This window comes from Rosa rugosa, chromosome 5 (genome assembly GCF_958449725.1).
Source record: "Rosa rugosa chromosome 5, drRosRugo1.1, whole genome shotgun sequence".
NCBI classification, from domain to species: Eukaryota; Viridiplantae; Streptophyta; class Magnoliopsida; order Rosales; family Rosaceae; genus Rosa; species Rosa rugosa.
This window is the reverse complement of record NC_084824.1, coordinates 54,755,576-54,806,724: the sequence shown is the minus strand read 5'-3', so window position 1 is coordinate 54,806,724 and position 51,149 is coordinate 54,755,576. Positions and strand designations below refer to the sequence as shown.

Genomic DNA, 51,149 nt, shown 5'->3' with positions numbered 1-51,149 from the left:
GGAGATTGATGCACATTAGCAATGTTTGGGTTACCATCGTAGTCATTTCTGCGAGACCATTTAGCTATGTACATGAAAATATCATGTCCAACATCAGTCTCAATTATATGTAATAATCATCGAAAGTCTTCGATGTAAACTCTCTAGCATTGTCAAGTCAAATTGATTGAATGTAATAATCCGGCTAGTGAGCCCGTAGTCATATGATCTGTGCTCGGAGTGTAGCATAAGCAGTATTATGAGTGGACAATGGCACGACACGTGACCAGCGTGTTTGCGCGTCAATCAACATCATGTAGTATTTAAACCTCCCCAAATTGGTTGAATCAGTCCACATAATCCCCTCAGATTCTATGTAAGAATAGAATAAGTATTTTCGTATCCTTTGCGTAGGACTGTCTCTGTCCTATTTTTCCAGAGGAACAGGCTTTGTAGGACGAGAGAGGGGCCTTAGAAGCAACCAGTAAATATTAGCGTCTGAAACGCTATTGGAAGCAAAGTTGGTGATTGCAGCATCACCTGGGGCGCCATCACCATGATGGACGCCATCCATGGCGTCATGGATATGGACTGCGCCAGCCTTAGGCTGGCGGTGGACAATGGCTGCACCAGAGGCGGAAGTGGCAGTCACACTTAGTTCAGGAATCAATCTCTGATTCTTGCATCGTTTCGCTCGAAAGAATGGATGTCTTTGTGAAGTCTTTAGTAGAAGGATCATCATTTCATGACTAGGATAACCTATCTTGTCGTGGCAAAGCCAACATAGGTCTACATCTAAGAGATCTTCTCTCATAACTTTATTAGAGTTAATAGCTCGAATAGTGGTGACGTAAAAGTCCACTAGAGAGACACATAAGTTTCTTTAAGATGCGCTTTTATTCGCAATCATTAGAATTATTGTAAATGAACTCTTTTTCGTTCTCTATATGCATTTTCGCATGGAATCCATTGGCTCTTAGGAGCATAGAGAGTTTCTGCGACAGTAACCAAGGTGTCATTAGGCAAGAGGAATTGGGCCATTCCATATCCTTGAACTATACCTGATGGCCCAACCATCGTAGTTACAGAGGAATATATAGGCAACATCTCTAAGAATAATTGCCCATGGCAGAGAATGGTGTGCATAATCGCACTATCAGTGAGACATTGAAGTTCTCCACTGTCCATTCCTAAAAGAAAAGCTCAAATGGAGTTGATATGTATGAACTCAACATTTTATTCATAAAGTCAACGGTTACATCAGAGTTTCTAACCATGGAAATCTAATCCAAATTAGCTAATGCAAATAATGATCGTCACTTAACTTCTTTTGGTAGCTCCAAAATAAACATGACCAGGGAAGAAAGAAGAGATATCGGTGGAGCGATGCTCTCTTAAGTACCACTAATCTGAACCCCTTTCCTAGACATCACGCCTACTTTGGGTGAGCCTATTCAAAGAAAAATTAAAAACCAAAGGCATCTACTAAAACGTATGGCAATTGTCAAATGATCAGTAGAATTGCAGCGAGTATCCTTCCCTCTGAAACTCAAAAAGACATCATATGTGTTTGATTTGGAGGAGGAAGAAGAAGAGGAAGAAGCTGCTTCAATGGCCTTAGAGGTCATATTGTATATATGCTTTTGTAAGCTGCGAGCTAGTTAATTAAACAAATTCAGAATAAGGAGTCTTGCTATCATCAAGCTCAGACACAGCCTCTTGATATATTAGGGCCTCTTGATTTGCATCGCATATGCGAGGCAACTTCCTAGTGTTTGCAAGCTATGCACGCATTTCGGCATGAGGTGGTCGGCAACAGGTAGTGCGTCTTTTCCCTTCTTTTTTTTTTTTATTTTTTTTTTGTGAAATGTCTTTCACTTTTTCTTTTTGACTGGACTTGGGACTACCCTTGTTGTCTTGTATTACTTTACTAAAGAAATGGAACCTATTAATAATTTACGATAAGTTAACGAGTTGAAGGCTAGCTTTTCGGGCATAATCCAAAGCCTTTCTTAGTAATGCGGCATTGGAATTTTTTGATTCATACTCTGATTGGAAAACCAACTCCAATGGTTTCATGAGACTTGTAAATGGGTTATTCTTGGTATCATAATGATATTAGCAAGGGGTTACTCTAGGCTTTCGTCCTTTGCAATGATATTTTTTAGCTCGACTTTTTGTCCCTCTGTTTATGATAAAAGGGTTTCGGCTTCCACTCCTTCCCATAGGGGGTGTTTGTTATACCCCTCCTTATTTTCTATAAGAGCAAGTTTACCCGTTGGGTCACCAGGTCACTAGGTCAGGACACTGTTCACTATCACTGGACATATGTTTCCACCCGTTAGGTCAGGGTTACCAGTCAGTTACTGTTCGTTGAATATTTTATTAATTTTTTTAGTGTGAATGAGAAATGTATGAGGTAAATAAATAGTATTGATGAACATTTTGGAAATGCAACCAAAGATATTTTTTTTCTAGATAGACAAATTTTGAGGAAATAAGAAAGATAATTTTTTTTTATACGAGAGATTTTTTTTTAGGGAATAGAAATTTTATTACAAAGTACGCGTACGATTCAGATCGTACATGAGGGCATCCAGGATTAAATCTAGAGCATTTACAAACCATTCATATGGACATTAGATTCAAAGCTGTAACTAGCAAGTCTATGAGCTACTGAATTTGCCTGTTTAGGGGCAAAACTAACACTGACATCAGGACTAGAATTCAGCAAACTTTTTATGTCTGCAATCAAAGCACTCAACGGGGAGAGATGATTCAGCCTCGTGTTGATAGCCTCCACTGCTACTAGGCAGTCACTTTCCACAATTGCCTTCGTTACTTGCATAGCTTCCAGTAGCTCCAAACCCTTCTTTAAGGCCATCAGCTCAGAATGAAGAGGAGAGCTTACATAGCTCACTCTATGAGAAAAGGCAGCAAGAAACTGTCCTTGATCATTCCGGAGGACCCCACCTGTTCCACCATGTTGAAAGCTTGGCAAGAAGGCCCCATCCACATTCATTTTCAAGGTATCTACATCAGGAGCTAGCCATCTTTTACTAGCTTTAAGTAGAGCCCGTGTAGGATTAAAAGACTTTTGGGATTGCAAATATTCCTCATACCAAGCCAGGGAATACGCCACCAAACTTGAGCTAGTTTGGGAATGATTTCTCCACAATGCATCATTACGGTTCCTCCAAAGACTCCATAAGAGGATTAACAATTTATCAAATAGTGCAGAAGGTAAGGTAGTGGCTCTCTCCAAAAGCCATTCCTTCCAAGGCAGAGTAGACAAGGGAAGGAAGAAAGGAGGAGCACTCAGTATATCCCGGGCAACAGAACATTCACAAAAAACATGTTCAAGAGATTCTACCAATTGGGAACAAACAACACACTGCAACTCACCCATATAGCCTTTAGCAGTGAAAGCCACTCGAGTTGGAAGAAGATTGTGTGCAGCTCTCCATCCAAAAATAGCCACTTTATTTGGGACTTTTGCCTTCCACAAAGCCTTCCATAATGGAGCATAAGGGTCTCCAGTAGAAGCTGAAGCAAAGATATGGCCAATGGAGAATTCACGAGCCACTATGTATGCAGATTTAACTGAAAAGAAACCTTTTTTATTAGGCTTCCATGCTGCTTTGTCAAAACCAAATCTTCTTCTACTCAAAGGAATGGATAGAACATTTAGAGCCACTTTGTCATCGAAACACGTATGAACATCATTTCTATCCCAAGTCCAAGTGTTTGTGTCAATTAAATCCAAGACTCTTTCAAAAATAGTATCATCAGGTTTGACAAGAGAATGAGAAGCAACATTAGGAATCCACTCATCCTCCTAAATCTTCACAGAGGTTCCGTTCCCAATTCACCAAAATAGACCAGCTTTAAGTATTGGACGAGCTTTCATAATACTCCTCCATGAGTAAGAAGGTCTATCACCCATTTCCGCAGTGAGAAAAGATCCATTAGGGTATTAAACAGCTTTGAATACCTGAGCCACTAATGAATTAGGATTGGATAGAATTCTCCACCCTTGCTTGGACAGCATGGCTAAGTTGTGGGAATGTAAGTGTTTGAACCCCATACCACCTTGTTCTTTTGGGAGACACATTCTGTCCCAAGACCTCTAGTGGATCTTTTTCTTTTCATCTGTACTTCCCCAAAAAAATTGAGAGCAAAGCTGCTGAAGATCGTCACAAAGAGACTTTGGCAACAAGTAGCAATTCATAACATAGTTAGGTATGGTTTGAGCAACAGCTTTAATTAACAACTCCTTACCACCTGCACTGAGAATCTTGGATCTCCAACTTAATAATTTCTTGGCGAGTCTCTCCTTTAAGTAAGCAAATATAACTGTTTTATTATGTCCAACATGGATAGGTAGCCCTAAGTACATACTGTGCTCCTTAACACATTTGACACCAAGAACTGCAGCTAACTGGTTACTTGAGTGCACCCCCACATTGCCACTAAAAACAACTCTAGGTTTCTGAAGGTTGATCTTTTGACCAGAAGCTCGAGCATAGGTAGAGAGAATATTATTGAAGGCCTGACATTCTCTAACAGAAGCTTCCCCAAACAGAAAGCAATCATCTGCAAATAATAAATGATGGATAACAGGAGCAGAAGGTGACATAACCAAGCCTGCGATAGAACCATGCTGAACAGAAGATGAAATCAAAGCAGAGAGGCCCTCTGCACAGAGGATAAATAGGTAAGGGGAAAGTGGATCCCCTTGCCTAATAACCCTAGTAGGTAAAATGAAGCCCATAGGTGTACCATTAATCAAAATATAATAACTTACAGACTTGACAATAGCCATGATAATATCCACCCATTTTTTGCAGAAACCTAGTTTCAATAGTATGGCCTCCAAGTACTGCCCATTCAAGTCTATCATAAGCTTTAGAGATATCAAGCTTCAAGGAAAAGAAACCCTATGCTTTTCTACTGAGCTTTTTCATAAAGTGAGCAACCTCAGTAGCCACTAGAGTATTATCCGAGATGAGTCGTCCCGGAACGAAAGCACTTTGCAATGGAGATATGATTTGCGGAAGGATCTTCTTCAACCTGTTAGCCAAAACCTTGGAAGCAATCTTATATACCACGTTGCATAAGGCAATTGGTCGCAGATCAGATGCAAGCTTTGGCTATTTGATCTTTGGGATGAGAGTAAGATGAGTGAAGTTCGACTCTTGTGAAATCTGCCCTGTAAGAAGCACCTCTCTGACTGCCCTACAAATATCAGACTCCACTACATCCCAAAATTTCTGAAAGAAACATGGAGACATACCATCAGGTCCAGGGGATTTAGAGGGATGCATCTGAAATAAGGCTCTTTTGATCTCATCATCTGAATATGGGGCTAGGAGCTCGGAGTTCATATCTTCAGAAACACGAGGTTGTAGACAATCAAGAATTGTCGCTATAGCCACTGGATCAGAGTGTTCAGAATGAAAAATGGACTCATAATACTTGACTAAAACATCAGCCACTTCATCCGGTTTAGAAGTTCACTGACCATTCTCTTTTTCCAAACCCTTAATTCGATTTCTACATCGTCTATTCGATGCTCTTCGGTGGAAGAAGGCGGTATTTCGATCACCCTCTCTAAGCCATTGTATCTTTCAACGTTGCCTCCAATATGTTTCATTGATAGACATCAATTCGTTCAGTCTGGCCTGTAGTGCTTGTTGCTCATCAAATTGAGAGGCCTCATAGTTTGTCTTCATTACCTCATCCAGTTTTCCTTGGATAAGTTTCATTTCAACCTGTCTATGCTGAAACACCCCCGTATTCCAATTAAGGAATAAGTTACCAGTCTGCTTTATTTTCCTGCTAACCTGTGCCATAGGTTCACCCGTTGTTGGCAACATCCAACCCTACTGAACAACATTAATGCAATCTGAATGGTGTAACCACATTTCTTCAAAGCGGAAACGTCTAGGAGTTCGGTGCAGCGGAGGCCTCTCTGGATTAACCTCTATAAGAAGAGGACAATGGTCATACCTGCTCAAAGGGAGGGTGATAACCCGGGAAAAAGGATAAAGCTCCCTCCAATGGAAATTCTGGAAATTCTAGTACGAAAGATAAAATAGAAGGTGAGGTATTTATAGGAAATTTTGACAATTATTTTTTCGTAGCCGTTATTATTTATATTTGTTTTTTCTTTTACACCATCCTATACCTTGTATAATTAAGTCATTAATTATTAACCATTAGATCTCATTTGCTATATACAACCAACAGTGCAGATCTGCTGATCGTTGCTTTCAAATTGCAAAAGCAGCCAACGGCTACTTGCCAACACAGCAACCCATATGCACTACAACTTTGTCCCCGCTAGAAGACAACCGACTGCAGTCTCTCCTTCTCTCTTCAATTTGGGCCAGCTGGAAGCTTGGGTCACGCCTTGGGTCACCATGTTGCCCGAGCTGCTGTCCTGGGTCACCTACTGTTCCCTTGCCCCAAGCCCGGTGGATGCAAAGCTTCAATCTTTTGGTGGCCCAGATGAAGAGTCGAAAATCCAATTAAAAGTTTGTCTAATGTTCTTGGATCAGAGAGACGATTTTGTAATCAGAGAGCTGTGAAATCAAGGATTCATCACCGTCCAATTTTCCAAGGATGGTGAAGAGGCCATTGGCGGTGGGAGCTGGGTCTGCTTGGGTATGGGAGTAGTGGCGCCGCCACGGGGGTTTGGGAATGAAGCAATAGATGGAGCGGAGTTGAATTGCAGGTTTAAGGAGGTGAGAATGATGAACTGAAGGGAAGAGCAGAACGAGTGAGATACGCTTCCACACTCTCATGGTTTTTGGTGTCTCTATGGTAGAAGGTGTTGGAGTGTTTTTGGGATTGTGTAGTCTTATAAAAAAGTCTATGTTGTTGCCAAACATGGGATAAGTTGTTCTACACTAGATAAGACAGTCCAGTCTCATTCTATCCCTTGTATTCCTTGTAACAAACGTGCCCCTAGTGGTTACAATCACCGCACTCCTAATGACATTAGGAGGACTTGATCATTCTTTCATTCATATTGTCCGAATCAGTCCATGTGAGCCGTTTATTAAAAATAGAAAATTACATATAAGTAATAGACCAAATTTACAAAAACAGAAACCCCATCTTGTATTAGATTTATACAATTAAGGACACAAAGCCCAAGCCCAAAGAGAATGGAATAGACTTAACCTCTGAAATTTCATGTGTAATTACGAATTAATACAATTTTTCATTAAAATTACTACAATGCCATTATCAGACCAAAACTTCTCTCATCTCTCATCTCTCATCTCTCATCAGAAAGGCTTCGAGGAAGAGATCGGAGATCTGTTCAACGTCACCTCGTCCAACTCCGGACACTGCCACAGCTCCGGTGCCAGTGGTCGATCTCACGTCAGATTTCGGCGAGTCCAAGTCGAAGCTCTGGAAAATGCAAAACCCGCCGGAGCTGCTATACGCTTTCGTTCGTACTCCGTCCACGGTGCACGATCAGACGAAGCACAACCACAGGCGTGACGGCGACGGTGTGAAGAACCGAACACGACAGGTTTCCAGGCCGGAGGTGGTCGGAGCGAAGAATTCCGGTCGGATCTTGATTCGGGTCGCGGGTCGTCGATCGGGGTCGAAGAAGCTTGAAGCTTCTGGTAAAATCTGGTGTGCTCGGTCCTATTCCAGCCACTATATTCTTGATCTCAACGGTTGATATCAAGCTATGGAGATAATACACGGACCAGATCGGGCCAGAAATTTTTTTTTTTCTGAAATAATTTCTTTAATACTAAAACTACTAAAATTCATAAAAATTAGTTTGGGTATCCGAAAAATTCTCCGAAAATTCCCACAAACTCGTCTTCTCACGTCCTTTATTATCAAACTCTTAAATCAAGATCAGGAAGAATGCAATAGCAGAACTAGACGAGTATGTGTGCAGTAGCAGGATTAGATGATGAAGAGTGCAGTAGTAGGATTAGACGATGACAAGTGCAGTAGCAGAACACGAGTACAAGTACCGTAGCAGAACTGGACGAGTATGAGTGCAGTAGCGAGGTTGGACGAGTGCAGTAGCAGGATACGAGTGCAGTAGCAGGATTAGGTGATGACGAGTGCAGTAGCAGAACACGAGTACAACTGTAGTAGCAGAACTGAACGAGTATGAGTGCAGTAGCAGGATTGGACGAGTGCAGTAGCAGAACACGAGTACAAGTGTAGTAGCAAAACTGGACGAGTATGAGTGCAGTAGCAGGATTGGATGAGTGCAGTAGCAGGATTAGGCGATGACGAGTGCAGTAGCAGAACTGGACGAGTATGAGTGCAGTAGTAGGATTGGACGAGTGTAGTAGCAGGATTAGGTGATGACGAGTGCAGTAGCAGAAAACGAGTAGCAGAACTGGACGAGTATGAGTGCAGTAGCAGGATTGGACGAGTGTAGTAGCAGGATTAGATGATGAGATGAGAGTAGTAGGAGAGTGAGGTTTTGTGAAGTAACATAAAGGGATTATTCTCAAAGAAAAAAAAAAGTAACATAAACGGATTATTCTCAGAAAAAAAAAATAACATAAAATGATTATTCTAAAAAAAAAAAAAAGTAACATAAAGATTTATTCTCAGAAAAAAAAAAAAAAAGTAACATAAGGGGATTAGAAGTCAAAAGAAGTAATTAAGGGTAAAAAAGTAAATTAACTCATGACATGTGGCAAGTGGAGAGCAATTGTCCTTATTTGTAAGATTTGATCCTTATAAAGGGATTATAAGTCAAAAGAAATAGTTAAGGGTAAAAAAGTAAATTAACTCATGACATGTGGCAAGTGGAGAACACATTGTCTTTATTTGTAAGATTTAGTCCTTATATGTTTAATTTAATCTTTAGAGGATGTATTTGTTAAGTCATCTTTTGTCAATAACTTATATGTAATTTGTTATATTAAAAATTGAATTTCTTTCCTAGTATAACTAGAAGTACTTGCTCCCCTTTCCTAAAATGCCAGTACACTTTATGAATGATAACTCCAGATTAATACCATCCGTATACGCTGATTTGTTGATGCAAACTGTACCATAATGCTAGAACCAAATGTAAATAACTATTACCAATAATCACTGCAACAGCAAACACCGTGATTAAAGAAATGGCCATACATGGAACCTGTTTTTATCTCGAACAATCTGAACGCATGGTGACAGAAGCACGAACACCAGTCTTGTGAGTGGTCTACTAAGATATCTGCACAAATATGCCGGTACGGGGATCTCAATCTACAATCGTGTCATCACATTTTACACTGGTGATTTTGTAAATTGTAATATTGATCTTTCTCGATCGACGCTTACATGAATCAGTATTTCTACAGCCAGAATTGTGATACTCAAGATATAAATGTATTGTTATTCAAACTGATCGAGGTATTTCAATATACTCTTTTGAGGAAGAATCAGTATAAGGACACTACAAAATAAGCTAATGTTTGAATTACTATTGATTTTACTAATTAGCTAATCTTCATAACCACTGCTATTTATGAAACAGCCTCAGCATATAACACCAGCTCTGATGAGCTAGTTATAGTTTTACTACTACCTTCCTGTGAGAGTCTGCATTACAAAAGCAAGGAAAATAGAGATACAGGCTTGTATTCTTAGATGATTGAAAATACGTGCATATCAGTCAGTTTTTGGAACTCCATTACGCCTTAGATTTTGGCCCAATGATATTTGGAGCTTCGAATCAGGGAAGCACTAGTGTCATGCCACTTGCCTATGGCTACGTCTGCTGCAAACTCTTGATCAACCACCCCACTAGACGACTACAATGGAAAAGACATGCTGTCAAAGTTCCCCAAGAACAGATGAGAAATAAAAACTGCCATCATTCTCTTTCTTGATGTGCTAGAAGTACTAAGCATTCATATGAGTCATATCTTGTTTTGGTACAATGGTTGTTGGAGAAAAAAAGGAACAGACTATAAACTGGTGTATAGCAGGGGACTCACGCTCATTCCTTGCTCAGACCATCATGAGAGTCTCACCACTCACAAATCATATCACCATATGCTTGTTTGCTGGTAACCTTCCAAGTTCCAACTATGTAAGCAAAGGAACATTATACTTGAAGGTTAAGAGCTAATCATGTTTAATTTAAACTACTTGACCCGAGATCAGACCTTTGAAATCGGTAAAATCCAACAGTGGACAAATCTAGGTGGGGTTGATTTGATATTTACAGCACCAACTTGCTTGCATGATTCCAAGAAGCAGCACTCACACCATCAATTCCATCCTAGAAACAAAGGAAACCAACTTTTACTTCCTCAAGAAGGTCAGCACATGCCTGCCGCATCACCTTGAACAGGAATTTAGCCAACACCAGACTAGAACAGTAGAACTCTTAGCTGATTCCAAAAAATGATGTGTATGATCCAATCAAATCATTGGCCAAATTTGTTTATGAATTTAGAAGTTCTAATCTATAAATAACAACTTATTCTGCCTCTGGCATGTAAATGTGCTAGGAAGATTCTTCTTGAAGTGACAGTTTCACATTCCTTGGCTTATCACAATGTCCATGTGGACAATGTAACATCGTGCCTCTTAATCATGATATGTTTCAATAACTTGTAAACAATAATGAGATAAAGGTACTTGAGCATAGAAGTACTAGGAAAGTCTATATGGGCACAAGTACAACCAGGGTAAATAGCACATACCTTTACTTCAATTCTAGCTTATTTTCAGTCGTCTCAAATTCAATCAGATCAACTTCTACCCGACTTTGCCTGAATCGGCAACCATTCCAAGTGGAGAGTTTATAGTTCCCACTGCAAACGGAAGCAACAATTTAAATGTATAACATTAACAAGTTAATCACCAGGAACATAGCAGTAAAAACAAGTGAAACCAAAAAAATGAAGTAGAAACCAAATATTAATACTGGATCATTTGTATGTACTACCTTAATTGCAGAGCTGATTGCCATGAATATTCTCCACAATAACACAAAGAAACTATGAAAGGCCTTTAGGTTCTTCCAAGTATTATAATATGCTTGTTAATTTTGTCATATTAAGTTTTTGTTAAATTCTTAGACTGGTTTATTATATTCTTACATTTCTAGATGTGAACAAACTTGTATATTTTTTTTACAAATCCTGCAGATTGGCTTCTAAGAAGCAGCCTCATCATACATTCCCGTATAATACAGCAATGTCTGTCTTACAACCAGAACCAAAGAGCACATATTCTTTACTTGCAAAGTTGGTCAAATAGACCAATTATATAGTACAATCCTTAGGTTGAAAGTCAATCTACTGATAGAAAGATTATCATGAAAATAAATATATGTTTTGTCATTCAATAAATAAATCAAAACAAATGACAAGGAGAATAAAGCGGAGGAAAAACCAAATGTCTACAAATGTCAACCCTAGTAAGCAAAATATCTGCAGAATTTAGAAGTTAGAACAAAAAGAAAACCTGAAATTGGAAAATCTTCAACGAAGGAAAACTCACAAAAATCTCGATTCTCGCAATTTAAAACTTGAAGTTGAAACTGCAGCAGCGTTTCAAGTGGTTGCTTCAAGCCACTGCAAAACAACACATCTGAGTGAAATTTGCTTCCCTTAATGCAGACTACCACAAGCATTACACAGGGTGAAACGACAGTTGGGATTCAATTGAAGCAGACACAGGCAGGGTTTCTTCAGGGAATTGGCTGCAAAATTGAGATACTCCATGTAATCAAGATAATGCCAAAGATGAGATACTTGAGACCTCAGTGTATAGGTCTTTAAATTGAGGATCCTCCGATACTTCCAACTGTTTTCTAAATTTACAAAGGAACTTACGAAAATGAGCTATTCTTTCATTTTTCTGTTTATTCCATTAAACCAGTTTTTGATTGTAGGATTATGATCAAATAAAGTCTAAATACAAACCTTAATATGTACGTAGTATTATCCCACGTATTTAACTATTTATTCTTAGAGGATTACATATATACACTTGCTCAATGATCAGTTTTGATGAGTAGAAATGCTTTCTGGAGAGAACCTGATCCTGCAGCAACCTCTAAAGAGACTCATGCCACTTTCTAATGAATTAGAAGACTCTCATCAAGCAACACATATGACCACTGCAATGCAATACAGGCAATCAGACTTTTTGAAGAATGCATTAGAAATCAATATTGCCAGCAATCAACGGAATATTAAGATCCAAGTTCTTTCATAACACAAGTATTGAGTAGAAGTAGTTGCTTCTCTTTCTTACGGTGCCACTAGACCTTGTGAATGGTAATCCAGATTGGTGCTAGCTACTGAATATGTGCTGTTGAATTGATACAATTAAATAATTAATTCTTGTAAAACAACAAAGACTGATTTGTAGGAGATATATTGCTCTATTGATCAGCATAACATATATACAAGAATTCAGCTTGATTCTAGGATACAAAAAGGAAAACTATTCTAGCCCTATTAATGCATAATAACATAGAATCAATGTGATGATTTAGAGTGAATGTGTTAAATGTTAACAGCTATACTCAAGCTAATTTTGCTCTACTTTCCAACACTCCCCCTCAAGTTGGAGAGTGGATATCCTGCACACCCAACTTGCGAATCATAAGCTCGAAGTCCTCCTTTCCAAGAGCTTTAGTCAGAACATCAGCCAGTTGATTTCCAGAACTCACAAACCGTGTCTCCACTGAACCATCTTGGATTTTATCCCTAATATAGTGACAATCCATTTCTATATGCCTTGTACGTTCATGAAACACTGGATTTGCTGCTATATGTAAAGCAGCCTTGTTGTCACAATAGAGCAATGCCGTTTCCTGGTGTAAAATCCCCAAGTCTTGAAGTAAATAACGTAACCAAGTCAACTCACAGCACGCTCCTGTCATAGCACGATACTCTGCTTCAGCTGAAGAAAGAGAGACTGTTTTCTGACGTTTCGACCTCCATGAAATTAAAGAAGGCCCTAGGAACACACAATACCCTGTAGTAGACCTTCTTGTAGTGGACATCCTGCCCAATCTGAGTCACAAAAAGCTCGTAGCCGAAGATCACTATTTGAGGAAAAGAACAAGCCTTGACCAGGAGCTGACTTGAGGTAGCGTACTACTCGCAAAGCTGTCTCCCAATGAGCTTTTCGAGGTTGATGCATAAACCTGCTTAATATATGAACATGATATGTAATATCTGGCCTTGACACTGTGAGATAAATCAATCTTCCAACCAAACGCCTATACTTCTCTGCATCTTTGAGTAACTCAGTCTTATCTGACAGTTTTAATCCACGTTCCATGGGTGTGTCAACAGGGGCAGCATCCAATAATCCTGCATCTTTTATAATTTCTAACGCATACTTGCGCTGACAAATAAATATTCCTTTCTTAGATGCTGAAACCTCAATGCCAAGAAAATACTTTAAACTGCCAAGATCTTTCAAACGAAATGTTTTATGCAAATATTTCTTGACATTAGCTATACTCACAGGATCATTGCCAGTAATTAATATGTCATCAACATATATCAACAAGACTGTAAAAGACTTGCCTTGCCTCCTGGTAAAAAGAGAGTAGTCTGCTCTAGATTGCACAAAACCAGCAGACCGAATAACTTCTGAAAATCTAAAAAACCACTGCCTTGAAGCCTGTTTCAGACCGTACAAGGATTTATGCAACCGACAAACCAAATGCTCCTCCCCCTGTCTCCGGAGGCCAGGCGGTGGAGACATATAAATTTCTTCATCCAGGTTGCCATGGAGAAAGGCATTGTTGACATCGAGTTGAGAAAGAGACCAACCACGAGACGCAACTAAGGCAAGGAGACAACGAACTGTAACAATTTTAGCAGTAGGAGAGAAGGTCTCCTGATAGTCAACACCTGCCAATTGCGTGAAGCCTTTGGCCACCAACCTGGCCTTGTATCGTTCAACCGAACCATCAGACTGGAGCTTGACCTTGTAAACCCATCTACAACCAATTGGGATCTTCCCAGGAGGCAGCGTGGTAAGAGTCCACGTACCGTTGGCCTGCAAGGCCTCCAACTCGGAGCTCATGGCATCCCTCCATTCGGGAACAGTAGCGACCTCAGAATAAGAGGTCGGTTCAGTGACTGCACTAAGCTGAGCAACAAAAGAGGAGTAGGCAGGAGTGTAGCGATGATAAGAGACATAATTTGCCAACGGATACCGCGTACCTTTGGGAGGACCTGGCGGGAAGGAGGGCGATTGGTAAGTGCAAGCATTGGATTGAGGCTTGGAGAAGTCGATATCGGCAAACCGAGTCGGCGGCGCAGTGGAGCGGGTGGAGCGACGGAGCGGCGGTGGGCCGGGAGGAGGCGGGTCTGGAATGGCGGAGGGTGGAGGCGAGGAAGGAGGAAATGGAGAAGATGGCGGAGAGGGGGACCATCCCGGCACCGGGGACAGAGGGGAAGGGACAGGAGAGGAGAAGGACGATGGAGGAGGGACGAGGGGCGGTGGGACAGGCGGCCTGGGTCGGCGGGAATACTGACGAAGGGTCGCTGTGGGCCGGACGGGAAGAGGCGGAGGTGGTATAGAGGAAGCGCCAAGATCGGCGTCTATGGAAGGACGGGCAGGTGGAGAAGAAGAAGGAGGCGTGGGGAGGTTGACCTGGGAGTCAGAACTAGAGTCAAAAAAGGAAGCAGGGAGAAGTGGAAATGGGCCTGGGTCATGGGCCAACGGGGCAGAAGGAAGAGTGGGCTGATTGGAGGCATAAGGAAACACATCTTCATGAAATATAACATCTCGACTAGTAAAAATTTTCTTAGTCGATAAGTTAAAGAGTTTGAAGGCTTTTTGTCCCACCGGGTAACCAACGAAAATGGAAGGAATTGCTCGGGTGTCAAATTTATGAGTGGGGTGCACATTAGTGGCATAAGCTAAGCAACCAAAAACCCGAAGGTGAGAAAAAGAAGGTGGTTTTGAGTAAAGAAGCTCAAAAGGAGTTTTGGAAGAAAGGATGGGTGAGGGCAACCGATTGATTATATGGACGGCTGTGAGAGCACACTCCCCCCAAAATTGTGGAGGAAGATGAGCCTGAAATTTGAAGGCACGAGCCACCTGGATAATATGGCGATGCTTGCGCTCCACAACCCCATTTTGTTGAGGCGTGTAAACACAAGAATGTTGGAAGACAACGCCATTATCATGAAAGAAAGAGCGAAGTGAAATAAATTCACTACCATTGTCACTTCGGAAAGTTTTAATGCGAGAGTCAAATTGAGTGAAAATGTGAGCAAAAAAACGCTTCAAAAGTGGTTGTGTTTCATCTTTGTGCCTCATTAAGAAAACCCAAGTAAATCGGGTGAAATCATCCACAATAGTAAGAAAATAAAAGGCACCAGAAAGAGAAGGATGTCGATAACGACCCCAAATATCACAATGAATCATTTCAAAAGGTCTTGTAGAAGAAATAGAACTAGAACTGAATGGTAAACGACTCTGTTTAGCCAAGGGACATACATGGCAATTATTAATTGGCTGAATGGAAAAATGCAGAAAATGCTTTGCTATGTGACTTAAACATGGAGAAGAAACATGACCCAAGCGATTATGCCAAAGATTGGTAGAGGAAATGGCAAGGTTGCAAGATGATCTGGAAGGTCTGGTAATGGAAGGTTTGGTTTGCTCCGTCGCTAGTGCCACCAAATAGTATAGCCCATCACGTTCTTTACCCAAACCAATCGTCCTCTTCGTAGCCAGATCCTGCAAAACACACCAATAAGGATAGAATGTCACTGAACAATTCAGACCTCTTGTCAAACGGCTAACCGACATTAAATCAACTTTAAACTTTGGCACAAACAGTACATCATGGAGATAATATGCGGTACTCAGAGGCAAAGAACCTGTGGCTTCAATATGCACTTTTTCTCCACTAGGTAGCAAAACAGGCGGTAATGCATATTTTTTATTTTTTTTATTCAACAATTTAGAGCACGAAGTAATATGATCTGTCGCCCCGCTATCAATAATCCAATTGCGGGAAGCAACTCTAAACAAACCTGGCTGCGTTACTGCATTTGCTTTGGAACCCGAGTCAGTATTTGGATTGGGTTTTTGGGCTTGTTGGAGAGCAGCTAAAAACTGCTTGAATTGGGCCTCAGATAAAGTAATTGTTGATCCATTCTCCTCTTCTACGATGCCTGTCGCACTAACCTGGTGAGCAGACGGAGAGGGCGCGACTGGTGAAGCAGTGTGCTTCTTGGGGAAATTTCCCGATCCTTGCTTTGCTTTGGGATGACCTGGAGGAAAACCAATCAAGTGAAAGCATGTTTGGACCCAATGTCCAGGATCACCACAATAGGTACAATGCGGCCTTCCCCTTCCTCGACCTGAACCAAAACGCGGGGTGAAGCCGCGTTCTGCATCCCGACCGGTCTGAAAATTCAGTCGGTCACCACGACCGCCTCTGCTGCCGATCTGGTTCGGCCGGCCGCCACTTCGAACTGCCACGGCAGCGGCGCTTGAACCGGACTCCGCTGCTGCAATGAAACGTTGCTTCTATTCTTGGGCAACGGCAGCATATGCTTGTCTGACACTTGGAAGGGGATTCATCAAGAGGATTTGACCCCGGGTTGCACTGTAAGTCTCATTTAATCCCATCAAGAACTGCATAAGCTTTTGTTGATCTGCCTGGGCTCCTTGTGATGCTTCTGAATAGGTTGCCAATTCATCCCATAAACTTTTCAATTTCGTGTAGTATGCCGAAACTGATTGTTGTTCCTGCCTAAGTGAAGCGATGTCTCGCTGAATTTCAAATATGCGAGGTGCATTGCCTTGTGAAAACCGCTCACTTAGATCTTCCCATACCTCATGAGCTGTAGGATAGTAGATGATACTGTCAGCAATTTCAGAACTGACTGTGTTAACGATCCATGAATGGACCATGTCATTGCATCTTGACCAAGTTGCATATCCTTCTGGATCAGCTTCGGATGATGGAGCTTTGATTGAACCATTCACAAAGCCGAGCTTCTTTTTAGAATTAAGAGCCAATGTCATAGCCCTCTTCCAACCTGTGTAGTTGTCTCCATTCAATGGTTTGGAGACTAAGACCAATCCAGGATGATCTAAATGGTGAGTGAAGAATGGATTTGAGATATCAGAAGTTGAATTATTGGACTTGCTGGGATTGGGTGGTGGTGATGGGACTGTATCACCAGCCATGGTGATTGTGATTTTTGTGAATAGAGAAGGCTAGAGAAGAGTCAGGATCGTGAGTCCTGCTTTGATACCATGTAAAACAACAAAGACTGATTTGTAGGAGATATATTGCTCTATTGATCAGCATAACATATATACAAGAATTCAGCTTTATTCTAGGATACAAAAAGGAAAACTATTCTAGCCCTATTAATGCATAATAACATAGAATCAATGTGATGATTTAGAGTGAATGTGTTAAATGTTAACAGCTATACTCAAGCTAATTTTGCTCTACTTTCCAACAATTCTTGCTTGGATGAACCTACAACAGAGGAAAACTCTCAGAAGCACTGATACGGATATGGGTACGCGGATGTGATACAGTGCGATACGAGGAAACGAGAAATCTTAAATGTTTTAGGATACGGGTACGGGGAGCACCGATTAAATATATTTTTTAACTATTTACATATAATTATAAAAGAACCATTGGATTGTGATGCAGAACGGATGACAGCCCAATTTGAAGAACAGTTGGATCGTGCTAAAGGAGGAAAACGAAAAGTGACTAGTAGACACGAAACAGCTCGGTGTCCGATTGGGACGTGCCTTAGCTTTCCGGAAAGGGAATCGCGCCAGAAACAAGACTCATGGCGAAAGCTGTGGCACTTTTCGGCCTTTCGGGCTCGTTTAGGGCCTCAAAACTGCATTTTTCTATTTTTCGGACTTTTGGTTTTCCTAGTTATTTTTGGGTTGTTTTCGTTTTTACTCATGGGCTTTAGGGTTTCATTGTTAGTCGCCCTAGGGTTACTTTTCTCTTATTTATGCAGCCGCAAGCGGCTGCAGAAGCTATCTTTCAACTTTTAATCAATCAAATAGAGATTTTCTCTTTTATCTCTGGTGGACTCCAGAACTCTTTTGTTAGGTTTATTGCTGGTAAACCTAGTTATCAATCCGACTGCGTCAGGTGGTATCAGAGCAGGTCTTCCCTGTCTCTTTTATTTGCCTTAGTAGCAATGGGCGAAGTTACGAAATCAGATATCGAAGCTCTTACAACAGCGTTTACCGCTGCCATCAATTCCATGAATAATCAGGAGGAACAACAACAACAACAATCGGAATAGAGGCGGGGAAGGAGGCCAGCGAATTAGGGCTCCACGTGGTGAAGTTGTTGTTAATACTTCAGAATCTGAGCCTGAAGAAGAAATTTTGCAATATGAACAACAGGGACAAGCTGACCAGGATTACAAAGTCAAGGCCGAAATTCCATTCTTTTCGGGCAACTTGGGTGTAGAAGATTATCTGGATTGGCAGCTTCAGGTGGACAGATTCTTTGAGATTATGGAAGTGCCTGAACACAAGCAGGTTAAGCATGTTGCCTGGAGATTGAAGAGTACTGCTGTAGTATGGTGGGATAAGTTGTAGAGCACTCGAAAGAAGCAGAGGAAGCAGGGTGTTAGAACGTGGCGAAGAATGAAGCAGTTAATGATGGAGAGATTCTTGCCAGATGATTATGAGCAGATTCTATACAGGTTGTATATTGAATGTGTCCAGGGAATTAGGACAGTGGCTGATTATACAGCTGAGTTCTTACGCTACTCAGAGCGTAATGAACTAGGAGAAACTGAAGGCCAGAAGGTGGCTCGCTATGTCAGTGGGCTGAAGCCTTCCATTCAGGATAAAATTGGGTTACAAACTGTTCATACCATGGCCGAAGCTTCAAACCTAACATTGAAGGCAGAGTTGTTAGAGAAGCCTTCACGAGCTTCTTCTTTCCAGAGATATAACTACCAAAGGAGCGCAGATTTGGTTAACTCCTCAACTGACAAGGGTAAAACCACACCGCAGAAAACAAAAAACGCTTTTAGGGCTTCCAATCCTCCTTTTAAAGGGGCTGGCAGTTCTAACAGTTCTAGTGGTGCTCAAACCAGGACCCCGAACCAGAGGTTTAATAATCCTTATGCTAGACCTACAACAGATGTCTGCTATCGATGCAACAAGCCTGGGCATAGATCTAATGTGTGTCCTGAGAGGAGACAAACTGCTCTTATAGGTGAATATGATGAAGATGAAGAAGGAGGAAGAGGTGACGATTATGATGGGGCTGAGTTTGCGGAGGAGGAGTCTCCTGAAAAGGTTAATATTGTGTTGCAGCGGGTCTTATTATGTCCTAAAGAAGATGGGCAGCGACGCAATATTTTCAGGTCATTTTGTTCCATCAATAACAAAGTGTGCAATTTGATTGTGGATAATGGGAGCTGTGAAAACTTTGTAGCCAAGAAGCTGGTGGAATACTTGCATTTACCTACGCAGCCTCATGAAGCACCTTATTCCCTTGGTTGGGTCAAGAAAGGTCCACAAGTTCGAGTTACTGATTCCTGCAAAGTACCGGTATCCATTGGTAAGCATTATAAAGATGAAGTTCTGTGTGATATTATTGATATGGATGCTTGTCATATTTTATTTGGACGACCTTGGCAATATGATGTGGATGTGATTTATAAAGGCAGAGATAATGTGATGATGTTTATGTGGAATAGTCATAAAATTGCTATGGCTCCTGTGTGCCAATTTGAGAAATCTGGGGGAAAGAAAAGAGAGAGTTTTCTGACCTTGTCCAGTAGTGAATTTGAGATGGAGGAGGCCTTTAAAGAATCTGAAGTTTTCTGCCCAGTGGTGATAAAGGGGTTGTTGGCTGCAGAAAAGGAAGATGTGGTGATCCCGTAGGAAGTGCAGAATATGTTGGGAGAGTTTGAAGAGTTGATTTCAGATGAGTTGCCCAACGAACTACCACCTATGAGGGACATTCAACATCAGATTGATTTGGTTCCTGGAGCTAGTTTGCCAAATCTGCCACATTATCGAATGAGTCCCAAGGAGAATGAGATTTTGAGGGAGCAGATTGAAGACTTGTTGAAAAAAGGGTTCATTCGTGAAAGTATGAGTCCTTGTGCAGTTCCAGTCCTCCTTGTTCCTAAGAAGGGCAATCAATGGCGGATGTGTGTTGATAGCAGGGCCATAAATAAGATAACTGTGAAGTACAGGTTTCCCATTCCTCGTTTGGAGGACATGCTTGATGAACTGGAGGGTTCCAAAGTGTTTACCAAGATAGATCTTCGAAGTGGTTACCACCAGGTTCGAATCAAGCCAGAAGATGAGTGGAAGACAGCTTTTAAGAGCAAGGATGGTTTGTTCGAGTGGATGGTTATGCCATTCGGGTTGTCTAATGCACCCAGCACTTTTATGAGGCTTATGAACCAAGTTCTTCGTCCTTTTATTGGTTCCTTTGTCGTGGTGTATTTTGATGATATATTGATCTATAGCAGGACCAAAGAAGAACATCTGGTACATTTGAGACAGGTTTTGGGAGCTTTACAGGAAAATAAATTGTACATTAACCTGAAGAAGTGTACTTTCTGTACCAACAAACTGTTATTTTTGGGATTTGTGGTTGGAGAAGAAGGCATTCAGGTTGATGAAGAGAAGGTGCGAGCAATAAGAGAATGGCCAGCTCCAAAAACAGTTTCTGAGGTGCGGAGCTTTCATGGTTTAGCTACTTTCTACAGGAGGTTTGTGAAGAATTTCAGTACCATTACTGCCCCTATTACTGAATGTTTGAAGAAAGGCAAATTCCAATGGCGAGAGGAACAAGAGAAGAGTTTTGCCTTAATCAAGGAGAAACTTTGTACTGCACCAGTTCTTGCTCTTCCTAATTTTGACAAGGTATTTGAGGTTGACTGTGATGCTAGTGGCGTGGGGGTAGGAGCTGTGTTGTCACAAGAGAAGAAACCAGTAGCATTCTTTAGTGAAAAGTTGAGTGAAGCTCGTCAGAAGTGGAGTACTTATGACCAAGAATTTTATGCAGTGTTCCGGGCATTGAGGCAATGGGAGCACTATTTGATTCAGAGGGAGTTTGTACTGTTCACTGATCATCAGGCCTTGAAGTACCTTAATAGCCAGAAAACTGTGAATAAGATGCATGCAAGGTGGGTGAGTTTTCTGCAGAAATTCCCTTTTGTGATTCAGCATAAATCTGGTACTCTTAACCGGGTTGCAGATGCTTTGAGTAGGAGGGCTTCCTTGCTGGTCACTTTAGCTCAGGAGATTGTGGGGTTTGATCTCTTGAAGGAGTTGTACGAGGAAGATGTTGATTTCAAGGAGATTTGGGCCAAGTGTAGCAACAATAATGTAGTTGCAGATTTTTATGAGAATGAAGGATATTTATTCAAAGGCAACCGGCTATGTATCCCTAGTTCTTCATTGAGGGAGAAACTGATCAGAGATCTGCATGGAGGGGGATTGAGTGGGCACTTGGGCCGAGACAAAACTATTGCTAGCCTTGAGGAGAGGTATTTCTGGCCACAGTTGAAGAAGGATGCAGGAACTATCGTGAGAAAGTGCTACACCTGCCAGGTTTCTAAGGGTCAGTCCCAAAACACAGGTCTTTATCTACCTTTACCTGTTCCTGAAGATATTTGGCAGGATCTTGCTATGGATTTTGTGTTGGGATTACCCCGTACCCAAAGGGGTGTGGATTCAGTGTTTGTGGTAGTTGACAGGTTCTCCAAGATGGCGCATTTCATCGCATGTAAGAAGACTGCTGATGCTTCTAATATAGCCAAACTGTTCTTCAGGGAGGTGGTTCGTTTGCATGGAGTACCCAAGTCCATTACTTCTGATAGAGACACAAAGTTCCTTAGCCACTTCTGGATTACCTTGTGGAGGATGTTTGGAACAGCTTTGAACCGTAGCAGCACGGCTGATCCTCAAACTGATGGGCAGACAGAGGTTACTAACAGAACTTTGGGTAACATGGTCCGAAGTGTTTGTGGAGATCGACCCAAACAGTGGGATTATGCTTTGCCACAGGTGGAGTTTGCTTATAACAGTGCTGTGCATAGTGCAACAGGGAAGTCACCATTCTCCTTAGTATATACTGTTGTTCCTCAACATGTGGTTGATCTGGTGAAGCTTCCTAAGGTTCCTGGTGTTAGTGTTGCTGCTGAGGGTATGGCAAGAGATGTGCAGGTTGTTCGAGACGAAGTTAAGGCCAAGCTGGAAGCAACTAATGCTAAATATAAAGCTGCAGCTGATAAACATCGCAGAGTTAAAGTGTTCCAAGAGGGTGATGACGTGATGGTGTTTCTGAGGAAAGAGATTTCCTGTTGGTACCTATAACAAGCTGAAGCCCAGAAAATATGGTCCTTTTAAGGTGCTGCGGAAGATCAACGACAATGCTTATGTTGTTGCCCTTCCTGATTCCATGGGTATCTCTAACACCTTTAATGTGGCTGACCTGCATGAGTTTCGTGAAGATGAGGTTCTTTATCCAGATGAGAACTCGGGGTCGAGTTCTTCGGAGGTGGAGGAGACTGATGCAGAACGGATGGCAGCCCAATTTGAAGAACAGTTGGATCGTGCTAAAGGAGGAAAACGAAAAGTGACTAGTAGACACGAAACAGCTCGGTGTCCGATTGGGACGTGCCTTAGCTTTCCGGAAAGGGAATCGCGCCAGAAACAAGACTCATGGCGAAAGCTGTGGCACTTTTCGGCCTTTCGGGCTCGTTTAGGGCCTCAAAACTGCATTTTTCTATTTTTCGGACTTTTGGTTTTCCTAGTTATTTTTGGGTTGTTTTCGTTTTTACCCATGGGCTTTAGGGTTTCATTGTTAGTCGCCCTAGGGTTACTTTTCTCTTATTTATGCAGCCGCAAGCGGCTGCAGAAGCTATCTTTCAACTTTTAATCAATCAAATAGAGATTTTCTCTTTTATCTCTGGTGGACTCCAGAACTCTTTTGTTAGGTTTATTGCTGGTAAACCTAGTTATCAATCCGACTGCATCAGATTGCCACCATCCTTCACTCGTTTTAATCTATAGGAGCTGCATTAAAAGTGTTACTGACCAGCGCCAACACTGGCACTAGAATTAGCCGGGAGAGTGAGTAACTACATGTCAAACCTTCCATAACCACCTGTCCATATGACCTTAAGAAGCTACCACATAAACACTCATTTTCAGACTATAAAAACCTCAATTCCCAATCCAGAAGCCACATTCCCAGTCCATACCCAACCTAAAAAATTCAATTCAGAAGAGAAGGAGAAGAAGAATACCTCTCTGTTTGGGGGGAGAAGGAGAAAAACTGATCAAAAAAGTCTGGAGAATCACAGTAGTCGCGATAAGCTGAGAAGTAGTCCTTAGAGGTCACAGTCGCCATAAGCTCCAGCAAAAAGGAAAAGAAAGCAGAGGGCGAACACAGAAGACGCTAACTAATCTAGGTTTTCCAATTTTTTTTTCCCTTCCTGTTTTTACTCTTTAGGGTCAAACTGTCCCATTTACCCCGCACATCCAATCTAATTACCCAATAACGTATCCAAGTCAAGATACATGCGTATCCGGGCGTATTTAACGCGTATCGCATCCGTATCCCGTATCGGTACGAGATACGCATTCAAAATGGCGTATCCATGCTTTGTAGGGAAAACTCCCAGAACTGTTACTCACAATATCAACTCCATCCTTAGAAACAATGAAAACCAATTCCTTCTTCCTCAAGAAGGTCAGCCCAAACCTGCGGAATCACCTTGAAGCAAGATGCTCAGTCAGGTTACAATTTCTGATACCAAAAAATTGTTGTACATGAGTTTGACAAATTATTGGCAATACTTATTTATGAAATTCCAAGTTGTAATCTGTAGAGGAAAATTTAATCTACCTATGGTATGAACATATATGAAAAAGATTTTTCTTAAAGTGATACATTTCATATTCCATGTGCTTAATCCATGGACCATGTGGACAAATGCAAGATCATGCCTCTTTAACATGATATGGTTTGATAAAATTGTAACCAATAACATATGGGCGCTTGAGCCTAGAATCACTAGGAAAAGAACATTAGGCAAGAGTACAGCTAGAGGAGATGGCATTTACCTTTTCTTCTAGCTTGTTTGCGGTTGTCTCATATTCCGTTGGGTGTGCAATCAGCTTGTAGCCAACTTGGCTAGAGTCTGTAACCTTTCTGAGTGGAAAATCTGTAGTCCCCACTGCAGATCGAAAAAACAAACAATTTGCATGATATCAATCATATAACAACACATTAACAAAATGAAAGCAAAGAAAATAAACCAGAAAGTAAAACAAATGATAATAATGGATCATATCAACCATGTTGTATGAACTACCTTAATTTGCATGTCCTAGCTAGCTGACTACCACCCATATTCTCCTAGTAAGCAAAATATCTGCAGTTTTTAGAACAAAGAGAAAACCCAAAGTTGGAAATTCTTGAAGGAAGGAACTCAAGGAAGACTCATAAAAATCTTGATTTTTCACTTTGAAACTTGAAGATAAAACAGCAGCAGCATTTCAAGTTGTTGCTTTGAGCAACTTTAAAAGAACACATCTGAGTGAAATTTGCTTCCGCTAATGCACCTCAAAATATACCAGAGTTAATTGTACGCACATGATATTACTTGATAATGGGAGTAACAAGGTGCAAAACTCTAATGCAGCAACAGTCCAGATAGACTGCCCCATTCCAACCTGATTGCTGACTACTACAATGCATTACACAGGGTGAAATAACAGTCAGGATTCAATTGAAGCGGACTCCATGTAATTAAGATAACGCCAGTCAGATACTGGAGACTTCCATGTATAGGTCTTTAATTGAGGAACCTATGAAAATGAGATATTCTTTCAATGTTCCAATTGTCTTACTAATCCGTGTTTTCTGAATGTAGGATTATGATCAAATAAAGTTCAGTGCACACTGTTATTCTAAAACTGATTTCATTAATGTTTCCTCTAAGTTACAAAACTTGGAAAAGGAAATGACATAGTTTAAGAGTACTACATATATACACTTACAAGTTGATCAGTTCTGATAAATAGAAAACCTTGTTGGAGAGAGCCTGATCTTGCAGCAGACTCTAAAGCGCAACATGTCACTTGCTTATAATATCAGAAAACTCTTGTCAATCACCCCACTTGATCGCTGCAATGGCACACATGCAGTCAGACCTTTTCTAGAAGACATTAGAAATCAAGGTTGGCATTAGTGCATGAAAACCTTAATTTGAAACCAGTTCTGTTTCCTGATAACCAAGTACTTTTGCTCCTGTTTCTTGAGGTGCAAGCAAACCTTGTAATGGTGAGCTCAGCTATGTTGATCAATTGATGCAATTTACTGAAAATCCAAATTTAGCAACTGCCTAGCTAATTTCTATAAATCCAAAACCTCTAACCTCATTCCTATAAAACATCAAATCTGCAGAATTTTAGAACAGAGAGGAAAGCCAAACCTGAAAACTGTTGAAATCTTGATCAGCTTCTCGCACTTTGAAGCTCGAGCAGTTGGATTGTCAAGTTTTGGCTTCAAACCTCTGTCTCTGAAATAACATTCTAAATGCATACTGCATTATTGTTGTTGGAGCTTTGGAGTGGATTGTGAGGTAGGCGATTCGCAAGAGTCGACTGTAAGTTGGAAAGAGCGTCAACATTTGCTTGCCAAGCAGAAGTCTGGAAGATTTGAGCCGGTGGATTCCACCGCATATCTGAGGATGGGAAGATGATGGGGATGGGAAGATGATCCGTTTCATGAGCCATCGATGGTGCTCCTCAGTGCAGTGTCGTTTTGAAGGAATCATTACTAATATTGGTTGCTCCTACTCCTCCTCTTGATGGTGATAATCATTATTGGAAATATATACTGCTCCAAGAAAAAGAAAACCATGATTTACAACTCAGTTGGCTCATGTTGGAGTAGTGGAGTAATAGGAGCAGTGCAGGACGTCAACGATGAGGATACCACTGATGGTTGTTCCTAGATGGGGCGGTAACGTTTCCGAGATGGCGAAAGCGCCTTCCACTCATAAAGTTTCATAATAAGACCTCTTTTGCAGCCATGAAAGCATACTAGTCTCATTGCCAGGAGTGACTAAGTGAACCCCATAGCTTTTCACTGTAAAGTTAAAAAGCGCAAGGTCAAATTGAATGCGACACTCATAAGGCTGCCACCAATACTTTCGCTTCATCTTTGCCTTCATTTTAACAGGTAATGGAATATACTGCACCCAGACATGATCTGATGTTGAACGCAAACTTGGTCTTGAAAAGGTCCAGGGCCGACAGCGACCTATGCGTATATCACCAATGAAAATATCAGCACCAAAATAGTTTAGCCCACCTTCTTCAGAAACAGCACAAATAGCCAATCCTGTGTTCTCCCATTTCAGATTTTCAGGGATTCTAATAGACAGTTGATCTGTGTCATTCAGTTCGACTTTGGAAAACCAGTTTGGAACCTCACTTCCGGGAAATACAACACCAAATGGGAACTTCTCCTGCAATAAAAGTGTCCACTGTGTCAATAAATCTTGCTATATATGTACAGTATTGAATTATAAAACCAGTCTCAGCATAAGGAATGAAAGTAGGTCGTGTACATGATAATGAGAGAAAAGAACAGACCTGATTATTCAGTAAAATACGTTTCATCTTTTCCATGCTCAAGCCCAGGTGGCAATTCCACAAGTTAATCCTTCTAATCCCCTCTGTTTCTTTATGTTCCAACATCTTTGACGACTTTGCATATCTCTCCAGTGATATGCAATCACTCAGGTTTATCTCAACTAGATTTGGTGGAAGCTCTGGAATTTCCCGGAGTGACCTACAACAATCCAACTCAAGCCTCCACAAATTCACGAATTTGCTAATGCATGAAGGAAGATTACTAAAATAGTTATATGACAGATCAAGTTCAGTTAATGTTTCCCAGCAATCAAGAGTTGTGAGGAAATCAACATCTAATAAACTGGATCCACCTATTCGAAAAACCTCTAACTTGGGAAGTGATAAAGAGACACCATTGTCTTGGAAAATGTTGGTTTTTGCTGGAAATGTGGCAAGTTTTGAGCATCCACTGAGATCAAGTATCTCTACATTTTGCAAACCATAAATGCTGCATGGCAGAGTCCTTAGATTTGCACATTTTTCTAAATATAACTCTTTAAGTCCAATGAGTTTTCCAATTGATGGATCCAATTCTTTAACACCACTGCCTGATAGATCCAAATACCTTAAGGAAGCCATCTTTCCAATAATTTTTGGAAATTCTGTGAGTCTTTCGCAATTGCGAAGACAAATAGTTTCAATAGATGTTAAGCTAATTTCTCTGGGCAACTTAACAAGATTAGAGCAGTCGTCAAGATTCAAGGTAACAAGCTTATTAAGCGATCCGACAGAATGATGAACCTCAACTAACCTTTTACAGCCATCTAAATGCAGCTCTTTTAAGTTGAGGATTCCTGTGAAGTCTGGGAGTTCGGTTAAGAATTCACAAGCACTTAAATCCATTGATGTTAGACTTTGCAAATTCTGTGTGGCAAGGAAAACAACTAAAATAATTAATTTACTATATATAAATAATAATAAAATAAAACAGCTTGAAATAAAGATCAAGTTATTGATTTATAGTACCTTAAATCCCTCCCATAATCGTGTGATGCGACTATCAGGAATATTCAGCGCAACAAGTTTCTTTGGATAAAAATTGGATGGAAAAGACTGCAATGGACATAGAGGCCAATCAAGCCACCTCAACTCATTGGAAAGATAATCAATTTCTCCAGAATAGGATGCCTCATAGCTGCTCACAAAATATCTAAGACTTTTCATCTCTGAAAAGCTTTTGCCATTTAAACATATCTCATCTGTTGCCGACCATACTTGGATGCCTTTAATTTTATTTGTTCCCTACAGTAAGAAGAAAGCAAGTACTAACATTAATTCCTTTTTAAAGCACAATTGCACAAGTGTTTCAAACTTTATGCAAATTTCTTCGAACTAAACTTTGCTGCACACCACCATGATTATCTTATATATAGGCAGGCACCATACTACCATGCCCCACCTAATCAACGGTGAGCAGCAAGTTTTCCACATTTTCCTAAGAAATGATATCATTTAATAATATAGTTTAAGAATTAGAATAGCACAATATAATAACATACTTACCATGTTATTTGTTAGAACGAGGTCCACGTCCTCACCTATCCATAATCTACTACGTTCGCCAGGTAGATCGGATGATTCTTGATGAACTATTTCTTTACCCATTTCTTCTATCAGGTCATGCATCCAAATCTTACATCCATCCATTGTTATTAGGGCCTTTTCTTTGAGTAGTTCAATGCCAATCACCGGGTTGAGATCACAAGCTTCTAGTATGGGTATCACATGGTTTACCGTATTACCATTAAAGAAACAAGCAATATCAAGAAATAGAGTTTTTAGATGATCTTCCAGTGCATCAAAACTAACTCTAAGAATGTCTTGTATCTTCTTATGAGGAACTCTTTTAGAACTGTCTAATGCAACTTCCCACTGCTCTATGCTTCTATCAATTAGATGAGAGCCCAAAACTATCAAAGCTAATGGAAGGCCTTGGGCATAAAATATTGCAAGTCTTGCAAGTTTCAAGTAATTGTTTGGAGGTTGATTTCTTTTGAATGCATTCAAACTAAACAACTCCAAAGCAGCATCATCATCTAACATCCTGACCTCGTATACTGAACAAACTTGATGAGCATTTAGTAAATGCTTATCTCTTGTTGTTATGACAATTCTGCTGCCCCATCCAAACCAATTAGACTCTCGAGCTAAGTAGTTTAATTGTTCCAAATCACTCACATCATCAAGAATCAAGAGAACTTTTTTCTGGGCAAGCCTTCTTTTTATCACATTTACTCCATTGGATACATCATTCACCTTCAAGTTTTTTTCCCTTAGAAGATCTTGCAGAAGAGTCTCTTGCAATTGGGCCAAGCCTTCTTGGTTCGCTGATTTTGATCTGACATTTGCCAAGAAACATCTACTTTCGAACTTATGGGAAATTAGATTATAGACCGCCTTAGCAATTGTTGTCTTACCTATTCCACCAGTCCCCCATATCCCGACCATGCGAACAATATTTTTATCATCGACATTTAAAAGCTTCTCCATATCTTGAACACAAGACTCTATTCGAACTGGATTTTTAGCCACATCCAGATCATATGAACAGTTCAATACTTGGTCTGACAGCTCATTAACAATCTCGTTGATAAACTTTGACTCATTCCTACCAAATTTAAAAGCATACAAAACATCAAACAAATCAAAAGTGACATAAGAAGGAAAAGGATAAGACTGATAAGTACATCAGTATCAAACGAATGAAAAGAAATGATAGGGTTAACACTCAACACATCCAATTGTGCGTTTCTATATTTCATCTCATTGTTTCAAAAATGGAGTAAATAACCACATCATTTAATGAAATTCTCAGATAGATTGGGATTTGTTCTATATCAAGTGTCACATAAAGTGAGATTCAGATGGTACCCAAAAAATGTGGTTCATCTAACATTATATATGTGATCCTTTAAATAAAAATTATCTATTTCAGAATACTAACGGAAAAGAAATTAGCCTAAAATGAAAATGAAGATAGGTAGAGAGGTTAGAAACATTACTTGCCATGCGAGAAAGTCCATCCAGACAAACTTGCTGCTTTTGAAAGAGCTGCCTTCCATTTGCTCAGGCTATCCCTGTATTTGCATTGATCAAGTTTAGCAAATCCCGCACCAAAAGCACCTGTTTGGTGTCGCACATCCGAGGGATCCACCTTGTAGAAAACGGGTCTAACCGTTTGTCGGTTTGATTTTCTGCATTGAAGGATCTTGACGAGCTCATCCAAACACCACCTTGAGGAAGCGTAGTTTTGAGAGAAGACGATGATTGAGATCTTGGAGTCCTCAATTGCTTTGAGAAGCTCTTGTGATATTTCTTCTCCTCTAGGAAGTTCATCATCTATGAAGGTCTTGATACCCTTCTGATGCAAAGCGTTGTGTAAATGACTGGTGAAATTAGAGCGTGTATCCTGGCCTCTAAAACTCAGGAACACCTCGTATGCGTAATGATCAGTAGAAGAAGAAGAATTGGCTGCTTGATTCGCCATGTTTTGCTTTGCTGTGCTTAATCCCTTGACTAGCTCATATAGATCCGACCTGCCTCGGTTTCTTAACAGGCCTGCCAAACGGGCCCGCCCCTTTAAAATTCAACCCATCCCGTTTTATATCAACCCGTTTATTAATGGGTATCAGTATCACATCGGGTTGAACCTGTTAACCGCAACCCGCCCATTTTTACCAAGCTTTTTTTTTTTCTTACTAAAGAAATAAGGATTTTGGGTTTGAGCAGGCTGCTAGGCTGCTAGCTAGTCAATGGGTTTGGACAACGGCATGGTTAGTATAGCAATGGAAATGATCGCTTTGTTCATATTGTCCTCTTAAGCTACTTTGTTGATCTTCATGTCTGTATGCTGCACAATCTGAACGAAAAAAACAAAAATTGATAATAGGAGGTCAACTATGATAATTCTATAACCACTAATCACTAGAAGAGCGGTTGTTTTCTCAAACAGTATTTCCCAGTCGTATATTATTGACACTAATTTCTTTTTGTCCCTTATCAAGTGTCTAGGGGTTTAAAATCAATGTCAATACCTTATGTATAGCTACTTACCTGTCAAAATAGTTTATACATTAATGAGTGTGATGTGAAACCTGGCATAATTACAATGGCGATGGAAGAGATTGGATTGGGCATATTTCCTGAGGAACTTGGGATGAATGGTAATGGACAGATGAACTGACCGAGTATATATGTCATTAGTACAGGGGAGGCAATAATGAAGTGCAGACTGCAGACTGCAGACCAAAAAACAATAGATAATGGGAGTGAACGGTAGAGAAGAATAATAATGGGAGTGAACGAGTTTCGTTCCAAACTTCGGATCATAATTCTATTACCAATAATCACTGAAAGAGCAAGTACCCTAATTAAAGGAATGAAACCTGTTTTTATCTCGAAGAATCAGAATGCATGGTGACAGAATCGTGAATAGTCTTCTGAGTGGTCTACTGAGATATCTGCACATGAATGCCAGTACAAGGATCTCAATCGACAATCGTATCGCCACATTCAACATTGGTTGAGTTTCTGATTAGAGGAGTCATTCCCAGACCGTGAGCTTGCATCTTCACAGATCTCTATCTGCCACCGGTGAGCTTACCTGCAACTGACATTGTTTTCTTGGTTTTTGCTTGCTTAATGTTTATTGTTCATTCTGCTTTAAAATTGTAGGTTGATCGAAGAGTTTCTAGAGAGATTTGGTTTGCAAAAGCAGAGGCCCAAGGCTAGGAGATTAACTTCAAATACTACCTTAACTTCCCTATTGTCCCAAAAGAACAGGCCCTACTTGTGAGATATTTATCATTCCTTCAACTTGTCTATTCCTTCTCTTCTATGCTCATTCAAATCAGACAGAAGCTCAAGAAAACTTGGAATTCTTAAAGATCTCCGCCTTCAATCTGATATCTAACCATACATCAACTTCTCAGACAGCAATAAGCTCCAGTCTTTTTGAGAAAAGCTCGGCGCTTCTGATTTGTATTTTATATTTTGGTTTTTAGAAAAAATGTAAAGTAGCTCAAATTGTAATTATTACTAATCGTAATCATTCTATTGTTCTTGTTGTATGCAACAAGGGTGACAGCAATCTAATTAAAGTAGTGGAAGAGTTTTCTTCTTCCCATGTACAAGTCTCTCTCTGTCCGGAGTTTGTATTCTGTTATGATATGAACTGATTTTTTCTTTTTCTTTTTTGCTTCTGCATGAGAAATTTGAAAGAGTTTGTTTTATTTGAATAATTGTGGAAATCCTAATCTGGTTTGTGATGACCAAGTCTTTAGGAATATCCCTAAAGATTAGGAGACATAGTTTAGTTGTTGTTATCAGTTGAGTAGACTAGTCATATTGTAGTGGACTAGCTGTTGCTTTCTTTTCGTAGAGTTGGTTGTAGGTTTACTATTTAAACCATGCTGATCAGTCAATAAAGGTACTTTGAATTCCAGAAAATCCTCTTCTTGTTTACTACTTTCTGTTAAAGCTATTTTCTATCAGTGGTATCAGAGCCCCCACTGGGCCTGAGGTCGGGAGAAAGCAGCAGCTTTCAAATTTGCAGCAGCAAATATCATGGCCACAGAATCAAATTTTGTGCAGCCTTCGATCCCAAAGTTCGATGGTCATTATGACCATTGGAGTATGCTCATGGAAAACTTCATGCGGTCAAAGGAGTACTGGTGTGTTGTTGAAAATGAAGTCAGTGAACCAGCAGCTGGAGTTGCACAGACAGAGGTTCAGCAGAAGAAATTGGAGGAGCTGAAGTTGAAAGATCTCAAGGCTAAGAACTATCTGTTTCAAGCAATTGATCGTGATCTTTTGGAGACCATTCTCCAAAAGGACACATCGAAACAGATTTGGGATGCCATGAAGCAGAAATATCAGGGGTCCACAAGAGTGAAAAGGCAGCAGCTGCAAGCTCTTCGCAAGGAGTTTGAGGTTCTCCACATGAAGGAAGGAGAATCTGTTGATGAGTATTTTTCCAGAACACTTTCAATAGCCAACAAGATGAGTGTTCATGGTGGAAAGCTTGAGAATGTAGCAGTGGTGGAGAAGGTCCTGCGATCCATGACAACAAAATTTGATTATGTGGTCTGCTCAATTGAGGAGTCGAAAAATGTTGAAGAGATGTCCATTGAGGAATTGCACAGCTCACTTTTGGTGCATGAACAGAGAATGAAGAGCAATTACCTGGAGGAGCAAGCATTGAAGGTATCCACAAATTGGAGAAATTCTGGTAGAGGTCGAGGATGGTTCCGGGGAGGACGAGGAGGTGGCAGAGGAGGCTTCGATAAGTCCAATGTCGAATGCTATCGATGTCATGGGTATGGCCACTTCAAATCTGAATGCACCTCTAATTTGCGTTATGGTAGAGGAGAGAAAGCTAATTTTGCAGAGAAAGAAGAGAAGGAGGAAGAAATTTTGTTGATGGCATATCATGAGGGGACAAATACAGATGTGTGGTACTTAGACTCTGGTTGCAGCAATCATATGTGCGGTAACAAGTACTTATTTTCAGATTATGATGAATTCTTCAAAGATACTGTGAAGCTTGGAAATGATGCTAAGATGACTGTTGTGGGGAAGGGCAATATCAAACTGAAAATTGGAGGTCATGTTGTTAAAATCTGTGATGTTTTCTACGTCCCAGACTTGAAGAGCAACCTCATCAGTATTGGGCAGTTGCAAGAAAAGGGATACACGATCATTATGAGGAAAGGCTGCTGCCAAATCATGCATCCAGAAAAAGGACTGATAGCTCAGGTTACCATGACAACAAACCGTATGTTTCCTCTACACATCCAACATGATATTCAAACTTGTTACACTATGCAAATGTCAGATGCATCATGGCTGTGGCATATGCGTTATGGTCATCTTAATTTCAATGGCTTGAGAACGCTGCAACAAAGGAGTTTAGTGACAGGTCTTCCTCATATCACTTGTTCTACTAGAGTGTGTGAAGAGTGTGTAATTGGGAAGCAACACCGAGACCCATTTCCGTAAGCAGGAACATGGAGAGCCAAAACGGTACTGCAGCTTGTTCATTCAGACATATGTGGTCCCATCCATCCAGTCTCAAATGGAAACAAAAGGTACTTTATTACTTTTACTGATGATTTTAGTAGAAAGACATGGGTATACTTCATGGAGCAGAAGTCTGAGGCTTTTGGTGTGTTTAAAAGTTTTAAGACTCTAGTGGAGAAAGAGTCTGGGAAGGAAATTAAGATTCTTCGGACTGATCGTGGTGGTGAATATAACTCAAGTGCATTCATGAGTTTCTGTGCTTCTTATGGCATTCGCAGGCAACTGACAACAGCCTACTCACCACAACAGAATGGCGTGTCCGAAAGAAAGAATCGCACTATTCTAAATATGGTGCGAAGCATGTTGAAGACCAGCGGGATTCCAAAGGAGTTTTGGCCTGAGGCAGTAAATTGGAGTGTTCATGTGCTCAATCGAAGCCCAACTGTTGCTGTGAAACACATGACACCTGAGGAAGCCTGGAGTGATCGTAAACCGGCAGTTGATCATTTTAGAGTGTTTGGGTGCGTAGCATATTCCCATGTTCCGGATGAGAGAAGGAGGAAGCTGGATGATAAAGGAGTGAAGTGCATCTTTCTTGGGGTAAGTGAAGAATCTAAAGCTTACAGATTGTTTAATCCTATTACCAAGAAAATTATTATTAGCCGTGATGTTGTGTTCGATGAGGAGAGTTCATGGGATTGGAATGGTATTGGACAGCAGCAAGTTCCGCTAATTGCTGATGAAGGAAGAGTTGACAGTGAGACAAATCATGAGTTGGAAGCGCCAAATGAAAGCCCATCATCTGTGGCAGCAAGAAGTCCAAGTGAGGTCCACCCAGTGAGTCCACGAAGTCCAAGAGCTCAACGTGAGAGGAAGAGGCCTGCTTGGATGATGGATTATGAGAGTGGAGGTGACCTAACAGATGATGAAGCAATTGCTCATTTAGCTCTGTTTTCTGATTGTGATCCGATAACTTATGAAGAAGCTGCTAAGGAGACAAAGTGGAGAGAAGCTATGGATGCAGAGATGAATTCAATTGAGAAAAATGATACATGGGAATTGACAAAACTCCCAAAAAGTCAACAATCCATTGGAGTGAAGTGGGTGTATAAAACAAAGCTGAGGCAAGACGGTGAAGTTGACAAATATAAAGCGAGGCTCGTTGCAAAGGGTTACAAGCAGAAATTTGGTGTTGATTACCAAGAAGTGTTTGCGCCAGTAGCGAAGCTTGATACAGTGCGGATGGTGTTGTGTTTGGCTGCTCAGAATTCTTGGCCGGTTTATCAGCTTGATGTGAAGTCAGCATTTTTGCACGGAGAGCTGGAAGAAGAAGTGTACATCAATCAACCCCCTGGATATGTGAAGCAAGGCTTTGAAAATCAGGTATATAGACTAAAGAAAGCATTATATGGCTTAAAGCAAGCACCAAGGGCTTGGTATAGCCGTATTGATGCTTTCTTTGTCAAAGAAGGGTTTTGCAAATGTCCTTATGAGCACACACTTTATACTAAGTTAGGAGATGATGGCAGAATACTTGTTGTGTGTTTATATGTGGATGATCTCATATATACCAATAATGATAGCCTTATGTTGGATGCCTTCAAGAAGTCCATGATGGAGGAGTTCGATATGACAGACTTGGGGTTAATGCGTTACTTTCTTGGCATAGAAATTCTACAGTCATCAGCTGGGATTTTCGTCTCATAGAAGAAGTATGCACTGGAGGTTCTAGAGAGATTCAAAATGGGGAACTGCAATTCGGTTTGCACTCCAACTGAAGTGGGTTTGAAGCTTACAAAGAATGGGTCAGGAAAGAGGGTGAATGCTACACTCTACAAGCAAATAGTTGGAAGTTTGATGTATTTAACTACCACAGCTGCCTTTGTTCACAATCTGCAAGGGTTACCGAATTTCCGTATTAGCTAATTCTGAAGTGCTTGATTGATTTCATGCAACGGTGGTTTCTGCTGCATGATTGCTCTATTCATTAGTTCGTAACTATTTTAGCTCAGTGCTCACTTTGAGTACTTTATTTCATTTTGTTTTCAGAGAGGTTTTGGTTCTTGTCCCCCTCTCTCTTCTTGTGTTTTCTTTTCCTTTTTTAATAAAATAAAATAGAGGGATGGGCGGTGGGTTCCCGGTTGCGATGGTCCCCTTTCTTTCGAGATTGTGGGTGGGTGCCAGTCACCCCATATCGGCTGTCGCAGAGGAACTAATATCGCCTAATCCTCTATTTAATTGCTAAAAAAAAAAAAAAACTACCACAAGACCAGATATTATGTTTGCTGTGAGTATGGTTAGTCGGTACATGGAGAAACCGATGGAGGATCATCTGGTAGCAGTAAAGAGGATACTGCGCTACTTGAAAGGTACTGCTGATCTTGGAATCTTTTATAAGAAGTTTCAAAGTTCAAATTTGTGTGGCTTCACAGATAGTGATTATGCGGGTGATATGGACGATAGAAAGAGTACGTCTGGGTTTGTGTTTATGATGGGTTCAGGAGCTATCTCGTGGTCAGCAAAGAAGCAGTAAATAGTGACATTGTCAACTACTGAAGCTGAGTTTGTTGCAGCTGCTTCGAGTTCATGTCAGGCTATTTGGTTACGAAGGATGCTTGGAGTTTTACAAAACCAGCAGCAGAGTCCAACCATTATTTATTGTGACAACAGTTCAGCAATTAAACTCTCAAAAAATTCAGTTTTACATGGGAGAAGCAAGCACATTGATGTGAGGTATCATTTCCTCCGTGATCTTATTAAGGAAGGAGCAATTGAACTGGTGTATTGTCCTAGTAATGATCAAGTGGCAGATATTTTAACTAAGCCTCTCAAATCAGCTGTTTTTGTGAAGTTACGTGGAGAGCTGGGTATGTGTTCTTGGAAAGAAGCTATGGATTATGGAGTCTGTGGTGGAGAAGTGAGCTACTGGAGTTTTCTTTGTAAACTGATGTCCTAGGACTTCAGTTTAAGGGAGAGTGAAAGAGTTTGTTTTATTTGAATAATTGTGGAAATCCTAATCTGGTTTGTGATGACCAAGTCTTTAGGAAGACCAATTCTTTAGGAATATCCCTAAAGATTAGGAGACATAGTTTAGTTGTTGTTATCAGTTGAGTAGACTAGTCATATTGTAGTGGACTAGCTGTTGCTTTCTTTTCGTAGAGTTGGTTGTAGGTTTACTATTTAAACCATGCTGATCAGTCAATAAAGGTACTTTGAATTCCAGAAAATCCTCTTCTTGTTTACTACTTTCTGTTAAAGCTATTTTCTATCAAAATTCTTAGGTAGGGCAAACATAGGTGAAATATGACATGGTTCTCACCAAACAACCACGTTTCAGATTAACCGAGATGAAAATAACAGACCAATTTACTTTCAAATTGCTCCATATGGCACTATATTCCTGTTAAGAGTACTGTCTGGGGAATTCTTTGGGAATGCAGTGTCTTTGATATTTGATCAAAATGAGATGCCATGGCCTCTCAATCAAAATTTGATTTCATTCCAAAGATACAACTGTTACAGAAAAGACATGAATTTAAATATTATTAGGTATCCATGTTCAACACCAGATGTTCAGGAAGGGTTGATTATACGTTTCCTTGCTCTTTTGCCTGCAACATCAACTTCTCAATATGTTTCTTCTCTTTCTCCATATTCTTCCCCTGCAATTCCTCTAGCAACATCTTGTATGTACTGTCTTTGGGAACAAAACCCTTCAATGCCATCTCCTCAAAGAAGAAGCAAGCATTTTCGAGTTTACCATTCTTGCACATCCCACGTACCAAGAGCGCGTAGGTTCCAGCGTCGATACTAATGTCATTCTTAAACATGTGGTCTAACAAAAAGTAGAGCACCTTCATCCTCTTCTTTCTGCAGCACATCTTCAACAACGGGGCATATGTCTGAACATCCGGCTTGCACGAATCCTCCTCCATTTTCTTCAGCAACTTGAGAGCAGCCTCTTCCTGCGAATGCTCGCAAGCACAAGAAATCAGGGTGTTATAGGTCATAGCGTCCGGTTTTACACCCTGCTTTGTCATATCCTCAACCACTTCTTGAACATCCTTAAGCCTGCCGGCTTTACCAAGAATGTAAATCAAAGAGCTGTAAAACGAAACATCAGGAACAACACCATTCCCTTTCATCAACTCATAAACCTCCAAAGCCTTGGTTATCTCCCTCGCCTTCCCCAAAGCATGCATTACAATAGTGTATGTCACAGCATTCGGCTCGCAAGCCTTGCCCTTCATTTCACTAAGAACTTCATCAACTTTGCGAAAATCCTTGTCACTACAATAGGCCTCAACCAAACAAGTATAAGAGAAAACATCCGGGCGAAACCCGTGTCTCTCCATCTCCTCCATTGTGTTCCTAGCAATATCCAACTTCCTATTCTTACACCACCCATGTATCAAAACATTAAAGCTGTGAGAATTCACGGGTATAGATTCCTTAAACTCCAAGAAAGCTTCTTGGGCAAGCTCAACGCTTCTCTCCTTCACCAATGCATTCATCAGAGTGTTCAATGCCGCAACATCTTTGCTCAATCCGAACCGCTCCATGCCCCGAAACGCCTCGATTGCCTCTTGGTGCTTACCAGCCTTTGCAAGTCTCCTAAACACCTTAGTCATTGTCTCCAATGTCACATACCCATCTCCAATTTGATCCATTTCCTCAACAAAATCCCACATAAGTTCAAAATTCTTGGACTTTCCCAAGATATCAACCATGGAGTTATAGGCCTCCGGAAGATGCCTATAACCTGTTCGACGTTTTGCCCAAATGAAAAACCCCAACGCCGGGACCCAATCATTGCTAAACCTCATCAAAACCCGTTGCACCAAACCGTTTGACACCTCAAAATCGTACCTTTCCAACGTTTCAGCTGCATTTTCCGGCGATGGGTACCGGATTTTCAAGATTTTACTGATACTTTCGAGGTCGTCGGTATCGGGAGTTGAGGGCTTGGGAGCTTTGGTGGGGTGGTTTAGGTTGTGGGTTTCGATCCAATTGGCCAGTGAAGGGATGACGAAGTCGTCGTCGTCGGAAGCTGCGTGTTTTGGGTGGTTGGTGTCGAAGAACTTAACCCAGCTTGGAAGGTCCGGTGACTCGGGGACCTCGGTTGTGGTGCATAGAGGGTTTAAGAAGTAATGCAGGGCATTGATGTGGGATTTTGAAGTTGAATGGAGCTTGAGATTGTGGAGCCTTGTGAGCATTTTGGCTAAGGAAAGTGAAATGGGATATGGCTCTTCTAGTTTGGCATATGGAGAGCTTAAAACGAACGAGAACCTATACTCTGACCTCACAAGTTGGATTTTGGAAGAAGTGGAAGAAATAAGCGAGAGGTTTTACATTTTCAAAAATGAACCTATTATAGGTTTGGGTTTTCTGATCCATGAACCTCTAGTTGAGGCTTAATTTTTTATTTTTTTTTACTAGCGAAGTGTGCTATCGTTTTGAGTGGGAATCTGATTTAGAGAAAGCTCTCCCTAGGAAGTGTTTTTTCACTGACGGATGATCAAATGCCGAACCTTTTTGAGTATCCAGCTTCACATTTGCCCAACTTGCAAGTCTAACTAGGTTTCCGCTAGACCAAATCTTTTGGATCTTAAAAATTAAATGTTAGCCTCATGAGTTCAAAACTTTTTCCTCTCACTATTTTCTTTTAATGAGATTATATATAAATGATAGGATCGAGATCACAAAACAACAAATAAAACATAGAGAAACTTAACATCAGTAATATCAAAATAAGGGTACCGAACATATCTCAGAAGCGCCAAACTAACCATATTCCCGAGCCTATCAAAGACAGATTGTCGAGAATATTCTCTCAGATTCCTCGAAAACCAAATCCTATATGTACCGAAAAAAAAGAACGATCTTCTAAAAGCAAGAATGTTGTTCATTTGCAACAAAACATTTTCTTTGCGCGGCGGTAAAAAAATGTATTTTGTCCTTATTCTAGGACTTATGTCTTTGAGAAGCCAACTAATACTCTCTCAACACCCATGTTGCCATAGGACCTTGACTATTACATAGTCTTGATTGTCTAAATACAATTGTGTCGCGGAACTGTTCATCTCTAGCCACACACACGCGAGAGAGAGAGGAAAACCCTACCTCACCAAAAACCCTAGTTCGGACTACGTGGAGAATGTCGATGAGATAGCTGTGCGCCTTGCTGCATCCCTGGGATTGGCGGATGCACGCCGGCCTGTGGATCTGCAACCTACTCGTAGTGAAGGATTACGTCGTTCTCAGACGTATCTCGTTGGAAAAATTTTCACGGCCAGAGCCTTCAATAAGATATCTTTTATGGGGATGTTTTGGCGAGCATGGAAGTTAAATTGTAGATACATCGTTAAGCAGCATGAAGACCGATTTCTCTTTACCTTGTCGGACCCAACTGATCGTAACCGAATTCTCCAGGGTGGTTCGTGGGGTTTTGATAGAGCTCCTATGGTCCTGGCACCTGGCACCACATGATGGGGTTTGAGTGATCAAGGACGTACCACTTACCACTTTAGCTTTCTGGACCAAGGTGCGTGGATTACCACCATATTTTCATACTGATCGCTGTCTTCAAAGTATTGGCAGTGCTATAGGTCGTTATGTTCACCATAGAGTTTGATGCAGGGAGAATTCGAATCCGAGTTGAACTGGACCTGCTGCAACCTATCATCTTCCGACGTAGCTTTACTGTGGACGATGGTATTGTTGTGGATTTGGATTTCTTTTTCGAGAATCTCTATGGTAGATCCAGGGATTGTGGACTAGTCACTCATGTCGGTTTGCCGTATTCTGGAACTCCATTGCCGGCAGAGCAGCAAACTGATGATACTCCCATCAAAACGATGAAATCTGGAGCGTGCCCTGAATTAGGTGGATGTGGTATCACATGCTGGGCCGGTGTTGCTATTTAGGGCACAAAATACCCCCCAGGTCGTTTTGGAGAGAGATTTATGCCGGCTGCTAAGCCTAAGGTGAGGAAGGAAATACATCGGCGGCCTTCTGTTGGTAGTGGAGAGGGTAGCTCTGGGGTGCAGACAGAGTGACAGACTCGAATGCTGATGAGTTGGACTGTGATAGTGAGCCAAAGTCTGATGGCTCGGGTAAGGGGGCAGCTAGAATAGACAGCTTGACAGAGCATGCACCAAGTCATGCAGTGAACTCTCCTAGTTGTGGAATGCGCCGTAAGCGTGTCGAGGAGGATGAGATTTCTCGAAAGAAGATGAGATTGAGCTTGGCAGATGGAAGAACTAACCTGGATGCTTTGACCATGGGTTTGTGCAACGTGAAAATAGTCAAGAAGGTGTATAAGAAGAGAGGTAGGCCGAAAGGTACAAAAAACAAGGCCAAGGAGCTCAAGGTTGTTCAAGCTTCTTCTACGAAGAAGTCCCTATCGAAGAAGAGCAAGTCTCCAAGGAAAGAGGAGAAGTTGGTGAATGGTTTGCCGGAATTCACCCTAGTTGATGTTGTCAATGGTTCTAACTCGTTTAAAGGGAAGGAACCCATAGTTGCTTAGTAGGTGTTCATAGTTTTGATTGTCTATGCTAGTAAGAATGTCTCTATGAGTCTTGTGGAAGTACTTAGTTTTAGCGTACCACAATTGCGTGCTCAGCGTAAAAAGTTAGGTAGAATAGATTGTCTGCAAGGCGAGTTGTTTTTATGTGGCATAGACTACTCTGAGCAGAAATGTTTTATTAGAGTAGTTTTCTATACTATTCTTGATCTATGAACCGGGACATACTATTGGTATGTTTTCATTTTTTCAAAAAAAAAAATTGTGTCGCGGAATAATTTTTTTTTTTTATGTAAATTGAACCAATTGCAAACAAAAATACGTCACCTGAATGAATTATATCAGCTTGAATTATAAATACATGATGCTTCTTACCGGTATTTATAATTAGAGTAGAGAAGTATTACCACGTGGATGAATTATATCACCCTAGAGTGGAACTGTGAGACATGACCTGCTTGCTTATTTGGTGTGGTGTAGCCGTGTAGGGTAGAATGGTGTCAGTGTCATATTAATGCAATTTTAAAACCTTGACTTCTCCGGAGTGAGACAGTGAGTGTTCCCCCTCTGGTCAAGCTACAGTAATAATAAATAATTTTGTAATAGGGGAAATTCACTATAAATCTAATTTCTAGAAAATTTAATAGAAAAAACCTATATATGTTTAAGGATATCTCTATTTGTGTTTGGTCCAAACTCTAGGTTACTTGACCTAGTGGTAATAGGGTTTAATTAGAGGGATCTAGAATCCTATTCAATGTAGAATTACTTTCCTTGTATGATTGAGATTCTATGCATTGTAATCCTCTATATAAAGAGGCCCCTATTATCAATGAGAATACACAGCGAATTTCTCTCAATTTCAGTTTCTCTACAACAATATATTATTTTTTTCAATTTACACCTAATCATTGCTAACTAAGATAAAATATTGGGGTTTTGTTCATTTACACCATTTTTAGAGATTTTTTTTCTCACTTACCCCATTAAGTTTTTTTAATTTCTTCTTACCCAAAACACTCTAAGGAGGTCTTCCCTAATACCTAAGGATGGCAAAAATCCCCTGTGGGGCGAAGCTCCATTGGATACCCGCCCCTAATGGGGGGAGAATTTAGGGACAAATGGGGAATGGGGATGGGGATCCCCAATCCCGGCTATCTAAGATTGGGGATGAGGCGAGGATGGTATAGTGATCCTCATCTCTAAACCCGTCCCAATAATATATATACATATATTTTAACTGTTTCTGGTGGCTTTCTCCGGGTACCTCACACAGAATGCTATACCGTCTGGGGTACCGATCCAACTCCTGAATCCTGTATCAATAACACACGCTTAGAGGGGTAAACCGTACCGGACGGTTTACGCCTCTCCGATGCTTGAATGAGAAACTAATATAGATGCGTATCAAGTAAATAGTGGACAAAAGGAGTTATTACCCGTAAAAGGTGGTTGTGCTAATGCCTTTATACTCGAGCATGTGAAGGGAGTCTCCCCCATCTTCGATGTGGGACACTAGTTGTTCTTCTGATGCCATATCAGTCCTCCTGTTGTGTAAATAGTTGGGCTGTGCTGGCCTTGCCCAGGGCCCTGGGTGCCCGGGGTGGCATCCCAAATGAGCCCCGCCATGGTGGGTCGTGAACCCGGCCCATGGCATAGTACATGGGAGTACCGATGGGGCCCAGCCGATAGTGCCAAACTTAGTTGAGACTTCCCTAGTATGTACAAGTCCCCCAAGTTCCCGTTCAAGATGTTTCTTGGGTGGGGACTTATTATTGTCTCGGAAGTTTGGCACTAGTGTGCCTATAGGGAGTCCCCCAAGTTCCCGTTCAAGGGATATCTTGAGCGGGTTACGCTGTAGGTAGCTAATCTACACGCTGTGATAGGGTGAGGGTTGAGCCTCCGGTACCCAATGGGGTAGAGAGGACTTGACTCTGATACCCGATGGGGTAGAGGATGTGAGCCTCCGGTACCCAATGGGGTAGAGAGGACTTGACTCTGATACCCGATGGGGTAGAGGATGTGAGCCTCCGGTACCCAATGGGGTAGAGAGGACTTGGCTCTGGTACCCGATGGGGTAGAGAGAGGACTTGACTCTGAGACCCGATGGGGTAGAGGATGAGCCTCCGGTACCCAATGGGGTAGAAAGGACTTGGCTCTGGTACCCGATGGGGTAGAGAGAGGACTTGACTCTGATACCCGATGGGGTAGAGGATGTGAGCCTCCGGTACCCAATGGGGTAGAGAGGACTTGACTCTGATACCCGATGGGGTAGAGGATGTGAGCCTCCGGTACCCGATGGGGTAGAGAGGACTTGACTCTGATACCCGATGGGGTAGAGGAGAGGACTTGCCTCTGATACCCGATGGGGTAGAGGATGTGAGCCTCCGGTACCCAATGGGGTAGAGAGGACTTGACTCTGATACCCGATGGGGTAGAGGATGTGAGCCTCCGGTACCCAATGGGGTAGAGAGGACTTGCCTCTGATACCCGATGGGGTAGAGGATGTGAGGCTCCGGTACCCAATGGGGTAGAGAGGACTTGGCTCTGGTACCCGATGGGGTAGAGAGAGGACTTGCCTCTGATACCCGATGGGGTAGAGGATGTGAGCCTCCGGTACCCCATGGGGTAGAGAGGACTTGACTCTGATACCCGATGGGGTAGAGGATGTGAGCCTCCGGTACCCAATGGGGTAGAGAGGACTTGGCTCTGGTACCCGATGGGGTAGAGAGAGGACTTGACTCTGATACCCGATGGGGTAGAGGATGTGAGCCTCCGGTACCCAATGGGGTAGAGAGAGGACTTGACTCTGATACCCGATGGGGTAGAGGATGTGAGCCTTCGGTACCCAATTGGGTAGAGAGGACTTGGCTCTGATACCCGATGGGGTAGAGGATGTGAGCCTCGTGGTACCCAATGGGGTAGGCGGAGGACTTGACTCTGATACCCGATGGAGTAGAGGATGTGAGCCTCCGGTACCCAATGGGGTAGAGAGGACTTGGCTCTGATACCCGATGGGGTAGAGGATGTGAGCCTCGTGGTACCCAATGGGGTAGGCGGTGCATGTCAGCCACGTGGGGCAGACTGAGTGCAATAAATGCCCGTCCCCTCAACTGACGGTTTTCGAGACGTGGGACACGTGTAGTGATCTTGCGGTTGAGGGCTTTTCATCTTCAACGGCCCTGATGCTTTGGAGATTGAATTTAAGAGGGAAACAGACTGTTTCCCTTCTCACTTTTTCCAAAATTCTGAGAATTTGCGAGCTTTGCTTTTTTACCTTCTCTCTGTGTGCTTCTGTTGCTGTGAGGAGTGAAGACGAAAGCCTTGAGGTGCGATCCCAGAGAAGGCCTTGGCCGGATTAGCGACTGCAGGAAAAGAGGTAAGAGAATGTGGTTTGGTTTTTGGTGTTTCTTGTGTGTTTCCGTTTGGCATGTTTTTTTTTGTGTTTTTCCTGGGTTTTTTGTTTGCGTTTCTGGGTTACTCAGAATAAGCAATATGTGAAAGTGGGTAGGAATTGCTACGGCCGATTGGGTGTTTATGGACTTTGCTTGAATTTCTGGGTTTTTTCTGGGTTTATTCTAGGTTTTTTGTTTGAAGTGGGGAGTGATCCGCGCTTCAACATGGTCTTAGATCTGGCTAGGCTAACCCTTGTGCTTCTGATTCCAGATATATCGAGTTTTGAGGTCCCCGGTATCGTAGTTAGGATGGAATCAGAAACCAAGGGTGGGGATGCGGGATCGTCGCACCAGTCCTCTGCCAGGCAAGCTGAAGTGGACATCGATCGGTACTTAGCGCAAGTAAGTCAATTAGCAGAGAATACCGAATCCTCGACTGGGGTGTTCTCGGAGAGCAGTGAGGAGTCCGACGAGGGTGAGAGCGAGGGAGGGTCGGCGGAGGCCCCGGTAGTCACGGTGGCAATTCCCGAGGGCATACCGAAGCCTAGGTATACACTTGCGGACGGGACCGTATGCGACGAACCCGGGAGAAGTATGACAATGAAGGAGATCATCGCCATGCGACTGAAGTGGGGAATACCAGATACAGTAGAGCTTAAGCCTCTCAAGGATGGAGAGATGGCCGCAAATCCTGCCCCGGGGTGGGTGGCGCTGCACGAGAACCAGTTCCACCAAGGGTTATCGCTACCTCTGCCCCGGTGCCTACAGTATCTGCTGCGGATGCTGAACCTGTCACCGGGGCAGTTGACCCCGAATGCTATTCGCCAAATATATAGTATGATGGCCATGTGGGACTTGTGCCAACAAGGGTGGCCTTCCGTAAATGAATTTCGCGCGGTACACAGGATCCTGTACTCAAGGAAGCTGTCCTGTGCGGGTACGGTGACATTTGCCGCTAGGGATTACGAACCATTAGTTACCGACATGCCTTCCTCGATGAGCAAAAGGTGGAGGAATAAAGTGTTTCTAGCTGGTGGGCGGTGGCAGATTAAAAATAAGAAGTGGCAGCTGACCGGTACCTTCCAAGCCATCGGGGACCAGGCCTACAGTTTGTCTGAGGTAGAAAGGAAGAGGATAGCCCGGGTATATGCCGTTTGGAATGAGAAGGAGAGGAGCTCTTATAGATTCATCCGGCACTCTATACTTTATAGGCTAGGACTAGGATGGCTTCCCGGTGAGGCTGAAAGGTTTTTTTTTTTTTGTTTTTTTTTTTTTTTTGCATGTCACCCTGTCCTTTTTCCTTGACTAACTTCGAACTGATTGCAGTGAAAGCACCGAAGAGGAAACCCCGGAAAGGCAAAGAGGAGGACAAAATGGATGATAATCAGCTGATGGATATGCTGATGGGGCAGGGAGAAGACGCCCTTCACATTGAAGTCGACCTAGGGTCGAAAACTAGACCCTACTGGAGCTTACTGATGCGGGGTATGGGGAACCTGATCCTGAAGCTCCCGCGACCCAAGTCGTGCAGCCGTCGGTTGCTGACGTCATTACCATTGCTGATACCGGAAAGGAAAAAGCACGGCCTCCGTATCTATTTCTTCCCGCTCCACTGGGAGTGATGAGGCCTTGCTTCCAGGTGAGAAGAAGAGATCTCACAAGCATCGGCACCGAAGTGAGAAGCATGAGGTGACGTATACCGGCCGGGACGTTAAGGGATCCGGTGCTAAGAGACAGAAGAAGGATCACCCGGTACCTGAGTCGTCGCCTTCGCTTGCCCTATTGTCTCCTGCCCTTCCGGTAATCCCCAAGAAGCCCATCAAGCAGCTGCTGAGTGAGTACGGGGTTGCTGATGAGAAGTTCGTGCGGGCCATGCTTAGTGACCTGAAGGACATTGATCTCGACCGGGTGCGGGCCAAAGACAATACTCCCAAAGAGAATCGCCGTCTTGCCCGGGAATCCATGATGCGGGTATGGGTTTGCTTTACCCTTGTAGCCTTTTATTACTATATATACATTTTAATCGGTGCTCTTGCAGGCACTCTTCAATGTGTACGCGGTGGATGCCAGCGGGGAAGATACTCAACTGAAGGAGGAGATTAGCAATCTCTCCGGGCAGGTGAAGTATCTTCATGGCGAGAAGGCCAGGCTGGAGAAGGAGCGGGACTCCTTGAAGAAGAAGATTGAGTCTTTGACTCCCCTGGTTGCCGAGATGGACGCGGCCAAGCAGCGAATCGCGGAGCTTGAATCTGAAATCTCTGAGGCCCGGGAAGAGGTGAAAAGTGCCCGGGACTCCGAAAAAGAGGCTGCGGAGTCTGCCACATCCTGGAAGGAGAAAGCAGACTACCTGGAGGAGCGTCTTCCCGCGGAGAAGCACGAGGCCGTAGAGGAGTACAAGGCCTCCGAAGAGCTCATTGCCATGCTGGCTGCTGCCCAAGACAAAGCTGTTATCATGAAGTTCAAGGAATGGGTGGCGGCCGGGTACTTGGACGAGGCCAAATTCAGGCGGGGCCTTCTTGAGAAGAAGAAGAAAGACAAGGAGGCGGCAGCCAGGTCTGGTGCCGGTGGATCCCAGAGTACCGGTGGGGAGCAGTAGTACTTGGATTCCTTTTTTTTGTATATGTTTTTTTTTTTTTTAGTAGAAGTTATCCTTGCCTTGAACAATGGCGTAATTCCTGTGCTTGGTAGTCCAGGCTTTTGTGGATTAAAATTTTTTGAATTTGAATGGGAATTGGAAAGGAATTAAAATTTCTAGGATTTTGTACCTTGAGCATTTACTTGCATCACTTATTACCGGAATAGAGTAACTGACAATAGCTATGTCCGGGAATGTCCGGGGTAGGTAAAAAAAATGCTAGAAATGGTCTGAATAATTCATTTTTCCATTCAAATACCACATGGTGGTTAAATACAGAATGAGTACCCGATGGGTAGCTTGCCATAGCTGTATGGTCAAAAAGCAAAAGCTAGGACAAGATGCTCCCGGAGCTACTTGTAATAGTACTGCAGGCGCTGGGTATTCCATGGATGCCTGGAAACAACCCCGTTCGTATCCCGGATGAAAAAGGTAACGGGGCCTGCCTCTTCAATGATCTCGTAAGGGCCTGTCCAGGATGGATCCAGTCCCCGGGGCTCTGGGTAGACCTGCTTCATGACCCAGTCCCCTAACTTCAGTGTCCGGGATTCTACCTTGGCGTCGTAATAGCGGGCTATCCTCCGCTTGTTAGCCAAGTTATGCATGTGTGCCACATCCCTTCGTTCCTCGAGTAAATCAGCATCGAGCTGTAGGCCTTCTGAGTTGGTACCCGCATCGAAGTATTTGATCCGGGGACTCTGGATTTGTGTTTCAATAGGGAGTACCGCTTCTGATCCGAAAGCCATACAGAAAGGGGTCTCTCCGGTGGCCTCTGTTGCAGTGGTCCGGATAGCCCACAACACCTCCGGGAGTTTAGCAGCCCAAAGACCCTTGGCCTCGTCGAGCTTCTTTTTCAGTATTTTCTTGATTATCTTGTTGACAGCTTCGACCTGACCGTTGGTCTGGGGGTGAGCCGGGGATGCATAGAGGATCTTGGTGCCCAGGTTTTCTGTATAAGCCCTCAATTCATCATTGTCAAACTGGGTACCATTGTCCGTGACTATGGTGTCCGGGACTCCAAACCTGCAGTAGATATTCCTCCACAGGAAATGTACGTTTTACCTTTTCCGTGGTGATGGCGACAAGAGGTTCTGCTTCAACCCACTTTGTTTGATAGTCCACAGCGACGATGGCGTATTTGAATTGTCCTACTGCTGTGGGGAGTTTACCAATCAAGTCCAAACCCCACTGACAGAACGGCCACGGTGCCAGGAGGATGGAGAGGGCTATGGGCGGTGCCCTTGGGATATTTGCATACATTTGGCACTTGTGGCAAGAATTGGATATTGTTTGGGCTAGGGCCGACATGGTTGGCCAGAAATATCCTGCCCTTAGGGTCTTATGTGCGAGAGACCGGGCTCCGGCATGGTTACCGCATACGCCAGCATGTATGTCCTTCATTATTTTGTGACCCTCCTCCGGCGTTACACACCTCAGACTGGGGAAGCAGTGGCCTCTCCGGTATAACTTGCCATTCATGATCGTGTATCGAGCTGACCTTAACTGCAGTCTTCTGGCCTCGACCTTATCATCCGGTGCCAGGCCATCGACCATGTATTTCAAAATTGGGTCCATCCACGAAGCTGTGTGATCCACAACGAATATTTCTGACACCGTTTTAGAAGTGCTAGGTCTCTCGAGTATTTCGACTTTAGTGGCTCCATAGGTAGGACTTGGGGAAGTTGATGCAAGCTTAGCAAGGGCGTCTGCCTTGTCATTTTCTGCCCTCGGTATTTGGGTAAAAATGTAGGAGGTAAATCTCTGCACTAATGCCCGAGCCAGAGCCTGGTAAGAGGACATGTGGGGTTCCTTTGCCTCGAAGTTACCGCTGACCTGGTTTACGACTAACTGGGAATCACTGAAAATACTAAGGTGCTGCACCCCTAGTTCCCGGGCGATCTGCAGACCTGCTATGAGTGCCTCGTACTCTGCGGTGTTGTTGGATGCCTTGAAGGCAAATTTGAGGGGGTACTCGTAGACTTGATCGTCCGGGCTAATTAGCAGGATACCGGCTCCACTAGTTTTCTTGTTGGATGCGCCATCAACATATAATCGCCAAGTACCTGGTGGAGGCGGATCCGGGGCTAGTGGTTCAGGTGATTCCAGGGACGGGTTATGGGAGGGAATCGCCTCAGAAATAAAATCTGACGCTGCCTGGCCCTTAATAGCTGTCCAGGGTTGATACTTGATATCGAACTCTCCCAGCTCGATGGCCCATTTAATTAACCTGCCCGATGTCTCCGGTTTCTGCAAAACCTGCCTCAGCGGGTGATTAGTGAAAACGGTGATTGAATGTGCTTGGAAGTAATGCCTAAGCTTCCGGGCCGATACCAGGAGGGCCAGTGCTATTTTTTCAATGTCCGGGTACCTGGATTCTGCACCAGTGTACCCCTTTCCAGCATAGTATACCGGGTACTCGCAATCGGAGTCCTTCCTAATCAGAGCTGAGCTTACAGCCGTTGAAGATGCCGCCAGATATATGTAGAGCATTTCTCCTGGAACAGGTTTGTAAAGTAGAGGTACCGCTGATAAGTACGCCTTCAAGCCAATAAAAGCAGTCTCGTGCTCAGCTGTCCAGGCTATTACCTCGACGTGCTGGGTTTTTAGCAGTTTGAAGAAAGGAGTACACTTGTCCGTCAGCCTGGAGATGAACCTTGACAGGGCGGCCACCTTGCCTGTAAGAGATTGGACCTCGTTCCGGTAGGTTGGGGATACCATGTCTAATATAGCCTGCACCTTCTCCGGGTTGGCTTCGATCCCCCTGTGGCTAATGATGTACCCGAGAAACTTTCCTACCTTGACCCCGAAGATGCACTTCTGCGGGTTAAGCCGCATACCATTGCGTAATATGATGGTGAAGACGATTGACAAGTTGGTTACGTGGTCCTCCGGAGTTAAACTTTTTACCAGCATATCGTCCACGTAAACTTCCATGATAGTACCGATAACCTCCTCAAACATAGAGTTGACAAGTCGCTGATAAGTGGCACCTGCGTTCTTTAATCCGAAAGGCATGACCTGGTAACAATAGAGACCTTTGTCTGTGGTAAAGGCAGTGTGCTCCTCGTCTGCCGGGTTCATTCGAATTTGGTTGTACCCACTGAACGCATCCATGAAACTGAGTAACCGGTACCCAGCAGTGGAGTCGATTAGTTGGTCAATTCGCGGGAGCGGGAAGCTATCCTTGGGGCATGCCCGGTTGAGGTTTGTGTAGTCCACACACATGCGCCATGATCCCTGAGATTTCTTTGGCACCATGACCACGTTGGCTAACCACCGGGGATACGTGACTTCCCTGACAAAGTTGATGGCCATCAACTTCTTTACTTCAGCCTGGATAGCCCGGTACTTATCGTGTGTGAAGGCCCTCCTCTTTTGTCTTACCTGTGCTGAATAAGGGACAATACTAAGATTGTGCGAGGCTATCTCCATTGGTATACCGGGCATGTCCTCATATGACCAGGCGAATGCAGATGAGTTTGAGCGGAGGAACGAGATCAACCTTTCCCTGATAACCGGAGACAGCTTAGTACCTATCTTAACAGTCCTGTCCGGGAACTGCTCTGATAGCACCACCTCCTCAATGTCCTCTACGGCACTGGGCCGTTCTTCGTCTGAATCGGTATCATCCCTGGGATCCTCGTACCTGTCCGTCAGAGGGTTAGTAGCCACGGGCAACATCTCAAACTTTCCCCTACCGCGAGATACGGTCAAAGAATAGCATTTCCTTGCTGCGGCCTGGTCACCCCGGATCGTAGCAATGCCGACCGGGGTTGGCACTTTCATCATCATCATGTGACCTGTAATGAAGGTTTTTAGACGCCAAAGTGCCGGTCGGCCCAGGATAGCATTATAGGATGAGACGCAGTCCACCACGATGAACTCTGTTTTGATGGTTGAATAATTTGGA

General features: G+C 42.6%; 2 protein-coding genes across 3 annotated transcripts; both read right to left on the bottom strand.

Annotated features, from left to right (window-relative positions):
- Window positions 1-15,568: 15,568 nt before the first annotated feature.
- On the bottom strand, window positions 15,569-30,170 carry LOC133710628 (disease resistance protein RUN1-like). Of its 2 annotated transcripts, XM_062136755.1 has the most exons (10): window positions 29,667-30,170; window positions 28,168-29,272; window positions 27,631-27,906; window positions 27,416-27,528; window positions 26,623-26,821; window positions 25,455-26,495; window positions 25,021-25,147; window positions 24,333-24,392; window positions 24,082-24,194; window positions 15,569-15,705 (listed from the first exon to the last, which is right to left on the bottom strand). In XM_062136755.1, the coding sequence occupies exons 1-6, from the start codon at window positions 30,149-30,151 to the stop codon at window positions 26,022-26,024; spliced, it is 2,652 nt and encodes an 883-aa protein (XP_061992739.1). In that variant the 5' UTR covers window positions 30,152-30,170; the 3' UTR covers window positions 15,569-15,705; window positions 24,082-24,194; window positions 24,333-24,392; window positions 25,021-25,147; window positions 25,455-26,021. The 2 variants fall into 2 exon arrangements, with proteins under 2 accessions (XP_061992739.1, XP_061992738.1); XM_062136754.1 differs by having other exon boundaries at window positions 26,623-27,528.
- A 7,080-nt stretch (window positions 30,171-37,250) lies between these two features.
- On the bottom strand, window positions 37,251-38,998 carry LOC133710632 (pentatricopeptide repeat-containing protein At3g22670, mitochondrial-like). The gene has a single exon (XM_062136771.1). The coding sequence runs from the start codon at window positions 38,898-38,900 to the stop codon at window positions 37,272-37,274; it is 1,629 nt and encodes a 542-aa protein (XP_061992755.1). The 5' UTR covers window positions 38,901-38,998; the 3' UTR covers window positions 37,251-37,271.
- Window positions 38,999-51,149: the final 12,151 nt, after the last annotated feature.

Coding starts and splice junctions, on each gene's coding strand:
- LOC133710628 (XM_062136754.1), bottom strand. CDS start 30,151: ATGGCGAATCAAGCAGCCAATTCTTCTTCTTCTACTGATCATTACGCA. Junction 29,273..29,666: donor TGGACTTTCTCGCATGGCAA/GTAATGTTTCTA, acceptor TAAATTTGGTAG/GAATGAGTCAAAGTTTATCA. Junction 26,496..26,622: donor GTATTTTACTGAATAATCAG/GTCTGTTCTTTT, acceptor CTTTTATTGCAG/GAGAAGTTCCCATTTGGTGT.
- LOC133710632 (XM_062136771.1), bottom strand. CDS start 38,900: ATGCTCACAAGGCTCCACAATCTCAAGCTCCATTCAACTTCAAAATCC.